This window comes from Athalia rosae, chromosome 2, assembly GCF_917208135.1.
Source record: "Athalia rosae chromosome 2, iyAthRosa1.1, whole genome shotgun sequence".
NCBI classification, from domain to species: Eukaryota; Metazoa; Arthropoda; class Insecta; order Hymenoptera; family Athaliidae; genus Athalia; species Athalia rosae.
In genome coordinates, this window is record NC_064027.1 from 12,124,988 (window position 1) to 12,185,935 (window position 60,948).

Here is a 60,948-nt window from a genome sequence, read left to right on the forward strand (position 1 = left end):
TCTTATCGTTATATCCGCTTACGTCTACTTGTAAGCTCTAGAAAAATTGGTAATTCAACACTCCTGTTAGAACCCTTCGGATATTGGATTTTCGTGCGGATATACATAAATACGCGGCAGGATACCTTAGCTTTTATTAATTTACCGACAAGTCTGAGAAATAATCGAGGTTAAGGAGAGGTTAAAATGCTGAACGACATGAATAAGTAATTCCCCCTCGACGCGAAAAAGCTTATAGATTTTCAATGCGCACCCCCCTGCGGTACCCATCTAGATAATATTTATAATTGAATTTTGTCAACGCCCGCGGTTTCGCATTCATAGTATATCGTTCGATAGGTGGGAATAAAAAGAAGTATCCCCACAGGAGAATCAAACTTCGGAATAAACCGAAAGTATTTCTGTACATTCTATTTTTCCGGAATATTCCCGCAGCAACCCGTGACTGTTGCTACCCTGAAAATTTATCGAGATTCTTCTAATTCAGAAATCTTAGCAGGTTTCGATAACGGATGAGATATGGAGATGGAACCGTGGTGGAATTGCTTCGCTCTTCAAATGGATGAATGTTCCGAGGGAACAATTTTCGCAGGGATGCGCACAGTCTTGTAATATTCACCCTGAGAATATCTCAAAATTAGGTTAACTGTTATTATCATCTCCGTTGGCCTTTTATATAAAAATGTCTCGTAATACTTTTTTCTACAACCGTACCGTTGATTGCGAAGCTGCAGATCAAAGATAAATCAGATCAGATATGATTGTGATAAAATTTACGTCACCACCACAGAGTAGAAACATTAGGGGTCGAGCTCTCGTGACACTTGGTCTTGGATAAAGTACAAGAAGATGGAGTAATTCAATGAAAAAATTGCCGATATTGAGTAATTCATTTTCCGATAGTACCTACATTTTTTTTCTCCATATACGATAAAACCTCTTCCCGTTGCCTCGTGAATTTAAAAAACAAAAGTTTCAATTCAAACGGCGGGGTCGTACATCCACGGGATGTCGGTCGATCGCTTGGGTCTCCGTATCTTTTTTGGGGTTACATCTAAATCAATGTGGAGCGATATCTCAACTATAAATTCGCCCTCAGCTTCAGGATGAGCACAGCTTCCCAACGACTCTATATTCATCGGGTGTATAGCGTTTGCACGATAGTCAAGATTAGGTTTCATCTCTCCGAATCTCGTATGTAGGTCAAGAATTTCGGAACTTCTTCTTTTGCTTCATTCACTCCTGACCAGAATTGAGGGGCGTACAAACACCTCGAATGAGCTTTCATCGAATGAACTAGCTCGCGAAAAGTTGAATGTTGTATCACGTGCACGTGCAACCGTGCGTGCATTTTGAAGGACGAATTCTACTCGCGATTATCGTCATATTCCGATCAGCTTATATTGTATGAACTTGACAATTAAAACAGCAGACACACGGAGGTAGTAAGAGAATGAAATGATATCGCCCCGTAAAAAGTATATCTATAGCTGCTGAAACGGCGTCTCCAGAGGGACCTGGGGATGAACCTCCGCACTTTGCGAAATCTCTTCTCCCACGTGCAAAGTGCTGCATACGGCATGCGTTGATCCTGATATCTTTTGACCTTTCTAACCCCCTCCGGCCCTCGCCCTCTACCCCTGCCGTCTTACGAGGTTTCATTTTTATCCCACGCACACCGACTCTACAGTAATTCCGATTAAAGGTTCAATCAATTCTAAATCCAGTCGGAATTGCTTAATCGAGGTTAAGCAGTAGCATATTTCTTGGATTTGTGACCAGAGACCAACAACCCGTAATTCTGCTGCATCGATTGCACAATTTCCTCTACTGCAGTTACAAATACTCGTAGGTAAATAACGCAATTAGTTCAACGCGCAAATATAGTGAATAGAGTTCACGGTTCGATGAATTCATTATTGATTATAAAACGAGCGGTAAATGTCGGCGGTGTGCATAGGTGCGAATAATTTTGTAATCATAGGTAAACACGGCCGATCGGTCAATGCGGGACGAGATGAATGGCGCATGAAATTTTGTTTCTATAATTTGCAGCGAAACAAAGAGAAGCAGCAATCGAAGTTTCGTACAACGTGGAATTGCAGGTATTCTTCTCGCGGTATTCCGAAATGAAATCTGAAAATGCGTGGGTATAATCTCGTAGGTGGGTTGGGTAATTGATGTGAAACGGGAATAAAGTTAATTCCGCACACTTTTACCCTAGAAGCCCTTAATCTCAATCTAACATTCCTACCACTTTCGTTCTCTCTTCGTTACAAGAAGATTACCCGGTATATAGAGGTCCCCGTTGAACCCTCTAACTATATCCTATAAGGTCGGGTAGCCACCAGCTACGTCGGCGTGAAAACCAAGAGGCAACCTTGACAGTAGGACATTTACTTTTACAACCCCCTAGCCGCTACGGGCATCGCTACGCCCTCTATAAAGATACACTCGCGTTCTACGCTCACCCTGCTACTCCTGTGTCAAGCATTTGCCACCCCCTTCTTTAGCGAAACCCCATGGTGGCCGAACCTGGTACGTCAGACCATATTTCTTATCTTTGAAGAAGCGCAAGGGAGCGTAGCCAGAAGGCAAAGACCTCGCCTATCGTCTTCCTTCGCGTGCAGCGATCGTCCGCGGCATGCGGTTATTTTTCCCTTCACTTTTTTTTGTTCTTATCAGTCGCCGTATATCGCGACGCGTCACGGATATTCTCTTTTCAAATAAATATCGCGCGAAATTTCTTCGCTCGATTTATCGCGCCCGTGATCGATCTATTCTCAAAACATCAATAGCGGCCCGAGATGTTGGCGGAAGAATGTGCGCGGCTTTTTTATCCAGACGGTGTTTCCTTTTTTTTTTATCCGTTCCGACCGTAGCTATTACATCAGGAAGGATCATTCGGGTGATTTTGTATCGTAGGTTTATCCTTTGAACGTTTCAATGTTATACGCGCGGTATTTGTATGCATAATTTTCTACGATTATTCAAATCGCTAGAATATTTTCCAGCGACTCTTCTTAAGAGGCTTGAACTTGACAACCCCGGTATAATGTGGAGTGTGGACTGTATATCCTGTCGTAAATCATATCTGACTAGATGTTAAATTGCCAGTGAAACGTGCGTGGAGTCAACGATTTCTTACAACATTTGAATCCAATCGAATTTAATTGGTTCTTCGAACTTGAATTCCTTTTTTGCAGCTTTCTACTGTTTTAGGGAAATGAAAGGAAAAAATTATGCAACGCTCGAGTTTTATCGGATAACTTTGATACGCTCTCCGAATAAATGCTTTTAAATCCAACATTAGTTTCAAATGATGGGAAGGAAATGAGTTTTCCAATTCTTTCACCTCACTGAACAAAAAAAAAAAACTTTCCTCAAGTCAAGTTTTGTAGAATCTTTAGCTGCAGATTTCAAGTCGGTTTACAATATATTTGTAATTTTGTTTGGTATTTATCCATTAGGAATCAAATTCGATATTGAAAAATAGTTAATATTTTGAAGGTAGCATAGACTTATGATTTCGTTTTCGTTTCATCGTTTTCCAAAAATCAAAAGAACAGAGTTATATGTTCATAAAGTCTGCAGAATCGAGCCTGTAGAACTTTTGCTCTGTAGACACGATTTCTGCAGAAATGATACCCTCTCCGCACATGTTTCAAAATTATTGTCTTATTGTATTATCTTGACTCTGTGAAGAAGTCGCTGCAATATGCTTGAGAGCATATCGCAATCGATTAGGTGATAATGCGGTAATTTTAGAGGGACACGAAACATGCACACACTCGATGGGATTAAAAATTTTATAAACTGCGCATAATGTGATGTATAATCGTGAAGAAATAAGCGCTATATGTATAGGAGTAGGAGAAAAATAATCCCATTTTGATATATGCAGAATTTGAAAACGATTATACGAGCCATTTCTCGATATTATAGATCGTAATTTTATCACATTAAAATTTTATCGTGAAATTATGCGAGAACCGTGGTCGTGGCTCACATCTTGAATATTATAGAAACTTGACTTGTTGCTGTAGGGTTTAATTAAAGTTGAAACACTCCCTGGAGTTACTTGAGAATATAATTAAACGGAACAGAGTTCTGTAAACTTCGATCCCGGTCATACATGCGTGGAAATTCTTGTACAATATAAGCACTGGATTAGAGTTTCGATCAATAACATGCGTCAAAATAATTATCTGATCCCCTTTCGAACCGGTGCAGAAATTGAAACGTCAGCATATGATACGCAATTGTATTTTCTTCCACGATTTTTTACGAGCTCCCTTTTTTTTTTTTTTATTCTCTCGACTTACCCTTTCTAATACCTTCGAGGTGAAATGGATCGCTGAAGGGTCGATGAATTTTTTCAAGGCGACGAAAGGGCTTCCTGCAGTAGATTTCGTAGCTCGCCGAGTTCCGTCTGGAGGGAGTCCAGTTCGGACTCTTCGACTTTGGTTTCTTTCTCGCGGAAATAACGCTGGACCAGCTGACTCATGACGCTCGGAAATTTTTTCTTCGTATTTTCACCGATATTTTCCTGAAATATTACGGTGACCAGTGAAGCCCCCACAGACACGATTACTCGCCAAATAAAAGTTTCTCACCATAAATTGTACTATAGGTCTAGGCAAAGGATATCTGTGGTAAATTATTGGCAACCGGAGTACTTAAGCCGATTTGGTATCTTTTGTTTTCGAATCCGGAAAATTATAAAGATACCACGGGTATTCCGATTTTGACAATATATATAATGATTTGTTTTGTCGCAAATAAAAACGCGCAGGTCGCGGAAAAATTCGTTTGAAATTTGGTGCGCAAAAATGTAATACGAACCACCCAGCAGCAATGCTTCAAACTCCACCGCGCCCTTTTTTCTGGTGTCGGTTTGATCCATGCCTTGATAAATTCAACGACGGTATGGAATGCCGTCCTCGTTGGACATAGGTTGAAAGGTGCCGGCAGCGTCGTTTGCGCCATGAAGTCGATGTACACCTTAATTTTCCGATGACAAGAACGTTATTAAAAAGAAACCGAAGAAAAAACTTACAGTCGAAGAACAAAGGCAGGTAGGGCACGCCTCAAATGGCTGGTCTCCTTCGTGATCGGTGAAGTGTGAATACAATAATTAACATCATTAGACTCTCACACAGCTTCACCTTTGTGACAAATTCTCAGAAATTACAGTAGTTATTGAGAGAACGCGAAATTGAAGGGGTTGGTAATATTCGGTATCTGGAGTTCTTGGAGAGGAATGATGCGGTTACTCATTTTTACGAATATCCAAAGTGATAAAATGAGTCGATTGGAAGTTTCTGTAATATATATGTATATGGATAAGGTTATTTCTTACTTCGGTTCGTCCGAACGTCCACTCAACTCCGACGTTGTCCGTCACTTGAATGAACGTGTTCGACATGCAAGCGATGAGCATGTTCAATACGACGATGACGGAAATGAACTGAAATACTGAATTCGAAGTGAAAAAATTGCGAATTATTCGTCGACGCGTAAGCCATCAACGACGAATCATATTCACCCGCGAATGCGAAGTAGCCGGTAGCTTCCGTTACGATGTGATCGTTGATTATCGTTTCCGATTCCGAATCACCTGGCAAATTTTCGATAATCACGTCCGCACTTTCTATCGGACTCATGCAAAATATCGCCCAAAATAGGGTCTTCAAAGTCGAGGGGAAATTTACGAACGAATCGGTTTGCTGGGTTTTCATCTTCGAGTCGTTGTCCACCCTCACCATGCCTTCGTAATACTGATAGAATCTAGCCAACCCTTGGATTTGAACGAAAAAATGAAGAAAATGGAAAACTCGCTTTCGAAATTCTCGTCGTTTATCGTCGTACCGGCCGTAAACGAGAAGATAACGATTATGAAAATCTTTATGAATCTCGTCACATCGCCGATCATTCTTCCGAGAGACAACAGGAGGGGGCCGAGGACCTGGTCAAGCTGGCAGATGAAGAGTAATTTGAGAAAAGCCATTATGGTCGCCACACAATAAGTAGACTCAGCTATTAACGTCGGGTCAAATTGATTCCAATATTTTCGCTCAAGATCTCTCTGCCCGTTCCGTTTAACGTCGAACCAAGCGGCGGCCCAAAATAAAAAAGTAATCATAAACAATACGAGCATGCACACCTCGAACCTAGAACGAAAAAAAACGACAGTTGAGTCAAAAGTATCGACAAAAAAAAAAAAAAAAACAATGGAGATACGAATCAGAGAAAGACACCGAACCAACCAGTTCCAGGGTGTTCGGAAAAATCGTCTGGGACCCTGAATCAAACATAATCTCAAAGAGCCCCACGTATAAGCGATCACGTATATCACGATCACTGTGACGAACCCTAGAGGAGGGAAAAGCTGGTTATCGCACGAAAAAAGAACCGCCGTAGCTGCAGGAGCGGATAGAAAAAAGCCCGCGATAATGACGATGAGGAAGAATAAAAAAAAAAATAAAATAAAAAAGAATGATCCAATTACGTACAGCTGTCCGGGGGTCCTCGCAGTTGATTAGTCTTGTCGATGTTAGACACCATGTAGACAGCGAGCAAGAAAAAGACGTACGTAGCTGTGAATGATAAGAACCTGTTCACCGGAATTGACCAATGCTTCGATCTCGAGGAATTCGGGGCGAGTAAAAGAAAAAAAAAAATAAAGGGCAGTCCCAGGATTCTCACGGGTACCGACAATACTTGCATCGGAACGGATCTCATCTTCCATTCGTACCAATCCTCGATCCACTTGATTTCTATCACCTGTCAAAGTTTGGTCCACATAATTTTCCTCGTAAACTTGGCTAAGTATTATTCACGAATTTCAATATTCTTAGACCCATGCCGTTATACCCGTTGTATGTTTGGGTGAGCTATGAACGTTTTCATTCTGAAATCCATGGCGAGAAGCAGTCTCGGGTATATAAATGTTGTGGATAAATTCAGACCCGCTGTTTGCTTAAGAATCAATTCGACCTCTTCGGTCGTACGTGTACATCCGATTAAGTCCGTCGCGAACGTAGCCGTCAACTGTTAAAGGTCCACGAGAATGTTCGGAAAGGAAATTGCGACTTTCGTGTTTCGTTAATCCGCGATATTTTTGCCGTACTTACGGTAGCCAACTCCATGTACTGCGTGTAGAATTCGCGTTGATATTCACCGGCCTTTTTCAGTTCAACGGAGAGTTCGAAAGCTACTAAAATCGGATCATCCGTTACGAAGCAAATGTACGCCGGATTCGCCACCGCTTTGTAGAGATACAGCCGCATCTTGTCCAGAGTCAATATGTCCGTGGTAGCTCGTTGAGGTCTGCGATAATATAAAAGAATTTCACGTCGGACGTGATTTTGGGAATCCCGCGCGCTACGAATTTCTCTCTCTCTCTCTCTCCCAGAAAACAAACGTTCCCCCATTAATCGTCAATAGCGCGGTAAAATTTACTTGCAAACTTCGTCGCAGTTGCAGTTGGGTGGGTGTGGTTTTTTCAGAATATGACCCCGGTCGATGAGAAGTCTTATTATTTCGTAATGGCCGTGATAAGCGGCGACCGCCAGGGGTGTCGTTCCGTCTAGGAAATCCGAGCTGTGCATAACACCCGCGAATTCTAGATCCATACTCTGAAGACTATCTAAGATCATCACGACCAACTCCTCCTCGTTGATTCGCACCGCGTTCAGCGCCGTGTCACCGATCTCTATGTTCGGCTGCGACAGCAGAAATTCCACCATCTGTTTGTTCTTCGCTTCAACCGCGACGTGCAGGGCGGATACACCCTGAAAATCATTCGTTATAGAAAGGAAGTAATCGGCCGTTTCAAGATATTCGAAAGAAGCTAAAGAAACGCGAGATGATCGTAGAAGACGTTCCTCATGTTATGCGTTTGTTTGTAGTAAAGAATATTATGGTTTACGGAGTGACGGTTGACCGACCGCGAGCGACAAGGTCAAGGTTCGGCACCCGTCCATTTTCTACGACATCTAGCTAACCGTTATAACGTTCGAAATCGGCGATTAAGTTCGGGGCGTTAATTTATCGCTGGATGTACGAAATTTTCGCTCAGCAGGATTAAGTGAGGTCTATAAATACAGGAGTCATAAATGCGAACTCGATTCACACGAGGTCAGAAATGACGAACGGACAAAGCAATCGAAATCCAGCGCCAAAGTTAGAACGGTGACTGCCTACCGGACTCTGATCCGCAAGCAACCGTCTAGCTTACGGAATTTCAAACGGACAGAGGTGAAATTATACCACGGCAAATATCAGCCCTCCGTGTTAAATGCTAAATTCTCCCCCCTTGCTTAGCCGGTGCTCACGTACCTTAATCGCTTCAAATTCTGGGGTGAATTTCGCCTCGCTTTCCCCGGTGTTTGGCAAAGCGGCTAATTCCACCGCGTTGCACGTGTAACCCGATTATTTTTTTTTTTTTCAAAACTCTCCGCTACACACGAGCAACGAATCTATATCCCCATAATTCTTTTTCAAGTTTCACGATAACAGAGCGGATCGAAAGATAGATCCAAGATGAGGTTTTCGAATGCGTTGACACGAGGATAAACTTGGAGTCGGAATTCCCTCCTTAAACGAATCGGCGGATACGCAGAGCTTTTGAGAGTAACCCCGGTAACTCGGGATACTTTTGCAGTAATATGGTATACGTATACATACACACGTACGTAGGTCTAGCCTCAGGGCAAATGCGAACCAATGAACCCTTCCTTTACGATGACTTTCCACAATCCCTGGTTCTATTTAGAGAAGTTATACCGGGTAAGGATTATTCCTGTACGTATACCTAATTGTACACACGATCGTACCACAGTTCCCATATAACCACCGAACGCCGAGGGAAACGCGGAGCTCAAGAATGACAAACCCCGGCATATAATATTCATATCGCGATTACCCGCACATTTGTATATACCCTGCATAGGATATGAGGACTACGATAGAAATATATTGTAATATTATTCATCTCGATCCTTGATCTAATTGGAAAGCTCGGTTGGAAAGCACTCGAAATTATTATAACCCGGAACGATGTGAGCCGGGTATAGTTGACGAAAGAAATATTTCAATAATCCTTGGCAAATGACCCTACCCCGAAGAACATTATATAAAACAGTCAAACGATGTATAATCAGATAATTCGATATTCCAACTGATTCAATTTTTTCCATATTTCCTTACATAAGTACAGAAAGAAGAGAAACGGAGCGAACAAACGTTATTATATGGACTACCGTTGTTACGTTATGAAAAAAAAATATCCATTTCGATTACTAGAGCGAATAATTTTCATACGCAGGGTGTGCTATTTCATATTATATGCATCGGTATTGGATAGGGTCAGCGAATTGAAATCTCGCAATGTTATCTGTTTCAGTGGCACGGGTACGTCACGATGTTATAATTTTTATTCGATATCTTTCAATAGCTCTGATTCCTCGTGAAATTGAATAACAAAAAAGGCAAAGAATCGTTCGCACGCCCAATCGAAATCCCGCGAAACGCGTTACAGGTCCGTCATTCTTCGCGTCGAACCATCCGATAAATAGTATCATTAAGAACGTTTAACTTGACAACGGATTAGATCAAGGGACGGCATCGGGTCCCTGGTAGGCCGGAGTGGAGGGTCCGACGGTAAGCGGTAAGGCCCACCTACATGGAAGGCCCGAGGAACGCATGTAGCCATTTGTCGGCGCGGCGAGAGTCGTATGTTCACCGTAGAGACACAATGCGTCGCACGCTGAGTCGGGGACACGGAAACCCAGGGACCGCAGGGACCCACGGGGCCTCTCAACGAGCTCTAAAGGGGACCGACTTTCGGGCCCACGACAATCACCACGGGAGAACGACAGACCCATGGATGGAAGGGCGAAGGAACGGGGGACGCCCGCGGTGGTTTATAGGCCACTTAAAGCTCAACCACACAATCAGACGGGCCGACACACATCCGGAGGTGTCCATGGTAGGAATGGGTCATCTTCGCAGCGAGGACTCCGAGCCGGAGTTTCCTTTCGATTTGGTCGAGATCGGAGCAGTTTCCGAAAATCGTTGAAAAAATCCATCTCGATTTCGGCGAACGTTTCGATGTTCGTCAGGTCGCTGGAGCGGTAGACGCTCTGCGCGTGTTCGGGACACGCGTTCGGAGCTCGAGACCTCTTCGATCGAATATTCGTGTTTGCTTCGGGTGATTTGTTTGCGACCAAACGTTGCTCTTAGTCGTCGCTGGTTCGGCCCGTCGGGATGAATTTTACGCCATTCTTGTCGAACTCTTTCATCCGTCCCAACGGGGCCGTTGCATGGCATGTGCGTCGACCAACGGTGTGATTCCGTGACGCCGGGCGTCGGGATGCATCTGCGGCACGCAACACAAATGCATTGTCCAAAGTTCCGACAATATAAACGCTCCATTGAAGTCTACGGTCACAATATTACGATGGCCCGGCTAAATATTGACGGTGCCGTAATGGCGGTTCCTCGCAGTCGATCTTTTTTCCAGTGAACGAATGCGGCGGGTCTTCTATACATCGACACACCCGATGAAATAACGGACGGTGTTCGTTACAGAAAAATAGAAAACAAATCATGCACGTTACGAATTCAATTATGATCCGATGAAATGAAGTTATACGCAGATAGCTGGAGATGATACCCCGTCCTGTCCTGTTTCGTTGTCGTACCGCGAGAGATTTATTCAACCGAAACGAACGATACATTTTTAAAAAGCAGTTTTTGATCGTTGTCCAAAATGATCTTAGAGAAACGTGTAAACGGTCCAACTGGAACAGCTGGAAGTACAATAAAAGTACTGGTACTACGAACGGTGTCTCTCGTGTACGAAAGCGTTCTTGAACTAGTTTAAGAATATCAGAATCCCCGTAGCGTAGAGGCCCCACCGCCTTCGTAAATCCCGAGTGACTTAGACTTATGTCATCTGGTCTCAAATAATTCACCAGCTGCCGGCTTTCCGATCTCACAATGAACCGGTGCTTTCGGTCGCACGCGTTTCAAGCGTTTGTACCCATTCCTCTACGTGTGTGTCGTAACATAGGTGTATGTACACTCGTATACATATACACGTGTCTTTTATAGCGCGTTTCAGGCAACGAGGAAGCAGCTGCCGACGCATCGATACCTCGAAGTGGCGAGGGGAAATAAAAGTAGAAAAGATTTAGGGCGAGCTAAATTTCCTCCCGCGCAGGTAAAAAAAAAAAAAAAAAAAAAAAAAAAAGAAATCGGATAAAAAACGTGAATGAGGAAAATAAAAAAAAAAAGTGAAAACGAACGGCGCCGCGACGTTCGGTTTGACCATTGATAGAGGAACGTACTATACATGCACACGTACAGGTTCAGGGAGCAGAAGAAGAAGGACCAAAGGCCCAAAATAGGAGCATCTTGGAGCAGTGGCCCGGATTTCTCGTGGAATTTACAACGCCGTCATTTGAATAATTTTTATCGCCGCTGGTTGAAACCATTGTCTTGTAAACCGCGGTCTGAAATATAGCCGGAGATACTTCGGTCGAGGACACGAACGAGGGCTGCTCACCGGGACTACTCACCGGGTTTCTTTGCTTCGCTTGCGCGCCGTACGGCGACGAATCCGGTCAAATAGGGTTGGGGTAAGGTGGGGGGGACGGGGGCGGCAGTCGGGTGATGAGGGAAAGTGAAGGGGAGGGGGACATTCCACGGGGGGTACGTGTAAGGCCCCGAGACCGGGGTAAGATTTCAGATAAGAATAAGGACCCACTTGGACGTACGCGAGAATTCAACGGTTCCGTGCCCTGCCCACCCACCCCCCCGCCCGCCCGCCCGCCCCATTCCCGTTTCTGTAGTTTTGTCGGTCGATTGTCTTTGAACCCGATCGTCCGATGCGCCGGGGTTTCGGGATCCTCGTCGGGTCCCAGTTTTGAGGGGTATACTAGGTATACCACAAGTATACACGTCCTTCCGTTATCCAATAGCGAAATCGGTCTCCTCTCACTCAAACTTTTACCTCTAATTCTCTTCCCTCGATCGGAACTATAATGAAAGACAGACCTTTCGACGTAGCTTGTCATTTCTCCTTCCCCCCCCCCCCCCCCCTCCCCACCGCCACCCCCAACCCCCACCCCCGACGAAGTTTGACGTTCTCGAAAGAGAATTTCGCTGAATTTTCCCTATTTCGCAAACATCCGCGGTGTTTTATTTTCTGTTTGTCCCATGCCGCTTCCTTCACTACGCACAGATCCTGCCGAGTTACCTGATCTATATCACTTTTCGAAAGTTACTTTTTTTTTGTTTTTTTGTTCAGATCTATACATTAATGGCTAGAAAAAAGAAGTAACGTTATTTATAGTAGTACAGTGAACGGTTGAGCTTACCTGAAAGTTGACGCAGTTGATATCGAATTTCTGAGTTCCGTCGAGAAAATTTTTTACTTCCACTACATTTCCGGTGGCAACAACAGCGAAGAATTGCTTCTCTATTTCTTGTAGTCTAGGCAACAGCACGCTCGGTCTCTGAAATAATACGAGACCTCGTCATGCGTGTATGTGACTTTCTGTATAACATTTAAATCAACTGCAGGTGTCGATTATCTCGGGCTCAAGCATCCTACATCAATTGCGTCCTGATTACTCCCCGGGCGACACCAATTACTCGATTAACAGAGCGATCGCGCTACCGCAGACCAATTTCAAGATTTTTTTGATCAAACAAAATGTGCGCCAAGTTTACAATAGTAAGGGAATAATTTTCGTGTCACATTTTAGAACCGACCCAAAAACTTGAAGGAATAAAAAAAAAAAAAACATGTGTGTACAATATAACAACAAATGAACATGCAAAAGAGACCAGGCGAATAAGAAAAATAAATAAAATTAAAGCGAAGCTGGACCCCCTCGAACGAATTCGACCCTTGGCACCGGTTTAACCGCCGTTTTATACCGATCCGAATCACGTCGGTCCAAATTGTTTCAGTAAACCCGTAAGGTCGAATTGCCTTCGGTCCGTGAGCTGGACCGACGAACCGAACGCGAGGAATAAACAGGTTCAGTTATTTCTTTCATAAATTTTAACCTGTACACTCACCCTGTCAAGTTCGATCTCGTCCGAAAGATCGTCTGGTTTCTCTTCGGTCATGATTGTTTTTTCGTTCTTTCTCTCGTAAAAACTTCCGTTCGACGATCACTTCGTAGGTGGGTACATCGGATTATTTCCTATATCCTATTGAATGTTAGCAAATGTATATTTGTATGAAAAAAAAAACGTCAAAAGATCCACCTTCGACATTACAGCGAGCCGAAACGCACGAGCTTTGAATCAGAATGGCCTCGAGAGCGTCGTTTCGCGTTATCAATTATTATAATTAATAAATGAATATGCAACGGGCGTTTCACCCGTGAATAGGAATAGTTCATATGTTTATCACCGGATTACAGGGTAGTCACGTTCGCGGTAAGGATCGAAGGACGATCATCGAGACGATCAACTTTTTTTTATTGTATCACGAGCGCGAGCTATGTAACCGATGTTTTAATTTTCCATTTCATCGGTAGTGACGTAATTTCACATATCAGTGTGGAAAATAAAAGGATCAGCGTTGAAATGAGATTATTATAAACGAGGCCAGATGTCGATTAATTCTTGTTCAATAACTTGATCAACTTTATCAATAATATATACATAATTTATAATTTGTTTTTGTTTTTTTTTTTTTTGTTTTTTTTTTCGTTCTTTCACTACGTACAAATAATATTATTCAATAATATGTATAATATATATTTATGTTTACTTTATGTATGTATGTATGTATGTATATATATATATATATATATTTATTTAAGGATATTAGCTTATATCGTCAATAAAATAATATCATTATATTATTATCATATAATAAAACACATTAATAATACGTGATGGGTGCCTACGTGATACTATACAGCGAATACAATATTATATAGCGATTACTTTTCAGCTATAACTCAGCGGGGAGGATAACCGGGCGAATGATCGTCGCGATGTGATAACGATTTCGATGATGATAAAAACGATAATTACGATAAAAATAATACTAAAATAATAATCGGAAGCAAAATCATGACAATGACGATGACAGCGACAATAATACAGTTACAAATATACGCGTGATATAAATACGGTAAATAATTAGTGATAGATATAAAATAACGCCGAAGGTGCGACGAGCTAAGGAGTCGATTTTGGGACGGGATACGGGATGGGGAAATACATACAGTTTGGACGGGGATAAATTTATTAAAATATCGTGTATATATTTACAACAACATATAGTTTTAATCGCTGCAGGGCCGTGTGGAAGACGTAACGAACGGTGCATGCGTGGAAAATTCATTTTACTCCAGAAAAATTACGTTCTATTTATTGATTAGCGCATAACGTATATATAGGAATACACGTATATATGTACATACTACGTATTACACGGGTATAGACCGATGGATTGATTGTTCGTTGATAACATTTGAAAATCGAATAAAATTTTTTAACCTTTTTTTTTTTTTTTCAAATTACATCATCGGTCGCAGATCGAAGTTACACGTGAATGGAATTTATCGTCGGATACTTTCATCGAATCGATACGTTATGTACCGTATGTCACCGAACGACGTTCATTTATATTAATTATCATAAATATTCGCGATTCAATCAAAAAATATCTGAAGTTTTTTTAAGTTCTCGATTCAAATTTCTCGACTATGTTACGTACATATCAAATACGTATATTTAAATAATGCGATAATATATTGCGGGCTCGCACAATAATTATCAATGAGATGTTTGCTGATTCGCAAGCCCGTTAACCAATACATGCAGACATAATATTCGATTACATGTTATTATGCAGCCGATATTGATCGCAGTCACTGGCCAAATTAAAACAACCCCTTCTACATATCCGTCAAATTAAATAATTAAATCTAATACCAATCTAATAACTTAAAATTATAATATAATAATACATAATATAATATAATACTTATAATTATCTTGCGGCAAAAACCATTGAAATTAATAATAATGATGATAATCATAATAATATTACGATAACATAGATACCATGATAGTTGTGATATAAGTTATGATACACACAGTATATAATTTCTTGCACGAACAGTTTCCACGTTTAATTTTTATTACATATTGATTCACCTGTATAGTCACCTGCCAATCGCGATGCAGCGACCTGAAGCGGTGGTGGAAAGGTGGACCCAAATTTCAATCGAAATGAGAGAAATGGACGTTAATATCGCTGCTTTAGGATATACAGGGTGTTATTGAATAATTGTGCAAAATTCAAGGGGGAGATAAAGAGCACTGAAACAAGTAATCCGAGATGAGCAATCCAGGTACTGCGACGTCGCGTTCAGGCGTTGGGGTCTATTCGTTTTGTATGTTATTCGTTAAGTTTTAAGTTTTCAATGAATACAAATAATCAGTATAATTGTCGTTCATCAGGCGATTAACCTGCGACCTTCGATGCCCTCAGACGCCTGAACGTCGCAGTACATGGGTTACTTATCTAAGATTACTTGTTTCAGTGCACTTTATCTCTCCCTTGAGTTTTGCAAGATTATTTATTAAAACCGCGTATAATTGTCATCTTTATGTGTACCGAATTAATAAAAATTTATTGCCGATTTTCAAAGGGTGGAATAAATTTGACCTCGCAGATTCAACAAAGCCGTTGGGGTGGTATAATGTAATCATAAAATCGCCAATCACGAGCATGGAGAAAACAGCTATGCAGTTCCGATCGCTCGATCATGTGACTTTCGATCTTCAAATCGCTGAACGCAATTTGCAACTAACGTTGAGTTTCCGATCCGTCATTGGGATGGATCGAAAAGAGAGAGAGAGAGAGAGAGAGAAAAGGTGTGGAAAACCAATAATTTCATCAAGATCGCAGACGATATTATTTCTGTTTTTTTTCGTGTTCAATATATATTTTATTTCACATCACACGGTGTCGCAGGAGATCCCCAATGTCTCCTGGGTTCACCGGATTATTGTTGCGTTTTTTTCGTTTTTTTCTTTTCCTAATAAACTAACGACGTTTGTCGAGGAACCGAGCTTAGAGATGTGTCGTTGCGTCGTATCTGCGGCGAAAGTACGTACAAATGGGGTAGGAAATCAGCCGGGCGGCGGGGGGAGGGGGGGAGTTAGTGGGGAGAGAGATGACGATTCATTATCCTTCACACGAACGGAAAAGCATCGATGAACGCGACCCGGGCACGATAAAAAATGATAAAAAAAAAAAAAAATAATATAATAAATTAGTACAGCATACCTCCCGGAAGTACGTACAACGAAATGCTGTAGAGCACGGACGCGTACCAGTGAACGCCTCTGGGTTGATCGTCGTAACTCGTCGCGTTTACAGCACTATCGATTATATTAATTGTGTCCTTTGTTGGTGAACTTCTGTTGATTCCAGGTCGAAATTTCCACGCCGAAATCGGCCCTACGAATATCCGAGCGATTCTGTTTACACCGGATTTTAAATTCGTCCAGATTCTCATCGGGAGAAAAGCGTAATGAGCTACGAGCTGGCTGTCAACTACGGCGTAACAAGATGCCATTACGTTGTCAACCAGCACCGTACCCTCCGTTGTTAGCGGCGCGTATATCCCCTCCTCTATTACCAGACTCGTCGTCACCACTCTGTCCCATCTTAAAATCCTCTCGCCGTCCTGTAGATCGAAATCGTGGACCAGAATCTGGTCGTCGATTTGAATTTTAGAGGCGAATTCCGTCGTACGACCAGCTTTCAAGGATACGGGAACCAGATGCGACGGAGTCAAGGTCAGGGCATGACCGGATTCCGTTGTCAGACGAACGAATTGCCGTCTCGCTTCCGGAGAACGATCCAGAAACGCTATCACCTCGCTGTACACCATCGTTCCCGTCGAATCCAACGCCGCGATTCGCTCGCCCAAACGTAATTGGTTCATACTTTTGTCCGTACCGTCTTCGGTTATCACGGTACTCTTGCCAGGGAAACATCCACCAGATTTACCAGCTGACGATGATTCTGTAAACACAAATCACGAGGATTGCCTTTATTGCACGGACTAAAGAGGATTACGTATACCTATGCTTCGAAAATGTAATTGGAGGTTGATTTGTCGGTGGGTCGTGCACGATATCGTTAACACGGCGATCGTAGGTGTAGCGGTAAACCGATCAGGGCTATTGCGGATGAGCGATCGTCCGACGATGCGAATTTTCGATTAATTAGGGTTTCAATAATTAATCGAAAGTTAAATTATGGGGAAAAGCGGCGGAGGTCAATGAGGTCGTATTACGGATGACTACGAGTTTTATCGATGAGCTCGCGTTGATCTCATCTGTGATAATTAGATCGTAGGCAGGTAATTGGATCTGCCAGGCGTCATCGAGATCGAGTGAGGCGTGACGTAAATTGAAGCAGACGTCACCTGCCGTGGGAAATTGAAATTCTATTTCACGTCGTCGTATCGCACGGTCAAAGAGCCTAGTTTCAACCGAGAACTTCATGGAACCCATTTAATTCTCTTTGCTGAACCGTTTCAACTTTCGTTTCAGCAAACCTGCAGTTTTACCCCCCCGTGTCGAAGCTATGTTTATTTTGAAATCCAAACCGAATTGAATTGCGAACATCCAAAGTAAGGATCATCCGGACTACGCGTCGAGTTTGAGCGTTCGGGGTTAGAACCCTTGCTACCCGTCCAGTCTTTAATTCTCGTCACGATTTTAATTAAACTTTTCCAGTCTCCGGCTCGCTCGGAAGCCGGTTTAAACGACCAAAAATTACCGTTCAACATTCTCCACGTAATTTAATGAACAACGGTCAACGTTTATCGGTTGTAAGTCGGTGTAAAACCATCGAATTAACGATTGAACGTTTTTTGTCATTATTGTATTAACAGCTGCTGATATCGAGATAAAAATTTACAAATTATATTGGAAAACGATTCACGTCGGATGTAAATGAAGGGCTGGGTCAGGTTAAATGGGTACTCGATCGCCGATCGTGAGCTAACAAGTGACACGTATTTCCAGGAGTACGAAACACTTTATCCGGTTCTGAGACAAGAGACGCTCATCCGGACTTCGGTGGCTTCAGTGATTTCCTTTTGAGCAAACAACGCCGATGTCTTTCTAGTGTTTGCTTTTCAAAGTGGTTTCACTAAAGGCCAGTCTGCCCCTTTTGAACCTCTAGATTTTTTCTACCGCTCCACGGACCATTTCATTCCGCATTGACGCGACTGGATCTGAGTAATGCATTTCGAATTTTTCCGTCCAATGGGAGGTTCGCATCGATCTACAATTCGCGAACCGCGGAAGGCATCGGAACCTTCTGACTAACCGTTCGATCATTTTTACCCATAAAAATGACTGACGGAGTCATCGTGCGAACTGAACGGCCGACAATGTCTACCGCAGCCTGACCGCAAGTTGGTGCAGATTTGAAGGCGTTGGTAAGTCAGAAAGTAACAAAACGATGTGAGACAGTGCCGCCGCAGTCGTGGGGTTGAGAAACCAGTAGAACAGTGGTTGTCAATTCCGATACTTGTTCTTTGGATCGATTTCAATCGTTTCTCCCCGGGATGAATTAATTTTAGCGCATCGATAGGATCGGGAAACTCCATTCGTTGGATTAAAACTTCGAAATAACACCCCGAATAATTTCCTCAAGTCTCAATGAAACAGGGCATTTTTTTTCCACGCGACGAATGCCGTACAGCGTGAAAGATCGAGGGATGGATGGTTTCCACTTTTAATCTATCGGCTTCAGTCAACCAAAGGAAGATCTCGAGGCGGTCGGAAATCTCAAATTACAAGTCGACTCTAAAGGGACCACAAATTACGCGCGATACCGATCGGGTGAATTTGTCCGCCTTGCAACGTCTAATTGAAAAAGGTGCAGATATAATTTTTTCCTTCCCAAAACGAAGGTTCTGTAGACAAAGAATTACGCCCATGTAGCGCAGGTTAAACAACACGAAACTATGACGCGGTAGGTGATTTTTAGTATCTTTGAATTTAGGGACCGAGTGAAGTCGTACAGCTGACGTTATGAGCGTTCGTATAAGAATGAATGGGAGTTTCGAGTAAAGAAAGTCCACTGGGCGTCCACGACTTGGGTCTGTTAACTCCCTGATTTAGTGGGCGGAAAACACTTTGACGGAAACGAGATGTAAATAAGGCCCCAGGCGTCAACATCGGAGATCCTATCGACGAAATAAATTCTAATTACATTTTGTTAATTCGTTAATAATTTAGCGATATAAATCTTCGACTATTGTAACGACATCGTAGAATTCTAACTGCCGGGTCTAACTTTTTGTACGCAGTGGTTCTCATTTAAGTTTCGTCGATGCTCTTCTCCGTCTGTCTTTCCCGCATTAAATAACCATCGATAAATAAATGCCCACAAAACTAACGTCCTAATTTTACTTCGGAACACATTTTCTACGGTATTACGGAACTCGCCGCTATAATGCTAATGGTTTCGTTTAGATTTCGGTGATCTGGCAATTTCCAATAGCAACCTTGATAGGGGTATAAAAATGTTTGTTTCAGATATATTTGACGACTTTTTAATTGCTGAATCGTTTGAATTAAAACATGACGAAGGAAAAACAAGCTCGAACGAGTCGCACTGTCAGTTCTGTGATTGGTTCAAAGTGATGCGGTGTCCGATTAGAAAACGGTTCGAGTTTGCTTTTACTGATATGTATACAGGTGCGGAAGACTATCGGTTAAAAATCAAGCAAGTGATCGATCTGGACTGTCACTTTACCGCTTGCCTTCCGATGCGAAAACTCATTCCGATTAGCTGGAATTACACGTATTTGTACATCGTTTATTTTTACCAACATTTGACGTAAGCGTCAGACTATAAAAACAATTCCACTCGATTTCTGTACGTTTCCTGAAGAAATTCAGGGTGTGACTTGGATTGTTCTTTCGATTAATTACACGAGATGATCTACAAAATTAAATCATCAGTTAAAGAAAACACTCTCTCTGCACAATCAGCTGTGTAAATACGTACGCAAGGTTTGATTTGCAATGGAGAGCTGATAAAAGTTGACTCGAACGTGTGATTACGATCGATCAGCGTACCCAAAAAAAAAAAAAAAAGAACAAAAACTCTCCAGGATGTGAAACGATCTCGATTGGTGATTCAGTGCGGGAATTACCCACTGAACTATGTGGCGATCGGCTATTTTTTCTGGGAAAAATCTTGTACCCGTCCAAGATTGATTTTAATCTACCGGAAATGCGTCACACGTGTCATGTGAGCACTACCTTGAAAATGGGGAGACAGAATTATGGGAATTTGGAAGCTGAATTGGCGGATCGCGTGAGATATACTAACCAGATTTGACGGAACAGTGGATGTGTGATCGAGACTCGTAGTAAACCCAGTCGAAGCCAGCCTCGACCGCAAGGCGTGCAAGCATCCCGTACTTTGAACGATCCCTGTCACTCGTTGTCACATCTACAGCCCTGCCCTCGTAATGTAGAGAGTCCGTCGCGTGTTTTCCATCCTCGTCCCAGCCCTCGGTAACTCGCAATTTTACCCCCGGCCACTGATTCATAACCGAGATCGCCAGGGTGTTCAATTTCTCCTTGCACCTCTGAAAAAGCAATTCGACATCATTAAAATGAGGATCATCTGAATTTTCGTTCATTGATCGTCGAGAAAAAGAACGTCGAGATCGTCTGTAGTGAATGCGACGTACGATGTGGGGTCGCTTCGGTTTCGTTAAACTTTTCGAAACGATAATGAAAAAATACAAATGAAATGAAAAAGAATGTGTGAAAGTAGAATAAACTTTCGGTGCTCTCGGAGCGAGAGTGACGGACGAATTTTGTTCCGGCGTGGCGAATCGTGGGGGACAAAGAGGAAAGAGCTGGAGAAGTTGACCAGATGAGACAGAACGGAACAAGACGGTCACGCCAATCAACCGAATATTTTCCTTTTTAAACAGTTGGACTTTTGAACTCGTTGGAGTTACCTGCTCGGCGAGTTAACCTGGTCATCGGAGAGGTCGATATTTCAGTTGTTGTTGTTGTGAACCTTCGCCTCGGTTTTGTACATGCCTTTACCAAAGTCTCGTATAGCATAACAAGAATAAATACAATCTACGCGTACATCTATAAGGCAACCAAAGCTAATCAGCTCTGCTACGGGCACCTTTAAGCCGGGGATGAAGAGTAATCCGTAACGCATATCCGCCACTCGGAGGCAAAGCAAGGCGAGCAAGGCAAAAGGAAAAAAGGTAAATTCGGTCGTTCGGGATCGCCGCGGTGTAACGCAGGTACTGAAGTGGGGAAGGAGAATCGAAGCTCTGCCCATCCCGGAGAAACGCAGCGTCGGTTCTTCTTGACTTTCGCATTGTCCTATTGCTCGCTTATATTCCAATTCATGAACAATATTTATATTGTACAAATAGGCGTACATAATCGTACCTTCGACTCGGGGCTTTTCACCGCTTTTTCACGTCTTTTCAACCGCTTTAGAATTGGCAATTTTCAAAGACCGGACTCCCGACCATACGAGTGTACAGGTCTACCGTTAGAAAATCGGAATCTACGCTTGGTCAGTTCGCCAAAAATGAATGAAAAAAAGTCCCGGATTCAAATCGGGCGTATCTCCCTTCGCTTCGGGGAAAACTCGGTGAACCGAGAAACGAAGGCGTTACTTCGATCCAACTGTGAAGATGGTTTACGGCGACGTCGGAATATTTCACCAACCGATGGCGTCACGCCTTGTCGCTTTTTTTTTCCGTACGATTTCTCCCTTACTGACGGCAATTAGCCCCCATTGACTCGGCGTCATCCCGAGGGGGATATTCCTCAATCCTTTGGTTCGAGGGGGTGAACCGAAGAGGGGGAAGCTACGAGGAAGGTGCCGGTGAATTCCCTGCAACTGTAACCGTGCGAACTGTTCGCTAATAGCGTTTTCATTGTGCGTTATCCACCTTCTTCTTTCTCTACCCGCCCCTCCACGGGACACGTTGCAACTCTTTTCTGATTGGCCGATCTGTTGGTTCATAAATAAGGGTCATTACCGTCGCCACGCTGCAGCCGTCGTGTTTCAATGGGTATTCAATGGGTTCTGCTAACCGCCGCACAGTATGCTCCTCGGTATTATATGCACCGCAAGCTGCGCCGCATCGTACAATTCGAACGACAAACTCTCCTGCATTCGTTCAACAAATACCGCAGATCGGAACCTCTGCACTTTGAACATATCCGCGATACAAAACATCCAGTCCCACGAGTGCAATCCATTTTAGTGAATTTATAGTCCGCTTTGTTCGGGTCAAAGGTTGGCTCCGTGTCTTCTGGGAGCTTTTTTTTCATCGTCATTTTTTTTCTTTTTTTCTTTTTTTTTCTTCTTTTTACCGACGAATCCGTACCGTTCGATGTACCGATGTAACTTCGAACGTCGTATTCCCATTTAGCGGGGAAATACGTTTAAAAATAAAACAATCCCCAGGATCGGCCTACATAATTCGCATGGAAAAATGTTCGTGTGTATTCACAGGCGTGTCGTACGCCCGAATTAGAAACGATCTTCGTGACAGCTATCGATGATGGAACGGTTTATTTTTGCTCTGGTACCGTTGAGCAATCGCCGTTGATTTCTCATCCGTTGCTCTGGTTTATCTTCCGTCGTTCGTTTGATATTTCTTTTTACTTTGACTTTGACGATTATGGGTCAAGATTCGGATATCGACATTGATTTTTCCCCGATGTTTGTTCAACGACTGCAAGCGGACGTACCGATATTTAGAAATGCACGCGCTGCGCGATGTACCTCGCGACACCACGTCGACCGTGGTCCGGTCGGTCCCGGCTTACGGTGCCCAGGTATTGGTTACATAACGGAAAATGGAAGATTCACTCAAGAATCTCGTAAGAGTCGGTAACCTCCTGAGGTCTTAGCCCCCTTTGCGTGGATACGAACCTCGTCGGATAAACGTCGGTTCGTCCGTCTCTCGGGGAGGTGTGTAGGTACGTACGTACGTACGTATTGACGTGTACGAACGTGTACGCGCCGCGGTACACGTTAAGTCGGTTGATTGTGGGAACGGGAATGAATACGTAGGAATAAAAGATAAAAGCACGAGTATAAAGTATACATTTATGCGACTATATAGAGGGAAAAGAATGGGCAGAGCGTTCGAATGGTTGGTCGCAACGGGGTGCCGTGTCCTCGCAACGGGGATTCCCTCGAGGCCCCTCCCAAAGTTTACATCTATTTACCAAACATTTGGCAGAGGCGAAAAAAGTTGGCCAACTCGAGGAATGCGTGTCGGTACCGAATGAAAATCCATTTCGAATGAGAAATGGCCCGCTGGTAATCCATTAGGAAAAATAGACAGCCGGCGCGGTCGTCGAGTGCAGCGGAAGACCCGACCACCATCACTACTTGCTGCAGGTGATCCACGCCGGTATAGATACGGCTTGCAACGAGCCAACGAAAACTTTACGGACTTACATCACGCGGCCATTTAAACTTGAAAGAGCTCGCCGCAAACCTTGCGCCATTATACACCAACGAGGCCCCCCTTACGTATACCCGCCGGCGAGTAGTCAAGACTTTTAATCCTCCGAACGTGTGAAGGCGATAAGAAACTACCTTCTTCGTCTTTGGATCCACGTCGTTGCCTGCTGCTGCTGCTGCTGCTGCTGCCGCGGCTGCCGCTATTGCTGCCTCTGTATAAAACTGACTCTGCTTTTATCCGTGAAAATAAAATAACAAAAGGAATCTACGGTCGGACCTCATCCTTTGAGTGTTCCGAGCGCCAACGAAAAAATATTGATAATTTTGTCAACGAAACAACGTATCTATGTGCGCACCTACCTATTTTATCGATTTCATCTACTTTGTTATAGGTAGCCAAAAAAATGTGATCATCGGTTTGTAAACCAAATGTTACACTTTAGAGTCATATTATCTCTAGTATATAAATGGTGAGAATTAAAATGTTTTTCGCCTCCGTTGCACAGGCTGACATTCAATTACGACTCGCAAAATGATCGCCGAACTACATGCTGCCCGTAAGTGAGATTTAATTACCTATTACCTCGCATTCGTTGCTTCGGGTATTAACGAGCCGCTACCGTCTCCCTGTGTAAAGGATAAACCTCTGGTAACCGTTAAAACCTTCAGATCCACTCGGTGAAAACAAGTGCAGTAAGTATACAAGTGTTCGAATGACAATCTCACGGAGCGTTGTGGCGATCGGATTTTACGACCTTGGAGAAATTACAACTTTGACATTTCAAACGCGTACGGCATTCAATTATCTTGGGATAATGTGAACTCGATGGAAGTTTCTAGATTATAATTTTCCATACGTTTCTCGACAGACCTGATTTTGGCAATCGGCGAAAACGATGACAATAAAAAATTTCCTCTCATTTCTATCCCACGGTCATTTCGTAACGCAAACAAAATTGAACGGCCGAGTGCATAATTCATTTACCCCCTGAATCGTTGACATCGGTCGTATGAAAGTTAGGAGAAAATGATGTGCAAATTATCACCCGCAACACACATTATCGCCGAGCATATGGGTATGTAATCGATTCCTATGTATATATGGATGGGTACATACATCGCGTACAGATACGCGTACAACAGGAATATGTATACATATATAGCTGATGGTGGAACATATCATCGGAGTGAAACGGTGGTCCGCCTGTAAAGGGGTTGGCTGGTACAGGGTCGAGGAGATTAACCGGATTGAGGAGCTAAAGAAGGATGGAAAACGAGATATGTCCGTCGGCTCGTGAGTCCGTCGCGGCATTCGGAGATGGAGCTCCGCCCCCGCCGCCTTTGCTCCATTCCTACTCTTCCTTTTCCTCCATATTATTCCATTTTTTTTTTCCGTTTTTTTTTTTTCCCTCTTTTATACATCTTTCTCTTTTTTCCTTATTTCTTATGCTCCATTCTTTCATTCTTCTTCTTGTTCTTGTTCCTCTCTACTTCTACTTCTCCTCCTCCTCCTTCTTCTTCTTCTTCTTCTTTCGTTCCTATTCGTCCTTTCTCAAGCAACTGGCCCACTGCACTCGCCGTTAAACCGAGGACCGAGAGCGAGACTGTGGGACGGGACCCCGCGATGTGCGTGCGTTCCATTCACTCTGGCCCGTTTCGAGCTGCCGATCGCATGATCGGCTCTATTCCCTTATACCTGCATTGGCGCCGCCATTACAAATTCCACGTGATACACGTATTATTAATATTTATTTCCACGAGCACAGTAACAAATTTATCTACACGGCTACAATCTTTTGTCATTTAATTCATTCGCGTGTAACGGATACTTAACGAATGTCCAGAGGTCACGTACGGTAAACGATCGATCGAACGAAACGCAACATGTTCATAAAATTCTTATGGTGATTATCGATCTCACTACTTTTCATTTGCCCTGATTCAGGAGGCTTGCTCAATTTCGCAAAAAATTGAGGATTAAAAGTAACTCTTCGAGAGAGCGATTTATCGAGTCTGGGAATCGTAACGTCCTCCGATCTGTTTACTCATTGTCAAGGTACGACCGTGAAACTGTGTGGATATAAAACGAGGAATTGCCACTTCGCAAAGGTGAATAATATCTATAAACGCGAGCTAGGACGTTGTATAGTTTCGAGGCGTGGTACACTTGACGCAAGAATGATGCAGCAACAAAGAGAGGACAGAAGACGAGATGAGAACGAAGTATGGAACAGAAGACCGCAAGAAAAGAAGTCGAGTGTTTGTGGAGCTCTCTAGCAAAGTCAGCGACAGCATAGCGTAAGGATTCCCTTCTTTTCTCTTTCCTCTTTCCTCTTTCCTTCCACCTCTTACCACTTTCCTTGCTTTTTAACTTACGCACAGCTAGCCTATAATTGTACGTGTTTGTCTACACGCATGCAACCAGGTGAGCTATCTCACGCCTCGATCTTTACGTATTATAGTTTCATCCGCATTCGATCACCGCGCACCGAGAATTCCGTCTAGAAACAAAACGACGATAATAATGACACGATGACGATGATAATACTAGTAATAACAATAATCGTCACCATTCATAAATAACAAATATGATCGGGGCGCGCGCGCGCGCGCTCTCGCGCGTACGTTGCATCTCAAGACGTAATGATATACTCGATGCGAGATATATGTGTGGCGATCGTCGAATTACATGCGAACGTATCTGCCCACCTCGTGAACAAAAATATTTCACGCTGAATTGGCACCGTGGCGATTTGAATGCCGGTTATCATTTGTCTAACACAGGATCTCGCCGGTGTCGAGAAGGGATGATGACTGACCGAAGTAATATTGTACGTACACGGGTTGTACACGCGCATCCCGTGGATAGCGCAAGGTCGAGAAATTTCTGAGAAATTTTCTATACATTCTTTTTTCCCTACTTCTCGTTGCCGTCGAACGATTCTTGAACGTTGCACCGTGCGCGAAACGGTGGTGCGGCGGTGCAAAAACGGTATAAAAGATACGGCAAAAAAAGGGAGGGTAAAGAAAAAAAAAAATAGAAAAAGAATTCGAGTTACGAAGTAACCAGAGACCGCAGTGTGATACTTGCCCAATGTCAATTACGTGTGAACTGAAACGAACGAATGGTTATTATGATACGGCGATAAAATATAAATGAAGGAACGAGAGGTGAATAAGGGATTCTTCGCGGAGGCGAATATATGCGCATAACGGTGGTGTAAGTATATATATATATATATATATATATATATAAGTTTGGATATTTTCGTTTCTGGTTTGACTGGAACCTCGTCTATCTCGTCGCTTTCGAGTCTCCTCGTGCACTCGCCGCCGCATCGGACGTGGCAATGGGGGTTCCTGGAACTGGTCGCAGGTTGATCACGACTCTCGTCAAACCCGTGTCCTCGTGTCCCAGCATCTCAAGTTACATCCTTATTATCGTCGAAACAACTGGACCCTGACGAAAATCGGAGGCGACGGGCTCCGAATTTCTTTTTGTCTGGAGGTATGGATTATGGACAATGTTGCCGGGGACTCGTCACTAACATCAACGATATTGTCAGTCAACGTGGGTGATGACGCCACGTCATTTTCTATCGCGTTACGGATCATCGGTCACGGAAACCTCACTGACCGAATGACCCCGTCGCCGCGACTCCTTTACAAATGAGGTTGTACAGGTGGCTGGAATATACGGAAACTTTTCACACACACCTCTGCCTGCGCACATCCAGTGACTTTCGAAAGTAAAATGTCCAGGTAATAAATCCAGTTTTATAACAGCCGTAACAGCTGGCCGGCACATCGAACGTTATCATCCCGAGAAAATCCTTCCAGTGTTTGATAAATTACAATCGCACCGGTCCGACGGAAAATTATTACAACGGTGAAACATGCAACGGTTCAACGATAACAAACTACTTCCGCGCGTCGATTGATTAACCATAACAAAAATTAGCGTGCACTCACGTGGTCAAGTTTACTCATCGCGTTCGGTATAATAACAGAAGAACACACATGTGCGGTAGACGCGGAGGAGTTGAAACGATACGAATGCAAGAGGTCAGCGGCTCTGGGTACGTTTATAGGTGAATACAAAGTACGGACATTTATCTATATGCGTACGTACGTATGTCCGGAAACTTGGAAAGAATGGCGTGAGCTGGCAAAGAAGAAGAGCAAGAAGGAAAAGTCTGTTGGCGGCTCGAGTGTGAAAAGCACGTGCCAACTGAAGCAACAATGTAAACATCATAACGTAACGTGGCCGCGGGAGGTTTTCATCGATCACGACAATTATCGAGTTATATTATATCCAGTTGGAACAAGAGCGACATGCGTCGATTGAATCCTTGTTCGAACGATCCAAGGAAGAGCGAACCACCACCACCACCAGAACCACCACCACCACCACCAGCAGCGTCATCGCCCTTCGGGATACATTCCAGGAGGCAGAGATTCGAGTTAGGTGGCGGCGGAAGGGGTTAGATATAGGATCGGCTCCGTATATCTAATCTGGCCACTTTGGGATTTGGTCTTTGGGTAGCCGTGTTTTGCCCGGGGATCGTGTTAAGGGGATTTACATTCATTTCGATCCTAATAACCCGATCCTTGATCCTCCGTGATTTGGAACACGATATATCGAGCCTTCCTTATACTTTTCCCGAAAGGATCCCTCCCCGTTAACCGATCTATACATACGTACGGTGTAACCTTTACGCACCTACATCTAGACGGGAACTTTCAAGGGAACCCGAGTCTCGAATTCTTTTATACCGAGGATTTAAAAGTGTCTCATATTTTGCCACGATCAAGATCAATATTATCCTTCGTTCTATACGGTCGTATGGACACCCAGTTATCGTTACAATGATGAATAACTCTTAGAGAAAATTAGTACTTTCGAACTACAATGTAGACGATCTTGGAATCTAACTCGGTACCCGGTATGAGAGGAAATCGAGCACCTCATCGGCTGAAAATGCAATCTTTGCAGTATCTTAGCTAGTTCGAACGATCCGATGCTCAACGATGCGGTGTAGATGTAGATGTGAGCGGATGAAGCATTCGAACGAAAGTAAGGGGTGACAAAAAGGCAGAAAAAGGAAGAGAAATATCGTTAATTTACTCGAACGGAATATGCACATTGCACGTATACTGTACCACATACCTGTACATTATAGACGTACACACGTATGAGGCGCCGGTTGGTATCATACACGCGTATAGTTTCAGCTTATCCGCGATGGTCGCGTATGTGTTTATTGTTTTATCTTTACGACGTGTGAGAACTAGTTGTGTAGTAAACTGTTGCTAATTGTAAGTAATTGCTTTCTTGATTTACGGTACATTCTCACACGTATATATACATCGAAACGTCGGCGATGTATACAACCTGTTCACCGATGCGCGTCCATACCGTATCTCTGTGTATACAGTTGAAAATTCATTCAGTCGGAGAGCGTGAATTATTTACGAAAAGTATACGTGAAATTTCTCCGGCTATATTTCAACTATTTTCGCCTGAGTCTGATCGAATGGAGGCACGGCGTAAATCAAGATGAATAATTATTCAATTAGCCATTGTTTTGACTGTCTTCGAAAAAATCACATGGGCATGTGTAAAAAACGGTATACGGATACCTATACACACCGATATGAAAAAAAAACATATGAGTAAGATTATCGCCGCTTGTATACTTGGAACACGTGCCCGCCGGGAGAGATATCGTACAACAAACTCCGTGCGGACTCGAAGTGTAAACTAACACTCACCGATAACGGTTGACGTTGCGTTCATTTTTTCTTTATATTTTATTCGTCAAATTTTTATTTCTTTTTCTTTTTTTTTCAATGTGAAGTATATTTTATTTGGTTTCACTTATTTCCGTCTACAACGAGACACAATGGATGAGACTAAATCGTGCAACGTCCGCCTCGGTAAGGTTGATCCTGGACGGCGAACGCACTCGCCCGTGAAATTTCATTATCTAAAAAAGGATCTTTTCGCGAATTTTATCAACGCTGCGTCTTATCTGAAATTTATATTGATGATGAGCTCTCAGATTTTGCATTGATGCGGTTTGCTTCTTTTTTCCTTTTTCCTCCCGAAAAAGAGCTTTACATTGTAACAAATCGCATACAGTCTTTGGTCCCCGATCGATTTGAAAAAAATTGTTGCGCGGAAGTTTGAAGAAGTTTTTGTTGAAGCGAATCAAAACCGAGATCAGATTCTGATTTTCTCTTTTTTTTTCTCAGCTTCATTTCTCAGAGGTGTTTGAATAATCAATTCTGATCATTTCAATGGTACGTGATGTTTACGAAAAAGATTAACGCCACTTTAAACGGTTCTAACAAATAATAAAAAAAAAAGATAAAAAAACATTTCAACGAGGAAGAGGAATTTTTGTTCCGGACGGAGATCTAAATGAATAATCAGAGGCAAATTTTCTGCCGTGCAAATAAACACGGGTGGGATATTTTTGGAACATCGGAATGTGTGTATGGGAATATAAGCTCCGCTCGAGGAGTAAGGAAGTTATCGTTATGATTTCGATCGATATTTTTTTCAGGTTTTCTTCCGATCCATTTAGCTTTCCTCTTGTTCGACGATTTTAATACCCGCTCTTCATAAATTCTTAAGATTCTAATTCTACCGATATTTTTTAAAAAATCAACGTCACGTGATCGGTCAGCACGCACGTAACGTTAACTCTTGAACTGGAAAAACAAGTAATTTTGCAAGTTGTTTGAAATTTATATTCATTGTGGATGTACGTATACACCGGAGTGATAAATAAGCGAAAGTTTTGAACTGACTCATGTAAAGTATTTTTAAAATCAACTAATCCAAAAATAAATTGTACGGAAGTTCCGCTTCAAACTCTGGATTTCGTAATCAGAATTACACGCATATAAATTACGCAACATCATAGCATTTGAATTATTACCAGAAATTTTCTTCCGACGACCAAAAACGTCCACGTCCAACTTAATTTCGTGCGCATTTTTGCACACCGCGAGCAGTAAGAAAATAAGTGATTGCAAAGCTCTCTGCACATTAGATTTTTCTTCATTTCGTGCATCGATTTTACGATTAAAAAACCTCAGATTAGAAAGGTAAGATCAACTGAAAGAAAAAAAAAGAATTCGATAATTGTTGGGAGGCGATAATTACACACATTGCAAGGTCACCTTTCCAGGTGTATGCAGGTTTCTGACTGTCACGACGTCACTTGCCGAGACGCCTGCAATCTGTCCGTTATTAATAACGTCTTGAGTAATATCCTTTCAACAGAATTCGCACAATAAAACCTCACGTGGTAATCAACAGGATAAATAAAAAGCAATAACTATAAATTAGCTACATATATATTCTGAGGAAAAACCGGGAAAAACCGCGCAATGAATATCCAGTACACGTAAGCGCAAATATTCAGAAATTATCGTTCCAACGTGAGCTTTACCTAGAGTTGCACAATCGCACGGGTTCATTTTCATCGGCGATCACTGGAAAAATTGGAATCCACCGAATTAGCGAGAGAATGAGAAAAGTTTTTTTTTTTGCATCGAGCCAAAGCCGGAAGTGCAAAGTAAGTTCGTGAATCGTGTATACACACGCACACACACAAACACGCGCGCGCATGCACGATGCGTACTTAAAAGGAAGCGTCTCGGTCAATTTGCGGTAATAATAATTGTGGTTTTTGTTGTCAGTAGAAGATTGATTTAGTTGACACGCGAATAGAACCGCGAAGTTCAAGTCGTATAATACGCGAGTTAAAAGGAGAAAAGCGAACCGACTTTGCGCTGCATATTACAAGTATAATTACGGTATAGGTATGCACGTACGTACCTAAGGTGCATAGAAAGATAAATATAACCGACCCACGCTCGACACGCTTATAGTTGTTACATTACATAAACCCGGTATATCCTCACCGAGTGAGACCCGCGCCAGCTGCTGAGACGTTGCGTCTGATTTACCATAGAATTAATGGGCGATCAATCTAAGCAATTAATTAAAATCCGGCGTCAATTACTGGCGAGCTTATCGTCGTTGCACTCACAACTCCCGATGCGGTTATACCGTACAGATTATACACTGACAGTAATTACTTGTTGAACGTCTTAATTGCCGTGCATGACTTCTGCCTTTCTTTTTATCTCAATGTAATCGCACCGTTCGACTGCACCGCGTGACCTTTATTCCTGCATGTTTAATGTTTATGCATACGCATCTAGTTGTAATGATAATAATGGTAATCACATCGTAATTAATAGCGAATAATTTGTTTCCAATACGCTCATTCGGTATAGATAAAACAAGAACCATGAAGTTCATGCATGCATAAGTTTTGAGGAACAATGCTAAGTTTCAGATTATCGAGCCTTTGAGGAGTTCCGATATATGTGTGGAATTATTGCCAAAAAAATATCTCTCGATAAAAGACCGAGTCGATGATTTTTGTTAGAATATTCCGTAAGGATTTTATCGAGTGTCATTTATTGCGAAATTTATTATTCGACATGAAGAGTCGAACCGTACCCTCGAAAAACATCAAAATCTAAAGCATGTGTTTTTTTCCGTTTCGTGGAACGTACGATTGAAAAATGCAAGCTTCAAATTTCATGAAACTCGCGCGTCAAGTTTCATCCGATATATATTTTGGAAATCATAACGATTTTCCTTATCTAATTATTGAGGTAATACGACGTACGCCGGAGGCAGCCCTACAGGAAGTTTTGGTTACTCCAATAATGGCGATTGTACGTGCCAGTATGCAAAACTTATTTAAATTCGATCGGTTATATCAACAAAAAGCAACAACACGTCATACGTAACCCCCGTATATTACACATGTTTATACAGATCAACCCACAATAATTCTATAACGCAGCAGGACTTCATTCATGAAGAATTTCTTTTTCTTTTTTTTCTCGGCACCGTGTGCTCAGAGGGTCTCGCGAGACGCCCGCTTTGATCTTTGATTTTTAATTATTTCCGAAACTACAGGAGAATTCTCGTTACCCATCTCGAGTGTGAAAAAAATTCTTCTCCTAGCTGTAGATGCAGTTTTCATGTAGGTCCCCCCTCGTGATCCTTGAGCCTGCAGGCTCGTTTCGGATCGGGTCGGAGGTAGGGCCAAGTTTTAGGAGCCGGTTGTCAAGGATTCTGATCCTGAATCGGTTAATCCATGACCGTGTCGGTTTTCGCATCACCTTCCATTACGTAAACACAAACGGAATCCTTAGACACGAAAACTCGGCAGCAAATGCCGTTTCAAGGTGCTGCTCCGCGGCTGGATTACCGGCGAAATCGTTGTACGGGTGTTCGCTCTCCGGTACGGCGCGGGCGGCCCTCGGTCGCAGTTATATATTAAGTCGAGAATAAAGGACGACCGGCTGGCTACTCGCGCTCAGATACTCTCGTGTAATGCACCAGGTAGATATATACACACGGAGACATCCACATGCGTCCTGCTTACCGATGTGAATAGGTGTTCAACTTACACACCTATTTCTGTCTGTGACGTACGTACATGTATACATGCTCGATATTTATGTGCTTTTTATATATTTATGTATATGTAGGCACGAAACGTGATACGAGTCCGCCATAATTAAGGTCTTCAATCACCGTTATCTGGGTCATCAGGGACGTCAGTTTTCGTCACCCAGGAACTTCCCACGGGCTGCACGTAGCGTGCATACGTAGAATCGGTGTCTCCTGCGGAAGCACGGGCCGCGTGCACACGGAGATTTCACATCTCTGAAGTATCTTTATAGCTGTCATTTTTTCTGTAATAATCTTAAATATACACGTATGAAGAAAAAGAAAAAAAAAAAAAAAAAAAACAGAAGGGCGTAACCACGGAAAAGTGTAGGTGCAGGGACGATGTCGAGGTGGTTCCTATTCTTGAGATACGATTTTTCATTCACTTTTGAAGAACGAATTTGGATCACTTCATCCGCAAATTTGACCCCTCAGACCGCCTCTGCAATTTTTGAGGGTTACGCCGTACGAGTCGATCGTTAAATAGCCTCAGTTTTTGAGAATAATAATTGTTTCAGTATTTCGTAAATCTCCTCTAATATTTAAGGACTTTTACGTGTCCTTGCAACCGTAAAACGAGATATGATCCAAAAAGTGTCGTTTACGACCTTCCGCTTCTCGGTCCTCGATCTGTATCGCATTAATGTTTATTTCACTTGTTGCGATATCCTCGGAGAATATCGTTTTACACGTTAAGGTTGTGTTCATTCGGAGACTCCAACGAATAATGACTGCGAAAATGAATAAGGTCAATCAAATTCGCACGCAATCCGCTGCAGGTCGACGCTCACTCCTTTATGAAATATATAACCAGCTGCAGGTCGAGCAGTAGCGAGCGGTAATACTATGAGTAATATATACCTTCGTTCGGGCGAATACACGATACGTACGTGAAACAAATTTTAAGTCGTATACTTATGTGCACATATGCGTAATGAGAATAAAAGGACCTCGAAGAGTAGATTCCAGTCACATGATATGGGTATATCGTACGCATGTAATATACGGGGTGACCCGAAAGAAGCCACTCAAAACGGTAACATGTAAAATCCAAATTTGTGAACGAATTTTATGACATTTTGTCGATGAGATTTCATCTTATTTGACAAATTTGAAAAATCTCCGTCCGTTCTATCGAGTGAGAAAAACACGTTTGAGCGAAGAATTTCACGGATCTCCTGCGGCAGCAAGATGGCGAAAATGTATCAATGCCTACTTTTTCAAAACTGCGAATATTCAGTCAGGAGAAATCAGACGGAACATTTAACAACTTTGAGGATGAGATGCCGTGTTATTTTCATGTACTCTCGAAAGCAGATTGCCGAAATCTGCGGCAGTTTGATTCTTCAGAAGAAAACAGGGCCGAAGCGAAGGACCATCCTAACCTAATCTTATCAGTATAACCGCGTTACGGTTATCTCGCCATGTGAATTACGTCGAATAGAAGGATATCATCGAATGCGCCTACGACCCTCGTCTCGCGACGATTGTTTCAGAATCCCCATGTCGCAGTGTTTTTCGCAACGTATAAAGTTTTCATCGCGTCTCAAGACCGAAACGCCAATTTTACTCTTTGATAAGTCACGAAAATGAAAATCGATAGAATTCGTTGATGTCTTCGGCCTCTGCCGCACATTTTAACACCGACAAATAATTTTTTCTTTTTGTCTTCTCAGAGCAATTACATGGACACCCCATATATACGTACGCACGATCTACGCGGTCCTCGCGTACATGCGAGGTATATTGCAATTTTCATGTAACGCAATACACGCTACACATACAACAGCGAAATATTACATACATCGAAGTCGGGAAAGCCGCCGCCGCCGCCGCCTTTGCCGCTACTGCGGGGCACCGTGAATCCGAGTCGGTGGTAAAAGAACGAACCGGATTCTTGGTCCAGGGGTAGAGAATAGATGCTGGACAGCGATACCCGGCTACTTAACCCTCATATGCGGACGGTGGTAACCCGCGCCCGATGCACAGCTCTCCGGTATACGTTAGTCCGGAGCGACGACGAGGTCCTTCCAGTATCCTTTATATCTACCTACATATACCTACACCTACGTACCTGTGTACCTGTATACGGGGGCCCCCGGGTTTTCTCTCAAACAACTCGCCTCCGGGCCACACACCAACGGAAGACTAATAGTCCGACAGATAACACTCTTAAACACTTTGCCAGCCCGATGTTTCTTTACAACCTGTCCCGTGTATTGGCCCCGGTTGCTGGACGCTACCTCAACCGACGATAACACAATTCCTCTTCCTAATCCTTGTTGAGGGCGTTTCTTGTTACTTGTATATTACTACCGCCTATGCGTTGGCGCACGGTATTTTTCCACTTCCTTCACATTTTCCTTAATACCCTCGACGTGCTCGACAATTTTTTCGCGTACCTAATTATGCGAGAAATATCGTTACGCGTAAACGAGGCGAACCTTTCTTTGTGAAACGACATCGCTGAGACGGAAAAATATCGATAACATTCGAAAATAAGAAGCACAAAAATCATGCATGAATACATACCGAAGTATTTACGCCCGTGCGATTATCTTCGGATAAAGGGTTACTGAAGCAGTTTGTGCTACAGGTTTGTGTGTGCAGGTGGAATGTGACGTATACGTATACACGTGTATAATGCGCGTACATAGTCGGTGTACATAAAGTTCCGCGTGTACATATGCAATGCCATTTCCGTTCGACATTACGTTTTTTGCCGAGGTATATTGCACGGGCACTGTACCGAAACCATAGTTAAGTTGGAACAGTGTCTGAGCTTATAAGAGCAATAAAGTGGTAATAGGTCGTAACTTTGCGCGTGCCACGGTCATTTTGTAAAATTGATTGTTACAATTATCACAGTTTCCTTTCTTACTTCTATAAATCTTGGGTTATAAAGATCGGAAGACGTGGCTCAGGTAGAACCTTCGCGATTTTAAGTCGTATTCCACCTTGTTCGGGGTATGTAGTAACGTTATATTACGGATATTTGAACGCAGGGTACCTACGCTGTGTGTAACTGTAGCACCGCGCCAAGAGTAAAACGTTGCAGTCTCGAATGTTTTGAAGGTCGATGGCAGACAACCTTGGTGGAATTCGTGGGGGCGACACGTCTCTATAATGGGCGCATCGCATGAATAAAAATGAATACGTAAATGAAACTTAGAGTGCATGTACCACCTGTCGCTTTGGTGGACCTAATGCAACTTGAAAAGTTGCGCAAGATTCGTGTATATGGTATACCTGGATCTAACGATACGTTTCGATGTGCACATAAATTCTCGAAAGAAATATCCGTAGGAAAGGCGATGGAAAACAAATGTATAAATCTCAAAAAAGGTTCACGTTACTCAAGATACACGAATAAATCTGAATAAAAAAAAAATATATTAAAAAAAGGGATATGAGTTATTTTTATTTGCGACCAACTAGCGTACTTGAAACTTGATACAGTACATGAAACACTCTCCAGGTAATCGTTGAGTGTACGTGCACGCGCATTCCAGAATATTGTGGGGTGACCCTGATTACGTTTGGGGATTCGGGGAAAAATTGTACCCCACCTCCCCCGAAATCATGAGGTCTTTATTTGTCTCTAAATTTCGAACCACTCGTTGTTTACTAACACGAGTTTCAGAGATTGCGAAAATTATTTCCCAATCCAACAGGAGTTGCAAAAAAAGAAAAGACAAATTCACTCCGCTTATCATTTCACATCTTCTGTACTTCCAATGATCGCAATGGTTCAGTGGCCGGCACGTGCAGTTTCCAATGGCCTACGACCATTTCAACTTTTTTTTTTCTTTTTCCTACTTTTTTCCCAATTCCTCGGTACGAAACAGGTTTATCGGGGCAGGCGGAGGAAAATTTTTTTCCGATCGCTGAATGAGTGCCATCCCGATATATGTATATCGCATCGTGTTAATATCGATACACCGACATCACCGTACGGTCGACGACGCTACAGGTGGTTATCGTAAATGTGCCACACACAGTCAATGGATACGATACATAAGATAGGTACATAATGTATACGTATATAGATACGTACGGGGGCACGCACGCACGAATGAACGAAGGAATAAGGCACGCACGCACGCACGCACGCACGCAGGTAGGTAGATAGGTAGGCAGGCAGACAGACAGAGGCACGCACCCTACGGATCTCGTGCATCGAAATATATGCGGTCGAGAAATCTCCAACGTCCTACGAAACTCCCGAATGTCCCCCCGATTAATATTAAATAATATTAAGTCGCTGCCACTTCGGTGAGCACGCCCCGTCACACTTAATATTATTATTATTAGGTCCGAGTCACAACGCCCATCTCTCTAAGCGTGATAAATTCCAGTAATGGTGGCTATCAATCTGACGGAATTATATGCGGCTGCTAACTGGTCACAGTCCATTCCCTCGCTCTTTGAGCCTTCGAGCTGCTTTATATTCGACGAAAATGACACCTCGATATGAAAGAAAAAAAAAAAAAGAAATAAATAAACAGAAACGAATAAAAAATAAATGGAATAAAAAACACGCTCACAAAACGAACGAGACACCTACTCGAGCGGATGCGTGTGGATGTAGAAAACGGCACGTCGAAGAGAAAAATTTCTCTACGTGTGTGACAATAATAAAGTCGGACACGCGTGTAGCTTCACCATACACACAAGATCTTTACATATACATATTATATTACATACATGTATACCGTGTGCGTACATAATGTATAATATACAGAGTAAATGGCGTACGATTTATCGACCAAAGACGACTATATTCGTCGTTGAGATGTCAACGGCGTCATTTGTCGCTGAAGTATCGTTAACCATCTCGCCCCGACAACTTCTACCGTTAATCGAGGGCGGGATATTTGATCAGATTGATTTATTCGATAGAATTTCTCACGTATGAACATATCCATAAAATTCTCATTTTCGTCCGTAATATTCATGCATCGATGATGTTATACTCGCTTCCGAAAATGCATGGAAACATACAATAGAAGTTGAGTAATTTTCATACCGTGGCAGAATAAAATAAAGTTACGGCTCAATCCGATACATTTTTTCATCAGACGATTACCATATAGTATTCCACTTTCGAATGAGCCCCTGAAGAATTGTTTACACCGATTGGTTTTTTGCCTTACCTAAAATCTATTCGGTTAAATGCAAAAACAAAAATCATGTATTAGAACAGAGTAGAAAGTAGAGTATTTTTGTATACACATCGAATACGTGAAATTAGAACAAACGATTAATAATTACATTTCACTCTCATTTCGCCGATCGATGATTTGAGAATTTCTTTCATCGCTAATTTTCATTGTTCCAGCACTGCGCAATAATCCTTAACCAGGTTGAATTTACACCGTGGCGCTATGCTCCGTCTGACAATGAGATCTAGTCGGTTCGGTATACGTTTACGTACCTATGCTATACACCTCGCATGTGCAACTTCCGAGGTACGATGAGCCCGTTGGGTTTTTGCCAGGCATCGGGCATCCCATCACAATAAAATATAGGGACCGCGCGGGGGTTATGGCTGCTGTAAAACCTTACGGCGATCATAACGTAATCATGACGAATATAACAGCATTTTATTATCTATTCTATCTCTTCTTATACACAGAGAATAATAACCCAACTAAGCCTGAAAAATTAACCTCACTTATTATACCTGTGCACGTGGTGTACGAACATCGTTTTATTGTACACGCGCGAACCGTAGATGAGTACAACCGAAAACCAAGATGAAATTGTCGGTAATACATACTTTGTTGCATGCTCGATTACTCATCGTCCGCCGCTGCTGAATTTAAGATTAAAAAAAAAGAAGTGAGAATTCTTGAAAATCTTAAACAAAGAATGCTGACAATGAGCGAACAGAAGAGAATCGAATGTTTTCGTTTCGATATCTGGAGAACCCGCGGTGTCTTTGATGCGACTGAAAACCTTGTTCGAAGTGCCGTGCGGCACCTGATCTGCTGCTTCGGCACATCGAAAATGCAGCAGTTCCTCACGGTATGCTATAGGTGAATGTGAGTTGTAAATTAAAATAGAATAACGTTTGTTTGCAGACAGCTTGAGGTGTCCATTGTACTTCGTCTCGGAGGGGTGCGCCACCCGGTATTCGGGATCCTTTCAGCTTCCGTTTAGCCGAGCTTCGGCTTACTTCCTACTCTCGTATACGTATATATATTTTTACTGTATTCCATTGCACCGAGTTCTTTGTCCGGTGTTGACCAGTTTCGACAAAAACGATGTAAAAACTGCCCCCACTACCGATATTCATCCCCAGTCAGTAGGCATCGGTAAATCACTCGGTAGCGATTAGCCACGGTAAAAACAATGACGACACTGCCGAGTACATAATCGCGTTGAAAGCTTCCTCGAGGGATTTTACGCGGTACCTACTGCAGGGGTCCCCAAAACAGCGGAACCAAACCTGACTCGAAAATGAACCAACCGACCGTCCTATCGGTCCAACCTGACCCAACGTCACCTGCGAAGACGTCCAATGTTGGAATTTTCACTAGGTTAAGTAACCCTACCGTGACGATTCGGATCCTTCACGCCTTTTTCGCGTTAGACATGGCGCCCCTTTTACGTGGATCGTGCGCGTTTCTTTCACCGTGTAGTCGGTGAGAAAAATTTCAGGTACGGGTATAATTTCGCCATCCCAGACGCCACGGGGGATGCTGTCGTTCTTCAGATATTATAGCTTGGGTATTCGGTGTATTTTGACGCGCGACTAATCGGCCTTCGCAAATATTTGGACTATACAACCATGTCGATGCCCCGCTTCGGAAAATTCATGAAACATTCACGCCAAACGATTCGACGAGGTATGTGACTCCCAACAAATATCCTGGGATCAATCGTATCACCGTCTCGTACGAATTGACCAACTTTCAGGAAAAATGGATCTTGGTGTTCCAAAAATCTTGGAGATTTCATAAAATCGACTTATCGCTAGTCTAGCAATCTATAGATTGAATTTTCAGGAAACATTTTTCATCAACACTCACCCAATGAAGGAACAATTTCGATTCTTCAAACCAAATGAGTAAGAATCATGAAGGGGATAATTTTGTGCGTCATTCTTCGATCGCACAAAAAATTATCGCTTTTCTCTCCGTACCGAGATAATGACATGGGGTAAAATCATGTGCGGATGACTAGGGACTGACGTATGCACAGAGCAAACAGAAGTGAAAATGAGCGGTAGTTGCCAAAGGGTTAAAATACAATTATTCTTTATATTACGGAGACATTGTACTCCAATTCGTCGATATAATGGAGTGACTAGGCTTTTGATGGTTCTTTGCACACCGGCAAAGAATAACATGGTCTAAGAGAGAATACCGTGTGAGTTTTCCGCCGAGCGTTAACGAGACGTGTAAACACGGAGAGCACGGAACGATGGTGGTTTTCAAGTGAAGGTGTGAATTCTATCTACTCACATGGGGCTTATTCACTGTCTCGTTTTAACGCGTTGCTTTTTAGTCAGCAGCTATATAACTTTATTTATTCCTCCAACTGTTTTTCCCCTTTTCTTTTTCTCTCTACTTTTTCTTCTTCTATCGTTCACACCGATTGCGGCACGTACGGCGTCTCCCACGCTTCGAAATTTCAAATTTGGAGTTACAGTCGATGGGCCATTGCGGCGAGCTTCCAATTGCGGAACTATGGGAAGCTCCGTCACGATCGAGGCTTCAATTTTTTTTCGTCCAAAAACAAAATCGCGAATTCGAAAAAGGTCTTTAAAAAATCACGAAGTAACGAGAAATTGAACGAATGCGACGAAGGTTCGTACCGTAGGAAGACTTGGACGGGTAATCAGATTCCGCCGTCGAATTTATTTTATTCAACATCGTTGAATGACCGAAATGAAAAGTAGAATAAACAAAAGGAACAAATGAATTTATGGTACATATGAAAATGTTATTGTTTTGTCTTACCGCCGGTGCAGTTCGAGTAGCTCTTGAATAATAGGTATTATAATAATGGTAATTGCTACCAATGGGCTATTGTTGGCTAAATGGAAATATAACCCCATGCGTACATGATCGTTGTCGCGCCAACATCGGCTTACACTTGTATTTGCGCACGGTATCGATTCACTCGCGATCGTATTTTCAACGAGCCAACTCGTCGAGCGTACGTTATTTTTCGTCTTCGTTAACTATCACTTTGTGCGATGAGTTGAACGCTTCCCCTTCGAATTTTACATGAAAACTGTCCCTTACAATTAGTCCAGGTCGGATATTTTTGCGATAAGTATATTTTGGGATGAGACAAACGTTACGAGATTCGTTCGAATCCTATTTACCGAGATTCCGTTGGTATCAAATCAAATTAGTTCGAACAACGTGGACGATCTAGGTTACGCGAAGAGTAAGCAAAAAAAAAAATAAAAAAAAAAAAAAAAAGGAAAAAGAAGAGGAGAAAAAAAGAGCCATTAGTCGCCGCCATCGCATTGGCAAGAAGTTAAATTAATTACAGAGCCGGTCCCCAGAGATTCAGGAATTAAATGGGATTGCGTGCCAATCGAATGCCTGTAAAGCTGTGTAGTGTGGCCAGCTGGTGACGTTTCAAATTAGTTGAAAAATACAAGAGATTTGGAGAACAGCGGCAAAGGGATAGGGGGTTGGTTTTTCTAGCTCTTTTCATTTGTCGAACCTGCGACGGAATGCTACTTCTTCTCTCATACCGAAGCTCCAGCTTAGCCCGGAGGTTTCTCGGCCGCTGTACAAATCCTCTGTGACCGAGCGGGGAATGCGAGTTGGATTCGTCCCCGATGATCGGCTACCGCACTCCGCCGACAAATCGCGCTCTCTCTCTCTCTCTCTCTCTCTCTGTCTCTGCATTCGTCTCCGACGATAATTTTTACCGCGAAATATACGCCGAGTTTTTAGAAACCCTCTCGAATACCGCTAACCCGATCCAATCACGTTCGTCCGATGCACTTACCGAGCCAATTAAATAACCTCGCGTTGTACCATCTTCGCTGTATAGCTTCGTGCTTCGTTACGATACGCTCGTACACATCATCGGGGTGAAAATTTCCGACATTGAAATTTCCGATTTTCGGCCGTAAGCCAAATTTTGAAGTTTTCGGTATATCGGTATATCCACACGCGTGTAAATTTGGCGAGTATCCGTTTATTTCAGAAAAATATGAATGCAACGGGAAAACGAGTTTCGAGTTTTTCTTTTTACAGCTGGTCGAAGGGTGGTGGGTATCGCAACGCACCGTGGGATGGAAAGATTTTCGGGTATTTGGAGATATCAAAAGTTGAAGAAGTTGAGAATCTCTGGAGCGCTTACTCGCGTGCATCTCGAGATGCGTTCTTACGCTACAATCTTCCATGCAACAGCAGCACCGGCAGCAGCAGCATCAACCGGGAGAAGTTGCGCGCTTCCCAACACGCTGCCCGTAAAGCGAAGAGAAAAAGAGGAAGGGAGATAAACAGATAAAAGGAAGGAGAGTAGAGGCGACTCGGAGAACGTGGGTCACGGCTGCGGAGTCAAAAGATCGTACCTTGGGCGCCGTGTTAATTATACTTAACGTTCAACGGATAAATGAGCTCGAGACAAAGCAGCACCAGCAGCATCGGGAGTAGCGGTGGCGGCAGTGAGAGAACGTGAACGTGAACTTGTTACATCCGAGAAAGATGTATTCGACACGAGCACCACGTATATTGTTATTACGTACGGAGTGATCCGCCTACGCGAATAAAAATTATTCGAATTACTCGAAAATACTACAAATTACGATTGCGTTCATGTACGTATTCGATCTGAATTTTTTTCCCGCGCGACGACGGCGTACGTGACGTGGGATTTTCGATAACGTATATTTCCTACGGACTTTCGGAGATGAGAAAAGGACAATTAAATGATCGTTATTTTCAAGGAACGTACATATGTAGTTTCATATAATAGCAGGATAAATATATTGAACGTAGGATACAATTTATCGCAAACAAGTGACGGTTCAAACTCTTCCTAAAGATCATTTTACGTCGAGCTTTCCGTATAATAGCGAGATAACTTTCATCGTTATAATATATAGGACCCTAAACGTTGTCCCATATAAGTTTCTCCGTCTAGTACCTACATGTATATAAAATTTATTTTCCTATCGCAATACGGCCGTATAATTTCTATGTTCCAAACGACAACGGTATACACAGGTATAGAATCACCGACGCGGTGTGAAACAAAAACGGATAATGAAAAACGTATGAAAAAAAAGATTTTTCGATTTTTTCTTTCAAATTCAAACACTTTCACGCCCACGCGGATCATAAACAATAGTTCATCATTAAAAAATATACAATCTCCGCTCGCTCAGACACCGTTATAATTTAACCTGTATTATTTTATTTACACCCCCGGCAAATATTTATAGGTGATCTTATTTGTCTAGCCCGCGTGTTCCCCATAATACTTATACAAACGTATCCCGGATTCCGCGCTGGATTTCCGTTTTTCACATAAAGATCGTGATGAAAAGTTCTCCGTATACATGTACGCAGGCCAAATTAGCTGTACAAAGTTTGGGAGAACCGATTCAAATTCACTGAAATAACCAAAAATTGTTTGCTTGCCTTATAATTGTAAGAATAAATAAATAAACTGATAGATATTTTATGATTTCCGAATCCGAATATTCGCTATTTTCTTCCGGTTGAAATTTTGGAACGTCATTTCTTTTTTCGCTTTTTGTCTTTCTTACGTGGGACATAATCAATCTCAACTACACCGTTTTATCTCCATCTCCCTTCTCTTTTCAAATAACGCGAGCAAAACAAAAAACTTCTTTCGCTGTATCGTATACCTACGCGGCTAATCTTATTTTAAGTTTTTTTTTTTTCTTTTCATCCTCTTTTATCTCGAACTAACAATCTGCGCCGAGGAATGCCCAGCCTAAATTGTTAACGCCGATTAGAGCGTAATTGATATAATAAGTAATTAAACTGCCTCTTCAAATTTCTCATCTTGTAATTACTCGGCGATTCTGAGAACCGTTGAACATCGACGAGATACCTGCATCGCCGCAGCCGATGTTCACGCATCGAAGCAAACGGAGGAACGCTTGGACGAGGAACGGGTAAACTGCGGAGTGATCGGTACTGCTGGACCAGTGAATGGTTTGGCGGGTGCAGAGGAGGGAACTCCTTCTGGTATAGTCGTACCTATCGGTGGTTGTGATTCTTGCGGTAGAGGGGCCTCAGGGGATTTTGAAAGAAACTAAAAGAAAATAAAAAATGAAAAATAAAATAAAATAAAATAAAAACAAAAAGGGAGAGGAGCCGGAGGAAGGCGCAAAGAGGGGACGAGGGAACGAGGGGGCTAAGGGAGGCAGGCACCTAATTAACGGGGCGGCAACCAACCGCTTCCCCTGTGAACGTATCCATTCCCCCACCCCCCGATCCTTTATTTTTCGTCTCTTTTCTTCCCCGGTCTCTCGATATCCCGCTCGATCCTTTCTTTTTTTCCTTTCCTTTTCTTATTTCTTTCTCTCTTCTTGCATCGAATTTTTCGCTCTCTCTCACTCCCTCACTTACTATACCATTCACCACCATCTTTAATCTTCGTACGTGAATATACGTATGTATACGTACATTTCATCTCTGTTTATTCGTCTTTACGGATGTAATATCTTCGTCTTCTACGTGATTTTATTTTTTTTATTTTTTTTTATTTTCATTCGTAGGCAGCTTGTTCTATTTTGTACACATCCACTTTTGTTAATAATATCTATAGCTAATTTTTACACCCGCGAGTGTATATGACGACGACGATGATGATGATGATGATGATGATGATGATTATACCTGGTTATAGCTGTACCCGCGGAACACGTTCTCAGGACGATTCGTTACGCCGTATATGAATAGGGATTATAAATTTACGATCGACTATAAAAAGTTTCAATTAGTTACAGTTCGGCGTAAGAATTTGACAAATATTTACTTCCGGTCGGATCGGTAGAGATTTCATACCCAAATACCTGGATGGAGAAAATTTTTTTTCAATATCCACAGAGAGACGCGTACGGTGGAAGAGGTCGGAAGTCGTTGTGGAAAAAAAAAAAGTGAAGAAAACCGGGGGAGCGAAAGAGTAAAAAAGTTCATCGAAGATAAACTCGGAGACTGCGATCAGATACGTAATACGCGGAGGACTGGACATCCCAGAGTGGCGAGGTAAGGTGAATAGCCTGGCTCTTTCTAACACCTCTCGACACCTGACTAAAAAAGAAACGGAAACCGAGCCTAAGGCTTGACAACTGGAGAAGGCTGCTGGAAAGTACGGGAGAGCCTCTCAACGTCTCGCTATACATCTCTATACTATTATAATGCTTTCGTCGATCAACGAGCCGTGCAGACTCGACCTTGATCGCCATCTCTTTTTTCTCCCGCGTATCGCGTACTCCTCTCCTTACGCGCGTTGAAAATCCTCACGGTTATTTTACACGTGACGTGTGATTTTTCATTTCAGCCTCGTTATTTATTTTACACCCACCCCCCGGAGCCGCGCGTCGAACGCTCCACATCTTACACACTCGTTGAAATCTCCCGCACCGACGAATGGCGGGTAACTCGAAATTTCGATCTCACGTATCCGAAACACTTCCGATCGAGCGCGGTACGTTTGGGTACAATTTATCGGTATTTCAGAAGCAAATATATCCGTGGGAACTTGGACGCCTTCTTTACACGAGGCGATCGAACAGAGTTAAGATTGGAATGGCGTCGGGATCGACGCGTACCTTCGACGAGTCTCCGATGTACGAGAGAAATATTTTCTGCAAAAGTATGGGTGTCGTGCGAATGAAATTTTTGCAATTTTGGTTTTTTTGTACCTCGTTACAAGTGTACCCACGGGGACAGAAAGTGAACCGGAATCGACGAAGAATTTCCACGATATGAAACGAAAAACCTTATCATCCTCCGATAGAATGTGATGCGTGCGCGGTGACGCGGTTTTTACATTTGGTTCGCGACTCGTTTTACTCGTATAGGTATACGTACGTACGTAGGACAAGGATCCGTACGTGCGGTATACGCACACGCGTACGTATGCCAACATGCATCATACACGCGCTAACATGTACGCGTACGTCGTCCACCTTCCAACCTTCCCGACCGCTGTAGGGCTATAAATAAATAAACAAGAAGTCGGATAACTTCTGCCCAACGTTCTCCGCAGCTCCGAACCAAAGCAGTCGTAACACTGTGTATGTTTATACCTGTGCGTACGTACGTACGTATACAGCTAACAAGTATTTGACGTATACACACGGAGTGAATATGTTCCGTAGAGGTTACACCACTGTCATAGCGAACTACACAACCCCGATATCCAGCTAAGCGAGGCGTAGGTGGGCAGCGTATAGGAACAACCGGCGAACACTGTGCTTATTCAAATAAATTCAATTAATTTCCATAGCACAAACAATGGGGTCCTGTTCCTACAAATATATATATATACACATATACTGATATGTACCTATATACATATATATAGGCGTATCATTTTTTCACGTATAATAGCTGCATAGTTGTGGTATAAAGTCGTACGATTTCTACAATGATTGTTTTCACTGAAGCCGGGGTTACACGAGAGGCGTGCACCAGCTAAAACATCATCGCGGTCGCGATCGTCGGAACCCAGCAGCCTGGCGCCCGACTATAATCTGGAAGTCTCGTTGTAATTATGAAATGATTCCGAAATTTCATATCTCCTTTCAAACAGTTTGAAAAATATTTACACAAGGCACGTCGCGGAAGCGATCTCTCGGATATGCTCGGAGATACACGCTTTTCAACTCGTCTCTTTCATCTCGTCCGCCGTCCGTTTGTTTCACCCTACAATGTCCGCAGAAATATTGAGAAATCGCTATCGCGAAATTTACCGCTAAAGTCGCGAGCTGTACGTATATAGTACAGTATACCACGTGTAATATAGTTACGCGCGGTATACCAGGTTATAATAATATGCGCGAGTAAGAGTAATCGCATAATTATATTTTACTACCTGGTCTAACACATCGCGTGTCTTATTGCCGCGACTGCTGCTGCAACCGGGAATATTACCATACAAAAAAGATTTCTCCTCGCGTATCCTGCACCGACGTCGCCTTCTCGCGGCAAAGTTCATAATATTTTTCGACTCCGCGAAACTTGTGTCTCCGCCGTTAATTCGAACCAATCCTTTGCCCGCTCTCTACCGCCTCCACCGCCTCCACCACCCCCCCGGCCTCCCTCAATTAATGGCATCCATTACTCTTCATTCTTTCAATTCCACCGAACGCATACCTGCGCGTATGACCGAGCGTACGAATTTTATTACCGTATCGTTAAAACTGCCCGTGTGAAAACTCTTGTTAACATATCGTACGCGATACAAAATACGATACAGGTATGGTATACATATACGAGTACACGTGGGTATGTATATATATATGGGTATATTGTTACGCGCGTCTACTACGTACCTTATAACGTAACGTATAATCGTTCAGCGATAACTGTCACCAAGGGTTTCCATTATCTGTGTATTTTAGTTCTCGGAAAAGTTGATTGTACGCTCGCCACTGCGTAATGTATACATGGTGCGCATTTATTACGTACGTACGTACGTACACACGTACATACCAGCGTAGACGATATGGGAAAGATGTACGTACGCGTATAAAATAATTTTCGAACGAAAAGAGGAAAAGAAAAACTAAACAGCGATAACAAGTCTTCGGAGATGAATTACAAAGGGGCAGGAGGCTAGCCAACTTTTCATTTGGTATCATGTGTGTCGAATGCGTACAGCATACGTTCAAAATGAATCATATGTATATATAATGCAATACCCCATCCTATTCCGCATGGGTTGATCGTTCTCTGTTTTGTTATTGGTATTTTAAGACCAGCCAGAGCTAGACAGACGCGCAACGCGATGACATGTCCGAGGCGGACTTCCATATACGCGCATAACTTTGAGGAAAATATATATAACAATAACAACAACAGCGTACGCATCTGCGGCAAAGTATCACGAGTACACGTACACGATATACGTACACCCGTGACGCATACCTACGCGATATTCACATAGTGCCGGTATTATGTACTAGGTATATACAGAGACACGCGTATTATAGTATATAATGTAATACGACGATACGTACATACGTATATATGTATATATTGTATCGGTATATACATGGTTCTACCGAAAGACCGGTACTTTACAATGCACAATGGAATCCATGAATTTATACAGTTATTTATTAACAAGTTACGATGCTCGTATTTAAATCACTGGCGAGACTCTCAGAATGGACCTCGTTTCGTATAGTGACGGATATGTGAGCGAGCTAACGAAAGTTGCTGTTATGTGTACAACGTATATACCATAATACAGCAATGCCACATGCATATATGTATGAGGAAATTATTTGTAAATATCCGACATTAAGATAGATAGATATATATATATATATTCTACTCGGATGTATCACCTTACACTTCGCGCCCGTGTCTTTTTTTTCCTTCTTAATTGGGTATTTTCTCATTTTTCAATTCACTTCTTTTTTTTTCATCGCAAGATAGGATTCTCCCGTTGAAATGTGATCGAGAGCGAACAAGATGAATCGTTAAAGTAAGGAGATCGTTAAGCTTTTATACCTACGAGCCGTCTTTATAATTGTCGAGCGGGTATATTATGTGTGTAACGATCCGCACGATCGACTGGGCAACGTTAATAGCGCGAGGGCACATTATCGTAATAACATAAAAACCTCCGGGTTATTGAAATTTACATTATAATCGCTCTTATCGCGAAGTGTGGCGATAGAATTATAGCGAGTTAGGTACGTACGTTAGCCGCGGTGTACGTACACGCCTGCGGAGGATAAACGCCACCGATTATTATTTCCTTCGTTTATACGAGTGCGGATTATGCGATGCGCGAACATGCGAGTGAGAAATTGAGATCGACGACGACGAGGCGGCACACCGAGTGAATTTCAGCAGTTCGTCACTGTTCATTTCAATCTCTCGCCTCGATTCACGTTCGCGAATTATTTCCGATTCTCTATGTCATTATAGGTCGAGTACGAATTGGTTCGAATCCATCGCTAGTCTCTACGAGTTTTTATCTCGCGTGGGCATTCCGTCTGCCGATATCCTGTAACTGTTTAAGATGTTAATGCTTTGCGTAATGCTTGAATAATTTGAATATATAAAAATACGTCCGAGCCGTGAAATCGAGGAATTATATTTGAGGAGATCGTTGAACGAATGAATGAATGAACGAACGAATGAATGGACGTAACCAGCGACGCAATGAACGCTGTACCTACGATGCAGATTTTACCAAGAAAAGTTTGGTATTTTATTATTATAATCTTTATCGCTTTGAAATGTACGTCATTCTTTCCATCGATACTCGATCATCGTATCTTTCACTTTCTTTCTTAATTTTTCCCTTTTCCCATAAAAAATGTTAAACACGCACTCACGCACGCGCGTGAATGTGAAACGGTGTCCGACTCGAAAGGGCTGTGAATTATGTTCTTTTTTTTTGTTTTTAATTTTTTATTCTAGTCGTTTTTCTTCCAAGAATTCGAAGTAATCTTCAGAATTTGAGCATCCGCGGTGATGTCATCCGGATGTCGGGGATCGGTATCGAGCACTGAGGTGGAAATCAAAGCTGACGCTATACGTAAAACCACGAAAGGTTTCCGTTTCCCAGCTGCGTTTTGCGTCTGATTCGAACCTTTACAATATCCTGTTCAACAGGGTTGGACGGCGAAGCTGAGATTTCGAATTTCATCTAATCGAGTTGAATGAAAATTCGTCTAGAAAATGAAAAAGTAAATCGGTATCTCGTCGTAAATATATATATATCTGGAGGGACGGAATCGGAATCCAATATCGTCGGTCTCTCGACTTTTAAATTATCCGATTATTGTTATTATTGTCGTGTAATCGGCCCTACCTCTAAAAGGCAACGGGGTGACCGAGAAGAACGAAGAGTTCCCACGTCGATCGGTGCCGACCTCAAACTGGACATCGGATCCGCCGTCTCTGAAGGAAGGAAGTGGTCACTAAGATCGTCTTACAACGACAGCTATCCCATATTTGCGAAACTTTCTTTTGTTACCAAGAGCGTATACGTAGGTATATATACGAGACCGGCAACAAGTTGGGGCTACGCGTATCCCTAAAGTGCCGTTGCGTATCGACGCGTCGTTACGAAAAAAAATTCTTTAAATCCCGGGTTAAAATTACCCCATCATTCGAAAACCTCGGGTGAAAAGTATATCGCGGATAGACGGGGGCTGATGAACAACCGATAATTGAGGGTCGTCGAATTTAGCGGTTCGATCGATTGCCTCATGGCTACACAGGATGTATAAAAGATGCGAATTCATTTATCCCGTAGAATTTAATTGACGGTTCCGACCGGCGTTGTCGGTCCAACGGATGAAGGAAGGCTTTGAATCGAGTGGACATCGGGGAGGGTATGAGAATGCTCTCGGGAGGATGAACGCTTATACGTACGAGTGAAAATACCCATTCGTGTATACCGGTATATACACGGTACATTTGTGTAAAAGGTAAGCGCCCGTGCCGCCATCGCCATCGTGATCTTTTGACCCGTTTGACCTCACGCACACTTTTCATCGTGCATCGTGATGGCCGCGCGGCTCGTACCGTTGCCGACAAACCATCGAACGAACGAACGAACGAACGAACGAACGAACGAACGAACGTAGGAACGAACGAACCATCCATCCAACCATCCGTCCGTCCAACCATATAACCGGGGTTGAGCTCGATCGCTCCGCGTTCCCTTCTTCTTCGCCGGATCACGTGGTCGCTTGTCCGTCGTTTGCCATATCATCTCGCACACATCGAGCCATCAAAAAAATAATCCAAGGTTTCTCCGGATGAGCCGCGGCTCCGAGGGCAGCCCCTATATACCACGGCCTACGGGGGAATCCGTCTCGCAAGTTTTCAGCATGCAAAAAATAAGGAAAATATCGCATCGCGTACGGGGCGGTATTTTCGGAAGAACGTACACTTTGATTCATAGAATCGATTCGTCCTTCGACACTAATTCGAACGTACGCATCCGACGTATGCCATTTCCGGACTTAATCCCGATCGATTTAAGGGAATGGAAATCGATAAATTTGCTTAAAACCCTCTTTCTATTCTGAGATAATCTTTACGATCGCTACTTAACCGGTGGAATGAGGTATCTTTACTCCGCGGCTTAACGCTAAGATAGGTGGATCCGTTCTCATTTGTCGCCCATAGCCCTTGAAAATTTAGATATCTTCCGGCGATTCGGCTGTCCAGATGGTATGATGGATGCGCGTAATACCTAATACGAAACCAAAGATGAATATCGATGTGAGTAACGGAGATGTGAATGAAACGTAAAAGATAATACTGACAGATGTAACGCTTCCCTATGCCGTGCCATAGGAAGAAGCTCTAATTTTAGGCAATTCCGCCGCGATGGTTGAGCGGCGTATAAGAAACTACCTTCTCATACACCCTAAAAATGTATCTGTAGATCCATCGAAGTAATTAGCGAACACGCGGCGTTCAGACAAAGGAATTATACCGCGATTAACTATACGATCTCAACCCCCATTTAGTATAAACTTGAATTAGACAGCCGGTTATATAGTTCATTCTTGAAGCCACCACCTATTTATATAACCAGATATATATCCGTGTTGTACGTCGGATAGGAGGCCGTACGAGTATCTGTTTATAGATGGATGAAGTAAGAAAAAAGAAACTGAAGAGAGAAAAGGAATGAAAAGAGAGAATCTCAGGCGGAACGATCGAAGAAACGATTACACGGCGATACGGAACAATGAGGTTGAAATGAAGTATATACACGTAACGATCGTTTGTCGCGTGCAGGTCGCTCGGTTCGTCGACGTCGACCTGGTGGATCGCTGTCCGCGTATAGTCCGTCCTAATCGAGACTTTGCGCGGTATATCCGATGGTCTGCGGAATCCCGCTCGACGCGTCTACGGAAACGAGACACCAAAGTCTGGTCGTCGAAAGCTCCGGCCGATCGTATTCCTCCGACTTTCGCGGGCGTCGAATTCTCCCGAAAATGTAACTAGCCGTGTCTCGTAAATGGCCGTTAAACGTATTCGAGATTCGAAATTTCTGCTCAGAAAGCAACGCGGTTCGTTCGATTGTTTCTTATTATTCCCTTGACACAACTTCTGCCGTGAAATTATACACCGGAGTTACGACGCTAAATTATCCAACGTTGTGATCGTTATGCCCGCATGCAATATAACACAACCAACGATAAAACCTCGGCGAGCTGCAAGGTGTGAAATGTATTTACGATAATGTAATATGCACGAGCTGTAACTATCTGTCGTCGTTCGTTTCAGTAGTAGCTGGCGGTAGGCACGTCATCTCGTTTGTAATACCGTGTAAAGATAGCCGCGCGTATCTTCGATCGCTATGCAAATTCTAATCGATAACTAATTATTGTTATTCGCCGCTTCGATGTTCTCACGATACGAACATTCCGTAACCATTTCAAACGGTGGACGAGTGAGAACGTCGCGCTTTTCGAAAAACGGTAGTGCTCAATGATTTTGATTTTCAAAATCATGAGTCCCAGCCGATGTTGCACGTGGATAACGAATGTCGGAATGCGAAAATTCAGTGGCAATTTGTACACCGTGTAATTAAAAGTAACAACTGGCGCACCGTTGCAATTGGATCGAATCGTGTGACAAGGAGCTACAAGCGATAAGTGTGACACCCAACGCCGAGCAACGACGATGACACATTTGATATCATCACGGTATACCGTCCTCGGCGAGAGACCCACATCGAAATGAAACGTGCGGGATGCCTCGTAATTAAAAGACCGTAAGTTATTCAAAGTCGTGACGGTAAATCTTCCATCGACTGTCACGCGATACCTTCACGCCTGGATTGCATCGCGACGCATTCATGGTGAAGTGCGTCGAAGTTTAGGGAAAATAAAACGACTCGTACGACTCGAGGTGAAGTAGCGCAAATTTTGGAAACCGTCATTGCGACGATTTTTCGTCGACTCGCATCGGATTTCTTTTGAAACGCGATCGACGGAGAAGAAAGTCGGTTTTGGAGGTTCCGAGGTAGAGTGGGTGGATCAGAGATCTCGCGACGATATTTCGAGGCAGCATATCAAAAAAAAAGAAAAGGACGGAAACCATTAACTTTATTTGCCGTAATTGGAGGATCCCTAACGCGCTAAACCAAACATTGGTTATGGCTGCCATAAACCTTCCCACAATCACTTAGGGCCGACTACAGTTTTTCCCCTTATTTATTCTCACCGAGCGTGCGATCTTCGTTCGAACGCGCTTCGCTCACGATCTCGCCGCATCTGAGAATTTCAGTTTTGCCGCGGGCTCTTCGATCTCCGTTGGGCTAGACTCAACTCTGGCTGAATTAAGTCAAGTCACGTTAACCTAGGCCAGTGATATGGAAACTAGAAATGACGCCCAGCTGCGAAAAAAAAAAACTTGATACGTCACCGTGCCACGATGATACACGCCGGTGGAGGCAACTTTACAAATTATATTGCGTCGACTATCACTTTCAGCATTTGACTGATTCGACTCTCGTCGAATGTGAGCCGAGTGACCCAACCAGTTGTAATGGGAAACAAATACGTGCGCCAGTGCTCCAGGTGGGTATCGATGTCATCGAGTGAGTTTCCCGGTTTTACGATTCCCGGTAAAAGTCCGATCACCGTTGTTCGGTTGATCGAAGTTTTCTCGGAGTGAACGGCAAATTTTCAAATAGACAACAGTCGAACGTCGTTCCATACATTATGTATGGTTAATATAACATTTGTTCGCTTGGTGTCGTATTCGAGATAGAGGCTTGGCGCCGGTCAATGGTCATTCCAACAAGTGACAATACACACTCGTCGTACCTATATACCTTTTGCGAAACAAAGCAAACATTACTCGCTTAGCTCGGCGATTCCCCGTATCGTTGACGATTCAGGTTACACAGAAAACGTCTATGCGTCTGTTGGCAATGACGCGATCATGTCAAATAACGATCGAAAACCGTCTCTGTATCTCCGGTTAGCTTTCAAACAAACGTCAGATAGGACGCCCGCTAATCGTGGACCACACTACCATTTAAACGGTTGATTGGTCAAACGAAATCGTCGTAACAGGTTTGACTGGAATTATCTAAGCAAATGGCTAACGAAAATACAACCGGCACGTGGTTTCGGCAAATTTGAAAGATAAACGCGGTTGGCAAGGTGCGTCATACGAACGACAGTCGTTGTATACAACTGACGGTGATTTCGATTGGTCTCGCGTTGCCACCGCGTGCAATCGAATGGTCGGGTGCACGGGCGAAAACCGTTTTGCCAAAACTTGGCGATATCCACCAACACCGACCCTTTCGATTATGCAACGGTGGTCAGAGATGAGGAGAAAGTGCGGTCTTCGGTTGAACGGAGGTTGATAAAAATTCGTCGGCGATATTTACCTGAGTCATGAGTCGATCCGCGCCGGTACCCTCTTCGTCCTTAAATATGATGTCCTGATTGTAATTGGGCACCAGGTCGCGAAATCTGGCGTCGTGCCTCGATACGCGACCCTCGCTCAGTCCACTGGCGGGTAAAGTGTTCTCACTCACGTTGGGCACATGTTGCTTGAATACGAGTGGCGTCAACTTTCTCTGACGGGGGCGCCGGCCGGCGCCCCTTCCGGGGCCGCAACCCTCCGCTTGGCCGGTGCCCAATGAGGGAAGCCAAAACGATAGCAGTATCAAAAACACCAATAACCACCGCGTCTCGAATCTTCTTGTCTTCGCGATCTTAGCGTTCACCATAATATCTGCCCGACCCGGTGCGAGGGGGTCAGTCCGTCGTCGGTGCGACGCAGCTTCGGTGCGATCCCGACCCTGCAGTCCGCCTCTTTCTTCTCGCCTCACTGAGTAGCCATAACCAGGGCATCACACCCTGCGTATCGTTTACGTCGCGAATCGAGCAACCGGCGACCGGTAACCGGGAACCAGGGTGCTGAATCGACGCAGCGATCGGCACCTAGGGGTGCGCGACGAGAGGGGGAGAGGGGAGGTGGGACGAAAAAGACGCACCGTTCATCAAAGAACACTGCTCACACCTGTCACTTGAACAATACAAATCACGTTTCTTTTTCTTTTGTTGCTTTTTTTTTTCTTTCTACGATCACCGAGGTCCCGAGCAACTACGTTGTCACGTATCGGTAGCCTGCCATTGGATCCCCGCGTCCGGAGCTATAGGTGGTTGCAGATTTCAAATATTTAGAAGCGATACCGAACGAGATTTGAAACGACCTTCGCACCGAGGGTGGTTGGTTAACTTTGCACGTCACTTTTGAACTTTGATAATTTATTTACAGTTGCGGACGTTTCTTTTTTTTTTTCTCTTTGGTTTTAAATTTTCGAAGCTAATCGAAACGATTGATCGATCCAGGCTGTAGGTGCCAGAGTCACGTCGAACGTCGTCGTTGGTCGGATTGATCCGATCGATTCGAGGCCAGACATAAATCACGGATAAAACTAGTTTAAGCCACGGATAACTGACCCGAAAAATCGTCCCCGAAGACGTTTCCAGATATGCGTGAGATTGAAGAAGGATAAAAAAAATAAATCTGCAGGGTGAAATAATGTGCGGGGCGTCAAGTGTCAAAAAACTGTGACAACGTGAATCTGGGGTCTTGGATTGACTGCCGCTTTCCCGACGAACCGTGGTGGGAAATGTCCCGTGGTGTGTTTGGTGTTCCTTGGGTGCCACGAACGGACCAAACCGGGTTCTCGCCTCCTCCCCCACCCTGCCAACGGATACCCGGCGACGTCGCTGACTCCTGGTGGACTTCCCCCCCTTCCACCCGCCCGAAACAATCACCAGGTGTGACGTCACGCCTGCGGTTGCTCCGCGATTGGCCGGGGCGGGGCGAACCAGGTAAACGAGGACAGGTGTACGAGAGGAACGTACAACCGAGAACGGTGCGCGCTTCTCCTCAGGTTTGCACCGTCCGCGGTCCCTCCGCGGTGAAAATTCTCTCCTCGGTCCGTCCTCCTCTCGAGTCTCGTCAGAGTCCCGCGTATCCTCCGCGTCCTCTGTCCTCCTTTCCCGTACCCCGTCTTCCTCTCTTCTCTTATTCACTTGTTTTCTCTCTTTGACTCCGCCGGTCGATCCCGCAGGAGATCCCCGCCGATTTTTGCTCCCAGTTCCGCAGCTCGCTCCGAAACGAACCGAAGCTGGTCTCTTCGTTTCTGGTCTCAACCCCCCCGAAGAGTCGAACCTCCGGGCAAACTCTCTGTAACAAACCGACGACTATCGTTGCTATCGATGCCACTGACCACAACCGATCGTTACCAGAGATATTCAGCACCCGCGAAACGCCGAGTCCTCGAGATGCGTTGAACTCGTCACCCTCAACGGACTCTCACCGCTCGTACCGGCATCACGGATATTTCTACGGTTCTTCAAATCTGCCTCGATCCTCACGTACCAAGGCGTCTCTGATGTTCTCCGATCTCGTCTTACCGATTATTCAATCCGATTAGTTTCCAACGCTTACTCTGTATCCACAATTTCGATCTCTTTTTTTCGATTATTTTTGGTACATCTACCGTATCAGAGACCCTATTTGATCATTATCTAAGCACATCATGTTTAGGATGACCACTGATGGTGACCACAAAATACAATTGATTGCTCGCTCCGAGAACCACAAAATCTGTTTCTCTTTTTCCCCAATAATCTACTTTGTTTTCAGTTTTTTTTTTCGTTCAATGGGCAACAATTTGTTGCCTGTTATTTCATCCTCCTAAGGGATTGATACGTTCGTTCGTTTGGATAAGTTCATCGGCATTGGTCAGCTGTCAATCCACGGGTTGTTCGCGACGCATCGGTAAATTGAACCGATCGTTTCCCCCGTGAAATGTAACTGCGATAACTAACGTGCTGTACAAAAATTGTATCGCCTCGGTGTGCGCCGATCACTTGCACATACCACAGATGCGCAACGGTGACGATATATCTTACAAGTCACAATCGTTTGAGATACAACCTAAAGAATGATGTGTACGCAACATACAATGTTACGCACGTCGTGTGCGGACGATCGATTTATTTTCGTTCCGATCATCGAGTGGTATGGAAATTCGGTACGCCACCGTTGGCAGTCTCAAAGCTACTGATGCTTCTGATAGCTCGGCTCGCTAAGAGCGCCGTAAGCATCGCCAGCGTCTTGAGTTTACTGATAATAAACACCGTTCCAATCGCCACGATTTATTCCCCTACCACGCCAAGCCGTTGTACCGACTAGCTGCCGCTTGAGCAGCTTACAGCAAACCCATCGCATTACAAACAAACGTACGTACGTCCACACAACGATACGTTGTACCACCTCGCGATACGGTCTATACCATGTGCCGTTCCACGATCGGCACATGCACTCAAATTGTGTGCGTGTTTCACAATCGGAGCCACACCACGTAGCACCTTATCATTGAGCACATGGGATCGAGAGCGAACATTTGGCTCCGCGAGCGAGCGGAAACTGGGGGATTTTCACGGCGACGTCATCGTCGGACTAGTTCCAACGTCTTATCGGTCAGACCTTACGGTTATCTTCTTTCTTCGGTATGACGTCAGATGGGACACGGTAACGATGCACGACGCGGGTCACCGAGCGATTCCGGTTCACGGAGGATTCCGTTCGCGAGGAGCGTAATAAAAGAAAGTGTTGCTATTGGCTTTCGTTCGTATCGATCGGCTGCACCGGGTTTAATCCGATCGATCGTTTATCGCCCTGACGTGACTATGAGTCGAACGCACCGCTTCGAATGGATGAGAAACTCGAGCGTTTCCGCGAGCGAATGAATTGATTTTCGTAAATGAAATTTTCAACCGCAGCTTCGACCACCACCGAATCTGGCTCGTTTCACAAGAATTTCCGAACTCTGTTTGATCTAGTGATTTGGACTGTACGCGGTAACGTTTCCACGTTACACTCGCCGACACTGCTGTGAGCTAACGCTTACGCGCGCTGCCTTTGTATCGTTTCAACACGACGAATGCTTACGAAGCAGAGATGCTTCACGTGCGCAGAAATTCGAGTAAAACGGACGAACTAAGAGCGTCGGAGAGAATCGGCGAGGTCGTGCCCCTCGTAAAGAACGGAAATCGAAATCGCGTCGAACCTGAACTTCGGCATAGAAAATCCGAGATGAAAAGTTGGAGAGTAGTCGTCGATAACAAGCGAATAATACCTACACCGGTACGAATCGTTGGCGAATGAAATTGTACGCCGCAGTTTGAACGGTTGGATTATTTGGCGCTGGTCTATCGAGAGAAAATTTAACACGCGATGTTTCGTAGCCCCGTGAATTTTTTGGCTCGGGGTAGACGGTATGTCGGGTATCGGACACCGTGATATTCGGTATTGGGTAACCCGATACAGCTCGCGCGATGTGCGGGGTACGTAAGGGCCCCGACACGTAATGGACGAAGTAAATATTTATCATTCAGGGCGTAATTTAAGGTGCGTTTAGCAAACGGAAGATGTAGGGGAAAACAAATAGAGCGAGAGGGGACCGGTAGAAGAGAGGTAGAAAGAGGCAGAAGGAGGTCGCTCAAAGGGGCCGCCACGGGGCCCGCTAAGCGGCCCAAAGACCCTGTGAGAAGGCAGAAACCCCAATAATAGCACCAGAATTTATATACCTGCACGAACTTGGTGCAATGGGCCGCCGAGTTTCGACCGAGAAACTCAGGGCCGACGTACACGCGGGTGCCGGAGGCGCAGCTGTTGCGTACACAAGATAAGCGGCAGAAGCGACCGGCTCGCTCATTTTTTCCGACATTAATCTTTCACTTTATTTGCGAGTATCGCATCTGTCGTTCGTTTCGTGGAAAATTTTCTTCGATAACCGACTCGAATTTACACTCGGCCTTCGTTTTATAGCTTCCTCAACCATGTACTCCAACTTTCCGTACGAATGTACCTGTTCAAAGGATCGGCGACAGAGTTTATAGGTTTCCGCTTTTGATGATGGAAATATTTCGATTAATCTTCTATCGAGTTAGCGAGTTGTACCGGAGATCGAAGGATGGATAGTCACATTTGGCGTAATAATTGAGATTAGAGAACCGAACAAATAGAATCTCATTAGCACTTTTTCTCTCAGGACACCCGGCGTATAATTTATCCACCGCGTGAATGATCTGTTGAGAAATCATCGAACGTACGACGGTCAGCAGGTATCACGCTCGCTTTGTCAACCGCAGGTTTTATTTAAATGGCTATTAAAGTCAGAGAGTTTGATTTCCAATCTAAACTGCAATCAGATCCGTATCGGATTAACGGCAAGGATATCGGAATGATTAACATCAAATAAACATATCGGCGACGTGTAACACATCGATTTCTCTCGCCGTATTACACGTAGCTGATCGATACGAAAAATTTGGTTAGATTCGGATTTTTTTTTCACCACGTGTTCAAATCCGTACAGCCAAACACAGGTACGGGGTGAGGACGGAAGAGCGGAAGCCCGAGGGGCGATTGGCCAGAAATAAAAGGGCCCAACAAAAGATATTTGACCAGTTGTCGAGGTCCGGACGGCCCTGGGACAGGAGCGGAGAGACTAGATCAGAGGATACAGTAGGATAGCAAGCCATCCATCACTCAAGGCTCAAAACAATATCGACCGACTAAAGCCTCCCGCGTCGGCCGCAGTGTACACGCCGCGAAACTGCACCCAAATATTGTGAAAGGTCCAGAAAAGGTAGAAATATAAAATAAATTTAGGTTGAAGAACGAAGACGCTGGAAGCTGAAGAGGTTGCGGCGCGTGTATTCGGCCCTCGTACGATAGTTTCGGTTGTGTATATGCGGTTGGTTTGTGCCGTTGGTTGGTCTTTTTTTCGTTTCAGCGGGCGGTTCTTTTGAACCCAATGCCGTTGAGCACGAACGCGAATCCATTTACATTTAACATGCAAAAATGCATTTTATAGTCAGGACAATTATTCCGAACGCCACATCGTCGACGACGCCCACCGCAGATTAACCACGACTTACGGGGACGCGCGTCATCAAAAAATCCACCACAACGGAACATTTGAGTCCCGGCGTCGCTCAGGTGTAGGTATAGGTATACCAGGCCTATTTGGCAAATTACATTCGCGTGAAAACTAACTCGACAACAAATAATAAGGCGGAGTCGACATGTGCTCTTTGTCGGTGAACATCGAAAATTAACTACGAGATACGAATGTGCGTGTTCGCAGGGACGAGGAATCCGACGTAGTGTGGTATCGAGAAAAGTGGGGAGCTCCGATGATGGAGTGAAAAGATAACAAGACGGGCAAATTGAAGAACCGGTAAAAGAGGATAGAAACAAAGAGATGGGGAATAAAACGAGCCCATCGGCGCGGGGAAACCGAAACCGACGATAGACGAGAGGAGTTCTCCGCAGATCCTTGGACCGTGAGTTAGCACGTGGTGGCGGGAAGAAGTGGGCCCCCCTTTCGTGGGACTCGATCGCCAGACCCCCGCAACTATCTCAACACCGACGTCACCCCCCTGGATTCAACGTACGCCGAAGGTAAAACGTAGGTGCGGGTAAAAGCCAAGCAGCTTTCGCTAGAAGTTAGCGGCGCTCGCGGCATCCGCACGATTCCTCTCGGCCCCGCTGCACATGGTGCACCGATGGCCGAGACTCCGGCCGAGAAAGACTGGAGAGAA

The 60,948-nt window shown here is 43.7% G+C and overlaps 2 protein-coding genes across 2 annotated transcripts; both read right to left on the reverse strand.

Annotated features, from left to right (window-relative positions):
* Nucleotides 1-4,139: 4,139 nt before the first annotated feature.
* LOC105682947 (short transient receptor potential channel 4-like) lies at nucleotides 4,140-13,149 on the reverse strand. Its single transcript, XM_012395212.2, has 12 exons — nucleotides 13,099-13,149; nucleotides 12,390-12,527; nucleotides 7,465-7,796; nucleotides 7,137-7,332; nucleotides 6,877-7,053; nucleotides 6,516-6,786; nucleotides 6,270-6,375; nucleotides 5,872-6,173; nucleotides 5,549-5,800; nucleotides 5,363-5,478; nucleotides 4,846-5,004; nucleotides 4,140-4,549 (listed from the first exon to the last, which is right to left on the reverse strand). Exons 1-12 carry the CDS (start codon nucleotides 13,147-13,149, stop codon nucleotides 4,379-4,381), a joined length of 2,271 nt encoding a protein of 756 aa, XP_012250635.2. The 3' UTR covers nucleotides 4,140-4,378.
* Nucleotides 13,150-14,018: 869 nt separating this feature from the next.
* LOC105683255 (sonic hedgehog protein A) lies at nucleotides 14,019-56,032 on the reverse strand. The gene is made up of 3 exons (XM_012395725.3): nucleotides 54,699-56,032; nucleotides 20,420-20,681; nucleotides 14,019-17,083 (listed from the first exon to the last, which is right to left on the reverse strand). The coding sequence occupies exons 1-3, from the start codon at nucleotides 55,041-55,043 to the stop codon at nucleotides 16,326-16,328; spliced, it is 1,365 nt and encodes a 454-aa protein (XP_012251148.2). The 5' UTR covers nucleotides 55,044-56,032; the 3' UTR covers nucleotides 14,019-16,325.
* Nucleotides 56,033-60,948: the final 4,916 nt, after the last annotated feature.

Coding starts and splice junctions, on each gene's coding strand:
- LOC105682947 (XM_012395212.2), bottom strand. CDS start 13,149: ATGACCGAAGAGAAACCAGACGATCTTTCGGACGAGATCGAACTTGAC. Junction 7,333..7,464: donor AACTGCGACGAAGTTTGCAA/GTAAATTTTACC, acceptor ATATTATCGCAG/ACCTCAACGAGCTACCACGG. Junction 6,174..6,269: donor TTCCGAACACCCTGGAACTG/GTTGGTTCGGTG, acceptor TTTTCGTTCTAG/GTTCGAGGTGTGCATGCTCG.
- LOC105683255 (XM_012395725.3), bottom strand. CDS start 55,043: ATGGTGAACGCTAAGATCGCGAAGACAAGAAGATTCGAGACGCGGTGG. Junction 20,682..54,698: donor CGGATCGACTCATGACTCAG/GTAAATATCGCC, acceptor TTGCTTTTTCAG/AGGTGCAAGGAGAAATTGAA. Junction 17,084..20,419: donor CCACTGTTCCGTCAAATCTG/GTTAGTATATCT, acceptor TTGTGTTTACAG/AATCATCGTCAGCTGGTAAA.